Source organism: Lactuca saligna, chromosome 2 (assembly GCF_052625555.1).
Source record: "Lactuca saligna cultivar CGN05327 chromosome 2, ASM5262555v1, whole genome shotgun sequence".
Lineage (NCBI taxonomy): Eukaryota > Viridiplantae > Streptophyta > Magnoliopsida > Asterales > Asteraceae > Lactuca > Lactuca saligna.
The window spans coordinates 173,453,779-173,525,867 of record NC_136418.1 but is presented as its reverse complement, the minus strand read 5'-3'; the positions used below and the strand labels follow the sequence as shown (position 1 = coordinate 173,525,867).

Sequence of the window (72,089 nt, the reverse complement as noted above, 5' to 3'; positions counted from 1 at the left end):
AAATAATTTTATATATCAATTTTAAATTATCAATATAAATGTTTAAACAAAAGTTATATCTTATTAGTTTAATAATATTTTGTAAATCGTTACCCTTTGTTTTTCACAGGTTGTAATCTAATTAATAATTAACTCAACTCAACTTTGTATGTGGATTCTTTTATTTTTTTTCAAAGAATTTTTTTTTTAGAACAACAACAATATATATAACTTTAAAACGAAGTTAGCTAGAGGCTAAGAAAGAATACAAAATTATGGTATCATTGGATTACGTAACCATGTATTCCAATTATTAGAAGCCTTTTTGTTCTTATAGGTAGACCAACGAAAAGATAAATCTACAATACTATCCAACAAAAACTGTGTTTTGCACTTAGAAGGGAAAAAAAATAGTTGAGTTCCTTTAGGACCAGATAACTCAAAGCATTGTCAAGCACATCGCCTCCAGGATTAGCCGATCCCTACTAGCCACCACCGAAATAATTAATTTTTACAAATAATTAATTTTTACAATAAACTAAAACATCAGTTCAGATGGACAATACAATTATTATTATTATTATTATTATTTTTATTATTATGGATTCCAAATAATTAATTTTTACAATAAACTAAAACATCAGTTGTGATGGACAATTCTAATGTATACCTTTCTTTTTAGAAGAAATATCTGAATCTTTTCTTGATATCAACATATATAAAACTGAGTGGGACAATCTTGATTTTTTGTGAATATTTAGTAACCTTTATTATATTTAATGTCTTATCTTTATTATAGAACATTTATTTAAACACAAAACAAATTTCACTATTACACTAAAAAATAATCAAAAGTTCATTTTCTTTTTATCATCTACTTAATCTTTTTGGTTATTTTATTTTTTAGCACCTCGCTTATCTTACCATCATCAAGATGTACTATTTTTAGTGTGCATTGTTTTAATTTAAAGTACAAGGAAAATGGAAGGAGGAACTTAACCAAGAGCTTGAGTGAAAACGAGGTATGATTGTTTAAATTTTCAGCATCCATAGGCAATTAAATTTCTTTCACTATCTACATTTGTTTTAAAAATTCTGCCCATTTCAAGTTCATAAAAATCAAATGTAGAAGGAATGAATGTACAATGCTATAATTGTGTAGGTTTTTGAAAGTTCACCGTCTTAATCAGAAAAGATTGGAAAGTAAACTGATGTAAGACAATAGGTTTGCCCGTGATTGCATAAAATGTGAACTGAAGTGTGCAACAATAACTTGGTTACTGAGACCTAACAAAATAATTTTTTTTAAAAGGCAGATGTGTTGGCTATTTTGGATTAGCATGACCACCTTTTTCATGCTTTCACTTCTTTGGTGTTGCTCCAGTGTTGATGGTATTGCAAAAAACTGAAGTAACACACCATATCATCTCCATTTTTCTTTCTTATTTATCATTATTATTATTATTGATGCTCTTGGGTCACTTTATTTTGTATCTGGATTTACCTTTTCTTTTAGCATACAAGTTGCTACATATATGATGTTGCCAACATGTTGGAATTGAAAAGAAGAAAAGAATAAAAAGTAAGTGTATATTTGTCATAGTTTTGAACTGACTCTCATGAAATCAAAAAAATATTTCATGTGGGACCAACTTCATAAAAAGAAGGCAAGTAAATGACAAAGGACATGATTATATTAAATATCGTAATTTTATTTCTATTTCTCAGTTTCTTTTTAACTATTTTTTCTTATTTAATTAAGGATTGTATTTTGAAGTACAATACTATAATGCAAGAAAGAAAGTATGTGTGTGCTTTCCTAAGTGTTTGTATGTATATGTGACTGACGTGTGTATGTTTACAACTCTTATTGCTTTTATTGTAAAGGCTATATTTGTGTATACTTTGAAAGTACAATGTTTTAATAAGAAAAAAGAATTAAAATAAAATTTAAAAAATTTGAAGAAATAGCAATGAAAGTAAGATATTATATAAGAAAAAATGGAACTACACTACTATTTCTTGCATTTAGCTCCTGATTGGCCTAAATGTAACAAGTATCAATGTAATCTTTCATGCCTTGCTTTTAGGCAATATCTATACATAACTAAAGACGATACCATGTCGTTTGTTTGCTCCAGATCCATTAGGAAACCTTCGTCCATAAAATGTTCACCATTTTCAAAAGATGAACATTATTTAGATAGGAAACTAACCGTTAAAAAGAAACTATTCGTCTCCCAACAAACATTATGTTATATAGATATGACATGTTTCTGAAACAAAAGTAGCTACCGGAAGAAAACTATTATCCGAAAGCAACTATTTACTGATTGTTGCATTGCCCGAGTAACCCATTTAAAAGGACATTTGGCCTAATAATATTAGAAATTAATAATAACAGATAATTTTTATAACATTGTCCAAATCTAACGATCAATTTTTTATACAACTATTTATCCAAAAATAATAAAACAATTTGCAAGACATTATCTAATAAATGTATGCATGTACGTTTGAATTTAAATGGTCATTTATTTTTATTTAGATCAATGATTTAAGTAATAATACATTTGTTCAGAAACCAACTTAAGGTGTGACTTTGCAGCAATGTTAAACCTCAAGTTTTTCTGAGTCTTAGCGAGTCACGTTGTCTATAAGGTGTGACATAAGGCGACAATTTTGTGTATAATTAATATTTTTATATGTTATTTAAACTATTATTCATTTTTATATACATATATGAGTTAAGACAATATTTTAATAAAGCTTGGCGGTAGGTACAAGCCTTGAAGCCATGACTAGCTTTTTAGAGCCTTGTAAAAAACAAAATACATTTATTTTTAATCTAGAACAAAACATTATTTTGAACAAAATACATCACCAACTTTTATATTAAATCTAAAACATCAATATAAACATTTCTGAATGACAAATTAACACCGAAAGAAAACGATTCGTCAAAAGGTAATTTATGTTTCTTGAAATATAACATATGTTTGCGAATGGAAATAATTGCCGCAACAAACTATTCGTTCCCATCGCTTAGCGCGGGTAAATGGTCAGTGTATATATATATATATATATATATATATATATATATATATATATATATATATATATATATATATATATATATATATATATATATATAATGGCATAAGATGCTATACTTTTCTTAATCATTTTAAATAAGAAAACGAGAATTCATCTGTTTATATATAAGTAAAATAATAAAGGCATTAGAATTTTATGATTCTATATTCTTTTTTTACCGCCATCAATATATCTGTGTGTATATTAAACCTTTTGGCATGTCATAATCAATAAGATATGAAAAATTCCCTAATTAAAACTATTTTCTTAATGCCTAAATCATGTTCATACACGTTGAGAATGTGTGAATTCGATATATATATATATATATATATATATATATATATATATATATATATACACTATCAAGAGGACACGCCTCCCAACTTGCTCTTGTTCCTCACTTCACTTTCTTGCAAAATAAAACGTATTGTTTCTCACACACAGAAACATAACCTTTTGATCTAACGATAAACAGAAAAAAGAATTTTATTTTAGCGTATTAAACATCGTGTTTTTGTCTCTATTCATTTTCTTTGGCATTCGAACAATGGAAGATCAACGGAGAAAAATGGAAAAGACGAGAACAACAACGAGGCTTATTCCAAAAAGAGGAGAGGTGAAAGCCAAAATTTGTCAGGGGTTAAAGAAGGAAGTGAAGGGTGTTATAGGGTTGTCGACTACTATGAAAAAACCAAGATCTTCATGTTGTAGCTGTTTTTCTTCATCCTGATCCTGATTCATCATGCATTCTTCTCGTTATTCACACTATATTTTTCTTTATATTTGTGTGGTTTGCATATCTAAATAAATTTGTTTGTTATGGGTTATATTTCTTGATCACAGTGGATGATCAAAAGTATATTCTTTTGTTTTAAAATTATAAATATAGTTTTTATAATCGTATTTAATATTGTACCAATCATACATAAGAAAGATAAAGACAATGTACAAGAGATGTCTTAGATCGATTCATCTCGACTGATACAAAAATAATCATTTTCACCCAGTTAGCCAATCTAAAATTCTATAACCAATATAATGTTTCTTTATCAATTTTCACACTTTGTATTGAGTATTTAATTTAAAGTAACACCAATTCGGCTCCAATATTCGATGATTAATGATAATGTGAAACAAAAGCTAAACTTATTTAAAAGACGAAAAAAGTATGTGGTTCACATTTGAATCTCAAATTTGAATATCGTTTTAATAAATTGCTGATTTTGCAACAAAAAATGGATAATAAAATAAAATACATGAAATTCATTTTTTTTCCTTTACATAAAATATAACGACTTTTAAAAAAATGGTTGTTAGGTGCATAAATTGCACCTTTTCATAAGCTAATTTCATGTTTATTTATAGCATTGCATTGCATTTTTAGTGTAATATTCATTCATTTTGCATTTAAGGACATTATCGAGGATCTATCGATATTTCACCATTTTTGTGGATGTTTCAGGGTGATTTGAAGATTGGAGCATGCTTAGGATGGTCAAGGGAAGCTCTCGGTGAAATTTCGGAACTTTCGAATCTAAATTGAAGAAATGAAGAAAATTGGAGATTGACTATCTTACAGTTCATTACACGGCCCGCGCTTTGGCAATGCATACGTTATGCGGCCGCGCTTTGGAAGTATTTCAGCACATCAGAGTCATTACACGACCGTGTAATTTTCAAGGCATACGTTACACGGGCCATGTAACGTGATCTGATCAAAATTTGAATTCTTAATTTCCGATTTATCATGTTCTTCTGGCATATTCAAACATAACTTCGACTTGGAACGTCAAGAGGGCGGTTCTGGAGAGTTTATATTATCATCTAACACTTTGGAAACACTTTAATTTGCTTTTTGTAAGTTGATTTGAAGATCAAACTAGTTGAATTTGTAGTTTCACTTAGATATGTGTGGCTGATTTCTAAATTATTTCTGATTCTGGATTCCTAAGTGTTTGTTGTTAAGTTGTAATTTACACTTGATTTTATGTTTATCATCTAGTAATCTTTGATTTGATCTTAATTATATGTTTGATTGGTTCTCTTTTCACTTGATCAACGAATTAGGGTTCTTAACAATCTAGTTAATCAAATTATGAAATTCGTATATGGTTTATGATTTGATGTTAGTAACATGCACTTAATTGGTTGTAATTAGATCAAAAATTAGTGTAATCAAAGATTAGATGTTCATATTCCCGAACTTATGAGGAATGTTGGATATTGTTGGTAATTGCTGCAAGATCTTAATGTCATTTAATGATTTCATGCAAGAGCTTGTTTGAATTTAATCAATTAAATGAAGTTTTATTTAAAGAACATGTTTTGAATAAAACATTTTTGTCAACTTGGGTATTAGAGCTTGTTAATATCTAAATTACCAACCTAGATTAAACATGAATCACCGTCATATTACATCCTGCAACATAATGCATGTATAGGAATCCGAATCAGAAATGTATTTCTTTTTATGAATTTAGTTTTCAATCTTACTTCTTTATGAATTTTAATTCTAGTTCAAACATAATCCCCTATTTTAATATTGTTTGTATGATGTGTGAGAATATGGCTAAATAAAAAGTCTCGTATTCCTGTGTGAGAATATCCCCTATCTTTAGTGTATGAAGTAGTAGTGATTTGAGTTTTATTGTTATATTTTATCCCATTATTTGTTGGTTTGACAACCAAACAAATTGGCGTCGTTGACGGGGATACGATAGTACTAATTGTTTATGCCAAGATCTTTTCGCACAAGTATACCTTCACCAGTTGATTTGGAGATAGAGAAATCTTCAAAACAAAAAAGGAAGCAAGCCAAACTTTTAAAGAAACAACAATTCAGAGCTTCTTCATCAAATCCATCAACCACATCTTCTCCAGCATCCAAAAGTATCACCCCACCATCTTCACCTACTCCTACCATGGCAGACAACCATGGAGGAAACCAAAATCCTCCAAACCCACCACCTGAACAAACCTTTAGACAGTAGGCCACTCAATATGTCACCCAACAACCTTTGTGCATAAATTACCCTGCAACAATCAACTTTGAACTCAAGTCTGGACTCATCCATTTGTTACTCTCATTTCGTGGTCTTGAGAAATGAAGACCCACATAAATTCCTTAAGGAACTTCATGTTGTCTGTGTGGGTATAAAGCCACATGAAGTCACAGAAGATCAAATCAAATTAAGGGTATTCCCCTTTGCATTACAAGACTCAATTAAGGAATGGTTATATGACTTACCACCGGGGTCAGTGGCAACATGGAATGAACTTGCAAGGATGTTTTTGGACAAATATTTTCCAGAGATGAGAGCTTCGGCCTTACGTAGGGAAATCATTGGTATCAAGCAACAAAAGAGAGAAGCTTTGCATTCTTATTGGGAACGGTTCAAGAAGTTGTGTTCAAGATGTCCAAAACATGGGATTTCAGAGTATCAGTTGTTGCAATATTTTTGTGAGGGAATGTCATCTTGGGATAGGAGATTACTCAATGTTTCAAGTGGTGGATCAATAGTTGATAAATCTCCAACATAAATCAGAGTTCTTATCAAAAACATGGCAGAAGAGTCCAAGCATACAACTCAAGAAGAAGAATGGTACAGTGATGCACCAAGGATAGTGAAGGAAATTTCTACTCCAATAATTGAGAGCCAACTGTCTGAGTTGACTAAAGTAGTGATGATGCTTGCTAAGGACAAGGGTGTGCAGCCCACACCCCGCCCTTATGGTATTTGCACTCAAGTAGGGCACCCAACCGACATATGCCCTCAACTTCAAGATGAGGATTATGAAGAAGCAAAAGCCATGGGAGGATTTTCTGGGTCAAATAAAAAAGGATACGATCAGCCACGAGGCGACCACAGATGGAACAACAATCGAGGGTGGGGAGGAAATCAACAGGGAAGTTATCAACCAAGTCAACAAAATCAATACCAACAAAGACTACCTTTTCCACCACAGAACTTACAGCCAAGGCAGTTACAACACCCTCCTCAACAAGCAGGTTCATCAAGCATGTCCTTAGAGGACAGAGTGAAGAGTTTGGCCACTATCACCCAAACTTTCCAACAAGAGACAAAAGCAAGTAAAAAGAACTAAGAGCAACAAGTTTCACAACTTGTTATTTCTGTAAGCAAACTAGAATCTCAAGGAAAGTTGCCCGCCCAAACTGAAACTAACCCAAGGCACAACGTGTGTGCCATCACTTTGAGAGGCGGAAAGAGCTACAATGGTCCAAAAGTGACGGTTGATCAAGAAGAAGAAGAAATAGTGGTCGAAGAGGAAACCAAAGAAGAAAAGAAGGAAGATAAGACAACCACAAGGAAGCCTTTCGTCACTGAGCCTAAAGCCACACCTGCTCCATTCCCCAAACGATTAAAGAGCACGAAGAAAGAACGGGAGGATAGTGAGATTATGGAAATGTTCCAGAAAGTTCACATTAACATCCTACTCCTCGAGGCCATCAAGAAGGTACCTAGATATGCAAGGCTCCTTAAGGATCTTTGTGTATTTAAAAAGAAATTGAAAGGAAACCAAATTGTAAAAGTTAGGGAAAATGTATCCGCCGTTTTGCAAAAGAGGATGCCCCCCAAGTGCAATGATCCCGGTGTCTTTACCGTTCCATGCAAGTTGGGGAATCTTTATGTACCTCGAGCCATGCTCGATCTAGGTGCATCCATAAATTCCCTACCATATTCTATTTTTAAATCAATCGGTGTAGGAATATTGAGCAAAACCGATGTGATCATCCAACTTGCCGACCAGTTAGAGGACATGTTAGTGCAAGTTGATGACTTTGTTTTCCCGGCTGATTTTTATGTCTTAGATATAGGAGATGATGACTTTCCAAGTTTAAGTTCCATACTTTTGGGTAGACCTTTCCTTACAACTTCTAAAACAAAAATTAATATCTACAATGGAACTTTAAGTATGGAATTTGATGGTAAAGTTATCAACTTCAATGTTCAATGAAGCAAAAAAGGTTCCTTCTGATGTTCAATATGTTAATCTTGTGAATATGATCCAGCCATTGGTTGAAAAGAGCTTAAACTTGATTAACCATGATTTTATGGAGTTAGTTTTTTCACAAAAATTAGACAGGGACAAAGCCAAAGAACTTGCAAAGGAGTGCGGTATAAGAGAGGATGTGTTGGAGATTTTGAAGTTCAATGATGATAAAAACATACGGATTGATGGAAGAGAAGTAGAATCACCTATTACCAAAGCCAAATTCCTTCCACTGGTAGAACAAGCACAAGATTCGGGAGCAAAAACTCCACCGGACCCTTTAAAGAATATACATGGCGTGCAGGTTGATGTATTGGAGAGGCCCACATATTTAGAATGAAGCACATTCAGGGGCTAAGTTGAGCCAACGACTTAAAACAATGGCGGCTAACCGGGAGACAACTCGGGGGTATTTTGGTCATATTTGTAAAATTTTCCTATGGACATTTTCTTTTAAGTTTTTGTGTTCCAAGGTTCTTAGAATAATTAGGGGAGTCTATAAATAATTTTTATGAAGATTGGAAGTGAGCGAGTGCGGAAATAAGAAAAATCAAGGTGCGTCTCTCAGAACATTACACGGGCCATGTAATGCATGCCTTTGCAAAACATGGTCGTGTAATGAAGCTTGATTCAGAATTTTTGGCGTTACACGGCCGTGTAACATTACTCTTGGCATTACACGGGCAGTGTAATGAGGCATGTACATAAAAAAACGATATTTCTTTAAGAATGTGCAGCTCCTTCTTTTCCTCATTCCAGTCGTGACTTCCCTCTTACTACCCTTCCTCACACACGACCGAACACACGCACATACACCTAAAATCTTCGATTTTCCATTGATTAAAGCAAGCAAGGTATGATTTTTCATTCCCCTTTCTTCTTCCTTACACTCAAGCACCTTCAAAACACCATTTTAATGGTGATTTTCATATTTTTGGAAGAACCCATGAAATTGGGATCCGAAAATTTTGTTTTAATTTCTTCAAATTGTTTGTAGGATAAGCTTGGGGAAGCATTGTGGAAGAGATTACAAGTGATTTCAAGCACCAATTTCGTGTTTCAAGCTCTAAATCGGGTATTCTCCTTTCGATTCTTTGACTTTGCATTGTTAGTCAAAAAGCTTTAATCTTTGTGCTTTAACTGTCAAATTGAGTGTTAATTGTGTGTTGGTCATTTAAACTGGTTAAGCATTGTGCTTTAACTCCATTATCACCTCAAGATCCTCCTTAATAATTTGTCCCGCTCTCTTCCCAAGCATCGAGGACGATGCATATTTTTAAGCTTGGGGAGGGATGTATCATAAATAATTAATAATAATAATAAATAAATAAAAAAGTTGCATATTCATTCATTGCACTAGTAAAAATAAATAAATAACTAAAAATAAAAATACAAAAATATTTTTCTTTTTCATTTAGGTTTTTATGATCATTTCATGAATTTTTCTTTCCTCTTTCTTCTCATCTTTAGAATGTCTTTAACTTTTTGTCACAATACATAGTGAAGTTCAAAGTTTTGTCTGCTTATACCCCTTATATATGTGGTGTCACTAATTTATGAAACTTTATAAGTATTGAGAACACACTTATTATTTCTATGTTTGCATTTCTTCATTTGCATTTGCATTCAAGCCCTAACTTTTCCGACCGTAGTGGAAAAATTTTCGAAAATTTTCAAAAAATTTTATTTTTTCTATTATCGTGCAACCCTTGATTTTTCCGTGCAACACCTACTGTGAAATTCTACGTCCGCCCCTGATTATGATACACCATGTTTGTAATGTTTAAACCATAAACCTTAAATCTGATACAAACTCGACGGAAAATAAACATGTTTAAGTAAATAGATTGAGACGACACAAAAAATAAACAAGTAAGTTTATGGTCAAGTTTGTTCAACGCGTTTAGTGTTTCAACACGACATGACATAACATGTTTATAAGGTCTAAATCCTAAACCTCCCAACTAAGCACATACTCGAATTGAAATAATCGTGTTGGGTAAGAGACCACAACTTGTTTAAGTAAACGAGTTGACACCACTCAATATGGAAATTAAACGATAAGATTATAGTCAAACTTTTTCAACCCGTTTAGTGTTTCAATCTAACTTGACATTAGACGTTTATAACGTCTAAACCCTAATCCCGACACAAAACAAAAATGGTTGTGGGAGATATATAAGCCCGTTTAATTAACAAGTTGACATTATACAACATATAAATTAAACGGATAAAGTTAATGTTAAGATCTTCCGACCCATTTATATTTCAAGATAATAAATTCAACATGATACCTTATATTTACATGTTTACCAAGTCCAATATTTATATGTATTTTTTTTATGGGTTTATTTCCTTTACAACCACTTACGAGGGCCTATATATTAGGGTTAATCTATAAACTTTCTTATTATGCTTTAATCAAAATTGGATATGTGGATTTTAATAAAATTCAGTTAAAAAAACCGAAAGATAAAATTTTCATTATGATAGGTGGCATATCTTTGGTTTCTGTTTTAATTCATTACATATTAAATTATGGTTTTGTTCCTATTTATTATTTTCTTTTCTTTTTCTAATGGATTTGAAACGGATATTTAAGCATATATGATTGGGATGCATGAACGATCTAACTTAAATTGAATTACCAAAGCATCATTTTTTTTAATCGAATCAGAATGAGTGAAACATCCTAATTATTTAATTTTCACATCGTGTTAACCTATTAGTAAAAGAGGTTGAAAATAATTTTTGGATTCTAAAATAGCAATTTCAGATTTCAGTGCGTTGGTGTGAATTTTTTAAAAATATTTGGGATAATAAAAGTACTTGTATATATTATATCACTAGTTGTGAGATTCGTGTATTACATAAGTTAATTTAAAAAAAAATAGTTAAATATAAAGGTTAAACTATTGGAGAATTTTGAATTTATAAGAAAAATAAAAAAATAATAATTTATTATAATTGAAATGTTTTTATCTTTTAAATTTAAACAAATAATTTAAATAAAAAAAAGAAATTAATAAACTTGGACATTTAAAATTAAAAGGTAAGCCTATTAATGAAATTAATATCCATTAATTACTATATTTATTGTAATTATTAAATTAAAATATTATATGGATTTTAATAAAATAAAAACTACATGAAAAAAAAAAAAGTAAAAAAAAAAAAAAAAAATCATTTATTATAGAGAATTTATTAAAATCTAAAATAGCAATTTAAATAATTGTTGTTTTTGGCTTTTTGCAAACATCGACTCCATATCCCCCGAAATTGAGAACCCGTTTCAACTTCGAACAATCGGTTCACGTCTTGCAGTTGCATACCCGAATTACCACAAAAACAGTCGAAAAAGAATTCAAAACAACCCCAAAATCAAGTTTCCTTCCGAGGACTGGAGAAGACGAACAGCGACACGACAACCTCTGTAAGATGGATGATTATACTAGAGAAATGATGGACCTGAAGACCCTTGTCACTCGAACCCTAGAAAAGAAAGGGGTTCTCGCTAAGATCCGAGTAAAACACATCTCCCTTTAAATTGTTTCTATTCTTCAATTCGTTTGGATTTCGGTTAAATTTCTTTACAGAGTTGCAATTATATTGGTATTTGACGAATTGGTTCAAAATGTTGTTGCGCTTATAATGGGGCGCATAGGGTTGTTGGATCGGGTGGGTTTTATGTATTTTATATCGTGTATATGTTAGATTCTGAGGTGATCGACCAAAATGTCAATGTTTTCTGCTGTGTTCATGAGTGTCTTAGGTGATAATCAAGCTTGTGATCTTACTTTTGTTTTCTTTAGTTTGCTAGTGTTGGGATCTTTCGTTGTGAAGTAGCTCAAATTTTCAAGCTATTAAGACTAATATTGTCCGTTGGACACGGATATTGCTGTTCATTATCTTTCAAACTTTAACATTTATTGAATAGTTATATAGAAAACTGCAAGTATTCAGGTTCAATGTCAACTACTTTCCCATTAGTTTCGGTCGAGAGTTTTGAGCTTTAAATGGAGGATTTCTTTAGCGAAATGATTCTCTTTTGTTTATTGGATGAAAACTATGTTTGATTTACAATGTGTTTAGAGAGGATCTGTAAAAGTATCTAACCTAATTTCTCGAGTAGGAATCTATTCAAACTACAAAGATATTTTCTTTTTTTGATCAATTCAATAATGGTATGCCTGATACATTTTGCATTGGTGAAAGGCTGAGCTGAGAGCAAGTGTATTTGAGGCAATAGAGGAAGAGGATAAGGCAATTGAACAAGATGAGGGCCTACCTCCTGCACTGTTGGGTAGCTGCAATGATCGTGCAAAACAACTACATGCTTCCCCTTCAGGTATCTTCTAAACTTCCATCATCAGAGTTATGTTCTCATGTTTCTTAGTTATTAGGGTTTCTAAGGTCCTGCCTTTTTCTTTTCTTTTCCACTAAGTGCTGTTTAGATAAAATGTTGTCCGCATAAATGATGTATAAAAGCTATTTCAGAAAATAATATCACACTTGAGGGAATGAGAGGAAAAATTAATGAGGCCAAATTTGTAGAAAGTTAGGAACTAATGGGGAAAACCTCATTTCCCTAACTCTCTATTAATTTGTTCTTTTCTTGCTGCATTATTGAGTATAAAAGGAACAACCAAGTAAAAAAAACAGCATTTAACTTTCTATCATTCTCATGGATATAATTGTTTAAGTATCAAGATCCACTTATTGATACTTAAACAATACTTTCCTTTACCAGATGTCGTAAAATCGATCAAACAATTCCCTTATTGGCAAAGTTGCAATATCAAACTTACCTTTTTGCCCTTCGGTTACCATTCTTGATGTGTATTTTAGATATTTTGTTTGGCATTTAACTCGTTAAAGCTTGATGTTTGTTTTTAAACTTTTAATATGATTTCAGGTCGGCTTCTAACTGCATTAATATGTGAATACTTGGATTGGGCACAACTTGGCCACACACTAAAAGTTTATTTACCAGAGTGTAATTTGGTAACCATTTAGTTTCAACAAAATCTTTATTTCTTCCATATTCATGAATCTCTGTAGTTTTGTTCAATCACATTTTCTTTCTTTTTTCAGCAAAAAGACGCATGGAAAACCGAGTTACGAGATTTCAGCAACAAAAATGGATATGACATAAACAGGAATGGAGATAGTGGTCCATTGCTGTTGGATGTACTTGAAGGGTTCTTGAAATTTGAGGTTTCATACTCTTTCCTCTAAAGTCTAAAGAAACAATCATATATAAATATTAAATAACTTACCCCATTAAGTTCATTAAGTCAAAAAGAAACAATATCTTATTATTATACTTACTTGGTTGCAGAATCAATCTCAAGGAAGAGGTAGCGGAAGGAGATCCATGATTCCGGAGCAGGATTCCGATTCCAGAAACCGCAGACCTTCTTCATCATCTGTTATTGGGGGATTAGCTCCTCTTGGAAGGTGATTGATTTTTAACTTCTTTACATTTACCTTTATCATCTTATTCTATCTTATTATTATTCTTTACTAACAGATGTTTTTTTTTTTTTTTGGATTCTAGACAAGGTTCTGGTTCCCAGGCATCTGGTAAGATGGAATTCGATTCTCATAACATTTTTACTTTTTGTTAAAATGACTGAAATACCCTTGTGATTGTTGTTCAGATCGAAGAGGTGGAGGGTCTTCGAACTCTAGCTACAAGAAAGATGATTACAATTGGAGATATGAAAATGATGACACATCAGAGGATATTAATCGGGCCTCCATTGCCTTGGAGAATCTTCAGTTGGATAGAAAGGCTCGAAATTTGACCACTTCTTGGCGGTTTGACTTCTTTAAATCATTCTTTCTTCATTTTATTATTTTTATTTTCGGAAAATTGCAAACAAAGGTAACATACTTTGGCCAATTTTAATTCTGCTGACGTGTCATTATCCAAATATTTTGTGTATAAAATGGAACGTAGTTTTTGAAAGTATGTTTGCTTTTCGTGAGGCAAAACAAAGTTCACTACAAAGAATAGAAATTTGGCCAAAGTACGTTACGTTTTTTTTATACAATGCCACGTCATCATTATAAACACATGGCATAAACCGGTTTATAGGTAAAAGTTTTTGAAAGTGATGTTTTTTTTTTTTTTTTTTGTTGTAATGAATTCAGACATGGTGGGGAGGGTAGCAATGAAGATTGAAGGGTAGATGTGACATTTCACATGTAACTTGAACGAATCCAAGTACTTTGTAGCTTGTAGCATGTCGTTCTTCATATATGACTTATGAGAAAGTTGTTTCATAAAGAACGGATGTTTTTCGTGTTTTGCTTTCAAATGCTTTCTTTATTCATGTTTTTTTTTTTCTTTTTTTTTTTAGACTTAATTATGTATTGTTTTTTTGCTCTTCATTTCCAAGGCTGGATATGATTTAGCATGAAAACAAGTATTTGTGTGATTTAATACCATGGTTGTAATTTGTAAAGTATTTTGGTAAGTTTGTGTTTCTAGTATATGTTCGTGTAATCTGTTTTAGTTTTTACATCGTGTTCATCCACCTTTTGATCGACTAAACACAATAATGTTCAATTTAAAACATACAAATGATGCTAATAATAATTGAGGGGGACACTTTTATTTTTTATTCGTTTAATCAGTAATTTATAATTTATGTTCGGCGAGTTGATGGAATATTATAGTCATGTAATTTGGGAAATATAACTTTATAATTAATAAATAAATAAAATAGAATCACAAGTTTGTCTGTTTTATTTTTTAATTACAACTGGTTATTATTAGCATCCTTATTAGGAAAGTGTTGGCTTTGTCAAAACCCTACAAAAAGATTCAATCACATCTTCACTGATCACATCTCCACTCTCCAAAGATAAATTAATGATAGAGTCACGGCTGTCGACTAAATAAAGAATAATTTTATATTTTTTCTTAAATATTAAAATATTATATTTATTCAACTTAATTTGTTGTATCTTATCATTTATAAACATTCAAAATACCATATTTGTGTACATCTTTTTTTATAATCTTTTTAATTGTTTATAATCATTTTTTATATCCTAGTATTAATAATTAAAAATTTTAATCATATTATCCTCACGTCTATAATAATAGAACGTTTGTTTCTAAATTGTTGGAATATCACTCTCTTGACAAACTAAACGTTTCATCTTCAACCATCTTCACGGAATTTTTGTATTGATTGCTTAGTTTAAAAGGACATATACGATATTTTGATATTTAAGAAGGGTATATATGATATTTTAAATTTTTATGAAGGGAGACATCATATGAACAAACAATCGCACTCAGACTCCTAGTCGTCACTTCACATTCTTGAAATAGATGCTTTATTTTGAATGTGGAGCAACTCGGACATAAAATCGATGATACACACCTCTATCAATTAGATTCAGTCTAGTTGGAAAATGATTCAGGAAAACCCCACACAAGTATCTTAACTTTTATTGGAACAAAGTGATTCCATCTTTTAGCATCATTAGCATCTTCCAAACGAATTCATAACCAAACCTTCTAGTAGCATCTATTGTGAGTTGTCAAAATCCTATTATCCATTTATCTATAGTTTCATCAGGATGATAATTATTCAAAAGATTCAACATACATTTCAATTGAATTTCCCTCGTGCTTCCTAAAATAAGTGACACCATTTGCACCTCCATTTATCACCATGAATTGACTTGTTGACCATAGCCTAAAGTGCATTTTGTTCATTTACAAGCCGTCATCTCCACTTTTGAAGTAAGACATGGTTAAATGCCTCTAACATCCAATTCCAATTTATATTTTATCTTTACCAACTACGACCAATACCAATTTAATTCATTGCATATACCTTTTAATCTTACCAACTCCCAAAAAACGAAATTTGAAAGAATCCAAGTACTGTTTAACTTTGACTGACATTGGTAAAATAAAAAAACTAAGGTAAGCAACATAGAGCTTCCCCCAACTGATAACATCTTCACATTCTATTTAAATATTTTTTTCTCAAATCTTTAATTAACAATTTTCATCCTTGAACCCTAGCCAAAATAGATCCAACTGAAAGACCAAGATAAGTAAACAAGAGCTTATTCGATCCACATCATGTGAAACTTTCCATATGAACTCCAATGTCATATATATATATATATATATATATATATATATATATATATATATATATATATATATATATATATATATATATATATATATATATATATAGGGTTAGGTTATATTGTTTCTAGAAATTATTGTGTGTCAGAATGCACAATTAGTGTGATTATATGGTACATGTTATTCTATTATAATATTTTAAATTAATTCAAATTTAAAAATCCGACTTTATTCTGTCAGAATGATAGAATGTCAACCATAAACTAGTAAATATTTTTGTCAATTTTATTCTGTCAGAATGATAGAATGTCAACCATGAACTAGTAAATATATTTTCGATTTTATTCTGTCAGAATGACAGAAAGACAATCATAAACTACTAAATACATTCTGAAAGAATACACAAAATCGATTGTTGAATTAATAATATACCAAATAATTACATTGTATGATTGTGATTCATTGAATAATAACAAGATTCTGAAAAAATAACAAGTGTAATTCCTAAAAAATAACAACATTCTTAATTAGATTGTATGAGTGTGATCATTCTTTAATTCATTCTTCAAGCCTTTCCCATTAGGTCTTCAAGCCATTCTTCAAGCCATTGCTATTAAAAATTTATTGCAAAATATTTTGTAGTGATACACTTGCAACAACTACACATTGAACATATAAACAATTAACTATAATTCTATCAGAATATAGCAATAAAAATTCTTACAGAATAAACTATTCTTGCAAAATGATTTTGAATATTCTATCAAAATCGCTATTTTACACCCGTTTATTGTTTTTTACATTCAAAATCCGAACTGAATGACATTTATACTAAAATGAAAACAAGCCTTGAGCAAGCATATTTACAGACTTCAAAAACATATTACAGCCTTATTCTCCAATTGAGAAAGAAAAACACCCCTACATGACGTGTTTATTAACATGCTATTCATAAATATCATACAAATTGTAACGACCCAAAAATCACGACTAAAAATTTATTTTAAAAACATTACTAAAACCATATTTATAAAAACTGCATCATAAGTCATAACATAATTTCCGAGTATTAATCCAAAACATAAACTTATTATCAAAGTAAACATTCCCAGGCTAACTGACTATGGTGTGTGCACTGAAACCTCTCCGAGCTCCTCCTTTGAAAACCGAGTACCTGAAACCAAAAACTAAAACCGTAAGCACGAAACTTAGTGAGCTCCCCCAAACTACCACATACCATACAATAACATATAAAGCACATACTGGACCTTGCCCACTGCATCGGACCGAGGTCCGGAAACTGACTGGGACCTTGTCCCCTGCATCGGACCGAAGTCCGGACTAACTGGGGCCTTGCCCCCTGCATCGGACCGAAGTTCGGAAACTGACTGGGACCTTGTCCCCTGCATCGGACTGAAGTACGGACTAACTGCATCGGACCGAAGTTCGGAACTAACTGAACATAGCATAACATAAACATATCAACTAGCATGAACACACATATACTGCATACTGCATCGGGTGGTAGCCTGGAACACATAACACATAAATCCTGTCTGAGCCACGAAGGCATCAAACATACTAACTACTGCATCGGACCGAAGTCCGGAAACTACTGCTAGCTAAACGGGACGACATTGTGGCCTTAGACCCGTTTCTACTGGAAGGAAACTCACCTGGTACTGTTGAACTCACTGGTAACCCCTCTGGATGCTGACCGACAATTTTCTGAACTGCTGATCCACTAGCTCCCGAGCTACCAATATCAAAACATATATCACTTAGCTTAACTGATCTCCAAAAGTCAACTAAGTCAACTCTGGTCAAAGTCAACCTTCCAGGTCAACCCAACTCGCCGAGTCTGCCTACTGACTCGCCGAGTTCATTAGCTCAGAATCCTTTCATTTGTGACTCGACTCGCCGATTCAGCCCATGACTCGCCGAGTTTACCGATTTCCAAGTCCTGACCTGTCCAACTCACTGAGTCCCCACTCAACTCACTGATCAGAGTCTTAACTCGAAGGGTTTGGGGTTTCGCGACTTGACTCGCCGAGTCCAAGGCAATCTTCAACAGACTCGCCGAGTTGTTCTTCCAACTTGCCGAGTTCCTGCCCAACTTCATCCAACTCGTCGAGTCCACCCATGTGACTCGCCGAGTCGCTTCAGTTCTTAATCCATTCAGTGGATTTTCGAGCCATGCAGGGGCTCCAAATCATAGATCCATACTTCCAAAGTCCATTCCCCATGCAAAGTTGCAAACTTTACGTATAACTAAGGAGATCAAGGCTCAAAACACTACAAACTAGGGTTTAAGACAAAGGGGCTTAACAACCAACCCAAAGACTGATGCTTTAAGATTTTCTAGGCCATAATACACTTAGATCTGAAGTAGCAACTTCATATTTGGGCTCCAACTCGAAATGATTCAAGGTCATGGCATAAAAGCCCCTAAACTCATAACCAAGATAGATCTAGATGCAAAGGAGGGAAGATAACAGCTTAATACCTCGAAGATGAACACAAACTGAAATAGTTCTCGGATCTAAACCTCTCCTTTGAAGCAACCTTCTTGATCTTCAATTTCCTTTCAAAGATTCCCTCCTCCAAAGCTATTTTCCCTTAAATGAAGGAAGCTCACATGAAATCTAGGATTTACAGGTTCTCTAGGATGATATAGAGGCTGAGGAAGGGACATAACATCCCTTATATAGGGTACAACCCCCGGGATTAGGGTTTCTCTCTTCAGACCAAACTCGCCGAGTCGGTCACTTACTCCTCGATCCGGATCCCACTCGGACTCATCGAGTTCCTCCCTGGACTCGACGAGTTGACCCTTCTACTTAGGGTTTTTCTTTCCTTTCTTGGACTTTATGATTTTGGGTGTTACACAAATCAATCATATGCTACTCCATTCACAACATTCTATGTAGAAAAATAATCAATGAATAATAACAAATACTTACATGTGCATCTGTAGACCATCTTTCATATTTAGGCATCTATAGATCATCCTTCCCTTGTAATTCTTCTTTTGCCTAGAGGATGATTTAGTATCAATTATCAATCATGTGAAACGACCCAAAAACACGACCCAAAAATTTTCGTTTTTCCATATAATCAAAACCATAACATAAGTATCATAACATAAAACATACGCGATGTATCCCCAAAACATAATAAAATATTGTGCGGAAAACTGTATCATACTACATCAATCCAAAACATCAAGAGACATCCCCAGGATAAAGCTATGCTGTGGTGTGTGCGATGCTGTCACCCCGAGCTCTTCCCTTTGCTTGCGGAAGTACCTGAAACCAAAACTGAAACTGTAAGCACGAAGCTTAGTGAGCTCCCCCAAAATACCACATACCATACAATAACATATAAACACATATTGGGCCTTGCCCACTGCATCGGGCTGAAGCCCGGAAACTGCATCGGACCGAAGTCCGGAACTGACTGGGACCTTGTCCCCTGCATCGGACCGAAGTCTGGAACTACTGCATCGGACCGAAGTCCGGAACTGACTGGGACCTTGTCCCCTGCATCGGACCGAAGTCCGGAACTAACTGCATCGGACCGAAGTCCGGAACTGACTGGGACCTTGTCCCCTGCATCGGACCGAAGTCCGGAACTAACTGCATCGGACCGAAGTCCGGAACTGTCTGACTGAACATGGCATGGCATAACACATCAACTAGCATAACACATATACGACATGCCACATCGGGCCGTGGCCCGGAACACATAATACTTAACACATAAAACATAGCACACAATCCTGTTCGAACCACGAAGGCATCGAACATGCTAACTGCTGCATCGGACCTAAATCCGGAAACTACTGCTAACTGAACGGGCCGGCATTGTGGCCTTAGACCCGTTCCTATTGGAAGGAAACTCACCTCGTAAGCTGGCTGCTGAGTGTGTGGCTCGGAAAGCTAACGGCGGCTGCTCCTGAATCTCCTCGGCTACAAACCATAGACACACTCAATCAAATACTAAACACTGCGCTTGGGGTAAAATGACTCTTTTACCCTTGGTCAAAGTCAACTCTCCTTTGGGCTGACTCGCCGAGTTGGGCCACCCAACTCGCCGAGTCCTACTCTCATTTTTCCCTTACTCACTGCTACTCGTCGAGTCTGGCATCGACTCGACGAGTACCCTCTTGATCCAAGAACTCAGACAATCTTCATCCGACTCGCCGAGTCGGATGAACAGACTCGACGAGTTGCTCTTGATCCCCAAGAAGATTGCCTTGGACTCGCCGAGTTGTATGAACAACTCACCGAGTCCCTCCATCACTGAGTCTACTCTCAACTCGCTGAGTCCACTCCCTAACTCACCTCGTCCACTCGACACTGATAAAACTGAAGAACTCGGGACTCGCGACCCAACTCGTCGAGTCGTTCTTCCGACTCGGCGAGTCGCCGCCATGCAACAGATTTTTACTTGATTTTGTTTGAATCCAATGCATACAATTGATAGATCTGAGTCCAATAAGCTGTTTTACCACGTAAAGTTTCCAACTTTACGTGCACAACCTCATGAATAAGGGAAACAAGGCTAAAAGATGCATAAAATGGGTAGATCTATGGCTAACATGCAATATAACCCCAAAAAGACAGTAGATCTGGGCTCTACAACACCCCAACATCCAGATCCATAGATATATCGACTTAATAAGACGTTCATGCAAGTGTAAGGCTTGAAACAAGCACCAACTAGCTCTTAGGAGAGCTCTAATGGAAGTTTAAAGCATAAAATAAGATGGAACTCCGAAAATACCTCAATAAACTCTTATTTGGCCTTGGATCTTTGCACTCCAACCCTTCTCCTTGCTTCTTCCTTCTTCTCCTTCTTCACACCTTCACAAAGAGGGCACCAAACACAAGTAAGCTCTTCAATGGAGGTTTGGGGCTCTAACACTGTGTTCTCAGGGTGAGGGAGGCGAGAATGGGGGCTATAAGGTGGTATAAATAGTGGGCAAACCCGGGGATTTAGGGTTTCACCCAGACGGACGGACTCGCCGAGTCCGGGATATGAACTCGCCGAGTCCCCGGCTCCCGCATGCACAAAATACGCGACCCAACTCGTCGAGTCCCTCTTGAAAACTTAGACAATTAATAATTAATTAACATACCGGGAACGGCTCGTTACATCATGGAGTTAAGAGATTAGTTCGTTGTTTGAGTAAGATGAAGTGCAATTAACCTTTTTTCTGAGCTTCGGAAACCATGGAAGATGAAATATCACTAGCTAAAACAATGGCGCCTTCTTTAGCCAAGGGAATAGAGAGCAATCGAGTGCCACATTCTGCATCGCAGATAGTAACGCTTCGTAGCGAACCTTCATCTGTCAACATTTTCATTACATTTTCCACTGTCTTTGCGTGTCCAATTCTTATATCTAATTGAACCTTATTTACATCATCGGTGTCTTCGTATATCTTCTTCCACCTCTGAAACCTGTCATTAGTGAAATACTCCCTCACAACATCCTTATCACCATCGCCAACCTCCTCCACCTGCAACTTCCGGTGCTTCTCGGGGTCTGCAAGTGAAATTGCAGCGACGATTGTTGCGACCGAGCCGCCTCTGATGACTGCCAGTGTTGTTCCATCAAATGTGTCGGCTCCTAGTGCGGATATAGTTAGGGTTCTTCGATTGTTTAGTTAGTAGGATTTAGGATTAGGATTGGAGAATTGGGTAGTGGTGAAAGAGATATTGTGAGAAAAAGGGCGGAGGAGACGAACGGGAAAGATGATCTACAGAATGTAATTAACAGATAATTGATACTAAATCATCCTCTGTCTTCAAATCGAACCCTTCCTCTTCAAGATTCGTGTTAAAGCTATCTCTAATCAAACATCCCTCAGTGTTCAAACTGAATCGAAACTCTGGAATATGAAGGTTGATTAAAATGGTTTAGATCGATGACAGTAGACGGAAATGATGGCAGGAAACGAAGGTGAAGGACTAGGTCAAATATATTTACTTTATTTCCATAATTATAGGATTTCAATTAAATGATTTCCTTAATTAAAAGTACAAAAGGTCCAAAATACCCTTTAATGATTTATTTAATTATTTATTATTTCTTGAATTCTCATTGGTGCATTTAGGCACACAATATTTGTTGGAAACATCTGAACCTATCTCTATCTTTTTTTTCTCTCTCTCTCTCTCTCTCTCTATATATATATATATATATATATATATATATATATATATATATATATATATATATATATATATATATATATATATATATATGTAACAGCCGGATTTTATCAGGTATCTTGTATATTGTATTTTTTTGTTGATTTGTGGGGGGACTTGGCGAGTTGGAGCTCATACTCGCCGAGTAGGGACGCGGATCTGGATGCGGGATCGCGCCTGGACTCGACGAGTTCAGGATATGGACTCGGCGAGTCAGCGCTGTGTAATGAAACCCTAATTTCTCGGGTTTGAGACTTATTTAAAGGGCCTAATGGCCGTCATTTGTGCTCACTAGCCCCTTGAGTGAAACCCTAATCGAGTGTGAGCATTTGGAGCTAAGTAGGAGGCCATTATTGACCTTGGAGGTGCCATTGTTGCAAGGAAGGAGAAGAGCTAGCCAAGGGAAAGCAAGAGGAGCCACTTCTGTGGGTTTGGAGTCCAGAGCATCACTTTTGTGGTAATAAATCCGAGTTACCTTCTTCCTTGTTGTTGTTTATCTAGATTTAGGGTTTGTTGAACCCTTTTATGGCAAGATCTAGTGTCCTCTTGGTCCCTTATGAGGTTTGAACCATAGATCTGGACCCTTAGAGGTCCAGAGTGTCCCTTTACCCAAGCTTTTTGGGAATCAATGGAGGCTTTGGATTGGAATCCTCATGCCTTAGGTCAAAAACTCCATTTATGGGCTATGGGGTGTGTTATGGGCGCCAAGATAGGAGCTTTACATGATGAATCAGTCAAGGGAGGCCAGATCTATAGTTTATGGAAGCAGATCTGACCTTAGAAGCAAGTTGGAGTGGTTGCATGGCATGGACTCGCCGAGTCTGTTCATCCGACTCGGCGAGTAGCTTGAAGATTGCCTTGGGACTGCTCAGCGAGTGGTCCAATCGAGTCATGGGTAGACTCAGTGAGTCAGGGTGAGTTGGAGAGGGATGACGAGTGGACTGAGTCAAACTTGGACTCACCGAGTTGTCCTTGAGACTCGGCGAGTTGAGTCGGGGTGGCCCCGCGATTCATTCAGGTGAAACTCGTCGAGTAAAGGGGGGGAATACTCGACGTGTAGTAAGGGGATTTCAGAGGGTTGGTGAAAACGTCTAGACTCGCTGAGTCGCCATGGTACTCGCCGAGTCCGGTCAGAGTTGACCGTTGACCAGAGTTGACCTGTGTTGACTTCTTATGGATAGTCAACCTTAGAGATATAAAGTGTTAATTAGAAACATATAATGTTATAGGAGAATTAGAGCTCGGAGGATCGAGCACGAGGGATTTCCAGGATTCGTGAGATACCGAGATACGCGAGGTAAGTCTTCTCACTATACTATATTACCTTGAGTAGGTAACCAGAGTTATGTGATAGAGTATTTGTATGTTATGTATGTTATGTGTTGTACTGCATTATTTCTATGTGATTTATGTAGTGCATGTTTATCAGAGCTAGAACCTGAGGGTTCACAGAGTTTGGGTGCACGGACCCACAGAGTTATAGCCTCGAGTGGCTAATATGTGTATATGTGGTATTTTGGGGAACTCACTAAGCCTTGTGCTTACAGTGTTTGATGTTATTGTTTCAGGTACTAGTGACGACCGCAGGAAGGCACCGGCTTGATCCGTACACACACACTCGGAGTTTTTACATTGTGATCTTGGGATTTTGTATTGACTTATATTGGATAATTAATATGGTTGTTGATGAATATTAATCGAATTTTGTTTTATAAGAAAATCGAAAAATTTGTTTTGAAATTTTACAGTGTTACAATTTGGTATCAGAGCCTTGGTTTGAGGGATTCGGGTACACCTTCGTGAGTATTTGAACTCAAACTGAGGAACTGGAAAGATATTTTCAAAAGAAAACCTAACTTTTCTAAGAGTAAAAAGATTTTCTTGAAAAAGAAACAAATTCCAGGAAGAAACGTGTGTACGATCAGTCAGCGCCCGAACGGTGAATTCCCAAAATACCTTTATATTACATGATATTAATATTGATATGATGCATCTGCATGCTAGAGTAGGCTAGGTATTGCTAATAGGACTAGAGTGGCCTGATTTGTGATGCCTTAGCCTAGGGAGGGGTGAGCTGCTATGAGATGCCGAGAGTGAGTAGGTAGCAGCAAGGGGCTTATGAGAGATCTATTAGAGAGTGGTCTACGCATGATAGAGTACTTGGGAATTGGGATCCGAAGAGGAGGTTTGGGGTGTGTACTGAGACGGTGTGGACAGTAGTATTGGGCCAGTACTACTGAAAGCACCGGGGCAGTACACAGTCCAAATAAGAATCTTTGGATACCAAGAATCAAGGAGGGGTGGATTGTCGAGTGTAAGAATGTTCGAGTGAATTCTAATTTATCGCATGTTGTATTTCAGAGGTTGATCATGGTGAGGACACGTCATATGCCGGAGGGTGCCGGAGCTAGTGATGATGAGATTCGACAGATCATTCATGAGGAGGTGGCTGCGGTCATCAGAGTTGAGATACCAGAGATGTTCGGGTCTATTAGGACCGCGCTGGTTGAGACATTTGACGAGCGTTACGCCGCTCTTTCTAAGGCTGCTGTTGCAGCGGCTACCGCAGCGATCGCTGCGGCGAGACCCCAGGGAGGTGATGCGTCACTGTTTCGGGAGTTCAGCAACACCAAACCACCAGAGTTTGATGGTACACAGGATCCGGTGGCAGCTATGAGGTGGATATCTGATATGGAGGGGTGCTTCTTCACTTGCTCATCTCCTGAGCATCTGAAGGTTCGGTTCGCGCTGAACCAGCTTCGCTTGGGAGCGAAGGACTGGTGGAAGTTTGTGACGACGCATTTCACGCCTGCTGAGCTTTTGGCAGTGACCTGGGAGAGGTTCACTACCATGTTCCGAGATGAGTACGTTCCCCAGGTGGAGAGGGAGCGTTTGGCACAGGAGTTTCTGACCCTCAAGCAGGGTACTGAGTCAGTTACAGTGATCACGAGGATGTTTCATGAGAGGGCAATGTTCTGCCCTGAGCACATGTCCACTGAGCAGGCACGTATGAGCCGCTACCTGAGCATTTTGAGATGGTATATTCGGGAGTTCGCCGCGAACTCCTCGTATTGGACATTTGCTGAGCTTCAGGAAAATGCCCGGAAGAGGGAGATTGAGCTTGAGACTCAGGCCAGGGAGGAGGCGGAGTCTCTGGGGAGGGATCGGCGGCCGGCACAGCTCCAGCCGGCAGCCAAGCGGGCCAAGCCCGCTGCTCCCAAACCCGGGAGCCAGAAGGGCCGCACTTGCGGGAAGTGCGGCAAGGGTCACGATGGAGTCTGTCGAGCAGGATCTTGCTACAAATGTGGCAAGGAGGGGCATATGGCCAAGGACTGCCCCAAGGGGTTTGCAGTGTGTTTTCACTGCAACCAGACCGGACACCGGAAGGCGGAGTGTCTGCTGCTGCGCGGAGCATCTCAGGGATCTGCTCCCGCCGCCATCAGAGCTACAGAGAGTCGGCCCGTGAAGGCCGAGGCACCGAGAGCTCGAGGGAGAGCCTTTCAGCTGACTGCGGAAGAGGTCCGCACTGCACCCGACGTTGTGGCTGGTACGTTTCCTTCTATATATTTATTTTTGGTGTTGAGATATTATGCTTATATTATGTTATGCATAGGTACCTTCCTTGTGAACTTTGTGCCTGCTTTAGTGTTATTTGACTCGGGTGCGAGTCGGTCTTTTGTATCTTTGGCCTTTAGTCAGCATATCAGTGTTAGTCGTGAGGCATTGAGTCGGCCTCTGCAGGTTTCCATAGCTGCCAACAGAGTGATTTGTGCCACGGAGGTCCTCCGGGGATGTGTGTTAGAGATTTTTGGGGTTGAGTTTCCGATCGATCTGGTTCCTATTGCGATGGGTGATGTTTGTGTCATAGTGGGCATGGACTGGTTGAGCCGATTCGGCGCAGTTATCGACTACGAGCGTCAGCTGGTGACCATACGAGATCCTAGTGGGGGAGTTCTTTCGGTATACGGCGAGGGTACACGTTCTGGATCAGGCTTTTGTTCGGCCGCTAGGGCGAGGCAGTGTTTACAGCAGGGCTGTAAGGGTTTTGTGGCGTATGTGATGGATACGCGAGTGATCTCCGGGAGACCGAGTTCAGTGGATGAAGTTCCGGTGGTGCGGGAGTTTCCAGATGTTTTTCCCGAAGAATTACCGGGTGTGCCTCCCGTGAGGCAAGTGGAGTTCAGTATCACTTTGGTTCCGGGATCCGCGCCTATCGCTAAGGTGCCTTATCGTCTTGCACCTCCAGAGATGCAAGAGTTATCCTCGCAGCTTCAGGAGCTGCTGGGGAAGAGGTTTATTCGACCGAGTAGCTCGCCGTGGGGAGCACCCATTTTGTTTGTGAAGAAGAAGGACGACTCGCATCGAATGTGTATTGATTACCGTGAATTGAATAAGCTGACGGTCAAGAACCGTTACCCGTTGCCGAGGATTGACGATTTATTCGATCAGTTACAGGGAGCATCTTGGTTCTCCAAGATCGATATGAGGTCGGGCTATCATCAGGTGAGAGTGCGGGACGAGGATGTCCAGAAGACAGCATTCAGGACGCGTTATGGGCATTATGAGTTTGTGGTGATGCCTTTTGGGCTCACCGATGCCCCGGCTGTGTTCATGGACCTCATGAACAGGGTATGCAGGCCGATGTTGGATCGGTTGGTGATTGTATTTATCGATGATATTCTGGTATATTCGAGATCTAGAGAGCAGCATGAGGAGCATTTGAGGGAAGTTCTTGGAGTTTTGAGATCGGAGAAACTTTATGCAAAGTTTTCCAAGTGCGATTTCTGGTTGCGGGAGGTCTAGTTTCTGGGGCACCTCGTTAATCAGAAAGGGATATTGGTTGATCCGGCCAAGGTTGACGCGGTGATGAGATGGGAGGTGCCAAAGTCACCCTCCGAGATCAGGAGCTTCCTTGGGTTGGTAGGGTACTATCGGAGGTTTATTAAGGATTTCTCCAAGATCGCAGTGCCACTCACCAGATTGACCCGGAAGGGTGTTACGTTTTTATGGGGTCCCGAGCAGCAGACCTCCTTTGAGACGCTTCGCCAAAGGTTGTGCAAAGCTCCGGTATTAGCTCTTCCGGAAGGGATGGAAGATTTTGTGGTATTCTGTGATGCATCGATTTTAGGGCTGGGAGCGGTGTTGATGCAGAAGGGACATGTGATAGCATATGCATCGAGGCAATTGAAGCCTCATGAGACGATATATCCCACACATGATTTAGAGTTGGGGGCAGTGGTGTTCGCTCTCAAGATTTGGCGACACTACTTGTATGGGGTTCGTTGTACGATATACACGGACCATAAGAGATTGAAGTACTTGATGGATCAGCCTAACCTAAATATGCGGCAGAGGAGGTGGTTAGATGTGGTCAAGGATTATGATTGTGAGATCTTGTACCACCCGGGCAATGCTAATGTGGTAGCCGACGCATTGAGTCACAGGGCGGAGAGTACTCCACTGCGAAATGTATGTTTGAGATTGACCGTAATAGCTCCAGTTATGGACGCCATTCGTGGGGCACAGGCCGAGGCTCTGCATCCGGAGATGCAGAAGAGAGAACGGGTCGTTGGTTTGGTTTCTGAGTTTGTGTCAGATAGTCGAGGGCTTATGACTTTTCAGGGTCGGATTTGGGTACCGTTTGTGGGCGGTACGCGTACTACATTGATGGAGGAAGCTCATAGATCGAAATTTTCGATCCATCCCGGGGCTACAAAAATGTATTTAGATTTGAGGAAAGAGTATTGGTGGCCTTGTATGAAGAGGGACGTCGCATGGTTTGTCGAGAGGTGTTTGACCTGTCGAAGGGTGAAGGCCGAGCACCAGAGACCGCATGGCAAGTTGCAGCCATTGGAGGTTCCCGAGTGGAAGTGGGAACAGATCACTATGGATTTCATCACCAAATTGCCGAGGACTGCCAGAGGAGTTGATGCAATTTGGGTGATTGTGGATAGGTTGACGAAGAGCGCTCACTTTCTTGCCATCAGTGAGAGTTCTTCGGCGGAAAAGTTGGCGGAGGTTTATGTGAGAGAAGTGGTATCTCGGCATGGGGTGCCGATCTCGATTGTTTCAGACCGTGATGTGCGCTTCACTTCCCGATTCTGGAAGAAATTTCATGAGGAGTTGGGTACTAAGCTGCATTTTGGTACCGCATATCACCCCCAGACAGACGGCCAGAGTGAGCGGACGATTCAGACGCTTGAGGACATGCTTCGAGCATGTGTATTGGATTTTAGGGGTAGCTGGGATACGTATTTACCCTTGGCAGAGTTTTCCTACAATAACAGCCATCATTCGAGCATCGGTATGCCGCCCTTTGAGCTGTTGTATGGTAGGAGGTGTCGGACTCCCATTTGTTGGGGTGAGGTTGGGCAGAGAGTGATGGGCAGTACAGAGATCGTGATTCAGATGATCGAGCAGATACAGCGGGTCAGACAGAGGTTATTGACCGCTCAGAGCCGACAAAAGAGTTATGCGGACAGACGCCGGTCCGAGCTTGAATTTCAGGTCGGCGACTTCGTTCTCCTGAAGGTTTCTCCTTGGAAAGGAGTGATTCGGTTCAGGAAAAGGGGCAAGTTGGGGCCCCGATTTATAGGTCCATTTCGTGTGATTGCGAGGATAGGCTGGGTAGCCTATCGGTTGGAGTTGCTAGCAGAGTTGGGACAGATTCACGACACTTTTCATGTGTCACAGTTGAGGAAGTGTATAGCCGATGAATCGGCAGTGGTTCCGTTGGATGATATTCAGGTGGATGCAAGCCTGAATTATGCCGAGAGACCAGTGGCCATCCGGGATCGGAAGATCATGGTTTTGAGAAACAAGGAGGTACCTCTGGTGTTGGTTCAGTGGCAACACCGGAGGGGATCAGAGATGACCTGGGAGCCAGAGCGTATGATGCAGGAGCAGCATCCGGAGCTGTTTTTAGAGTGAGACTTCGAGGGCGAAGTCTAGTCCTAGTGGGGGAGAGTTGTAACAGCCGGATTTTATCAAGTATCTTGTATATTGTATTTTTTTGTTGCTTTGTGGGGGGACTCGGCGAGTTGGAGCTCAGACTCGCCGAGTAGGGATGCGGATCTGGATGCGGGATCGCGCCTGGACTCGACGAGTCCAGGATATGGACTCGGCGAGTCAGCGCTGTGTAATGAAACCCTAATTTCTCGGGTTTGAGACTTATTTAAAGGGCCTAATGGCCGTCATTTGTGCTCACCAGCCCCTTGAGTGAAACCCTAATCGAGTGTGAGCATTTGGAGCTAAGTAGGAGGCCATTATTGACCTTGGAGGTGCCATTGTTGCAAGGAAGGAGAAGAGCTAGCCAAGGGAAAGCAAGAGGAGCCACTTCTGTGGGTTTGGAGTCCAGAGCATCACTTTTGTGGTAATAAATTCGAGTTACCTTCTTCCTTGTTGTTGTTTATCTAGATTTAGGGTTTGTTGAACCCTTTTATGGCAAGATCTAGTGTCCTCTTGGTCCCTTATGAGGTTTGAACCATAGATCTGGACCCTTAGAGGTCCAGAGTGTCCCTTTACCCAAGCTTTTTGGGAATCAATAGAGGCTTTGGATTGGAATCCTCATGCCTTAGGTCAAAAACTCCATTTATGGGCTATGGGGTGTGTTATGGGCACCAAGATAGGAGCTTTACGTGATGAATCAGTCAAGGGAGGCCAGATCTATAGTTTATGGAAGCAGATCTGACCTTAGAAGCAAGTTGGAGTGGTTGCATAGCATGGACTCGCCGAGTCTGTTCATCCGACTCGGCGAGTAGCTTGAAGATTGCCTTGGGACTGCTCAGCGAGTGGTCCAATCGAGTCATGGGTAGACTCAGTGAGTCAGGGTGAGTTGGAGAGGGATGACGAGTGGACTGAGTCAAACTTGGACCCGCCGAGTTGTCCTTGAGACTCGGCGAGTTGAGTCGGGGTGGCCCCGCGATTCATTCAGGTGAAACTCGTCGAGTAAAGGGGGGGAATACTCGACGTGTAGTAAGGGGATTTCAGAGGGTTGGTGAAAACGTCTAGACTCGCCGAGTCGCCATGGTACTCGCCGAGTCCGGTCAGAGTTGACCGTTGACCGTTGACCGTTGACCAGAGTTGACCTGTGTTGACTTCTTATGGATAGTCAACCTTAGAGATATACAGTGTTAATTAGAAACATATAATGTTATAGGAGGATTAGAGCTCGGAGGATCGAGCACGAGGGATTTCCAGGATTCGTGAGATACCGAGATATGCGAGGTAAGTCTTCTCACTATACTATATTACCTTGAGTAGGTAACCAGAGTTATGTGATAGAGTATTTGTATGCTATGTATGTTATGTGTTGTACTGCATTATTTCTATGTGATTTATGTAGTGCATGTTTATCAGAGCTAGAACCTGAGGGTTCACAGAGTTTGGGTGCACGGACCCACAAAGTTATAGCCTCGAGTGGCTAATATGTGTATATGTGGTATTTTGGGGAACTCACTAAGCCTTGTGCTTACAGTGTTTGATGTTATTGTTTCAGGTACTAGTGACGACCGCGGGAAGGCGTCGGCTTGATCCGTACACACACACTCGGAGTTTTTACATTGTGATCTTGGGATTTTGTATTGACCTATATTGGATAATTAATATGGTTGTTGATGAATATTAATCAAATTTTGTTTTATAAGAAAATCGAAAAATTTGTTTTGAAATTTACAGTGTTACAATATATATATATATATATATATATATATATATATATATATATATATATATATATATATATATATATATATCGACTTCTGGATATTAATCTTGAGCCCATACGCCAAATTAAATCACTTTAAAGCTCTGAATACTAACTGATAAATTTGACATCGATTCAAAATAAACATTCCATAAGCTTAATATTGGTGTGCAAAGTGCAACTAATCAAAACTTTTATAAGATACACAAGACAACTCATCACGTAATGATTGCTCATTATAGATGATGTTCACTTGAAAGGGAAATACTTGATAATGTTTTTCTTAGTCGTACTCGTAGGTGGAAAGAACCAAAGTTTTCATAGAGGATGAGAAATCATGGACTTGATTTTTAATCAAAACTCCATGGAGCAACCAGTGATTTGGAGAGCTTGGCCATCATATTTGATAAAGCTAAATTCATTGAACAAATTATTAGGATTGCGTTGTAAACAGTTGCTAGTCAACAAAATCATGGATTGTGCTGTAAACATTTGATAATGAATATTCATTCGAAATGCGACAAAATAAAGAGAAATGAAAAAATATATTTGGATTCATGCAAAAATGTTTTGAGCATCGAAGATCTCACAGTTAGACTCCACCATGTTTTACCACAAATATATGATTGGCTTGACCGTAATGGACATGAAAAATGGGCAAGATCTTGATTCTTGGGTGCAATATGATTTTATGACTTCGAACAATATCAAGTAATCAATGAATGCGTTGTGTATGATTGAGCGAAAACTATCAATAAAAATATTATGGAAATTTTCCAGCTAACAATGCAACAATGGTATTTCGAATGGATAAGTAAGGAACACAAATAGTATTTATGTTTATGCATACAAGTAGATTTATAAAAATAATTATAACTTATCGCTTTTATCCTTTGCAACTAAATTTCGACATGAAGTCGCCATTTGGTTGAGAATAAAATTGACAAGAGAGAATGAAAGCCTGGTATGGAAGTATTACTAGTGAAAATGAAAATACAGATTTGAAATATATAACTACCACAAGAATGTTATTTTGATTGATAGGCAAATACTTGTACATGTAGGCGATGACAATGTATTGGTTTACCTTGTGATCATAACTTGTATTTTCTTAGGTAAATCACACGGTCCCGGCTATTCAAAGAGTGCCACAAAGTTATGTACAGGTTGTGTACTTTACCACCCTATATGAATGTGAAGAGCTCCAAAAGGTAACAATTGTTAGACCACCTCTAACGGGAAAATGACAAGTTGGTTGCCATAAAGAGCACTCCCACATACCATCTTAAGGAGAAGGTCTAATGTCCAATATTAATATTAAGGGGGTGTTTGAGGTTGCTTATTTAAATCAACTTATACTTATTTTTAAAACTATTTATTAGCTCATCTGATTTCAAAATAGAGTTTTAGAAAAAACTTTTTGGATTAGCTTATTCGGTATCAAAACGAAATAAATTGATAAGTTATTTTTAGTGCTTGTTAAACTTTTATTTTAGGTGTAATAATAAAACAACTTATTAAAAACTCATTAAATGAGTCAATAAATAAGAAGTGACTTGTTAAAAACATATTATTTAAGTCAATAAGTGCTTTTGAATTTTTTTAATCCAAACAATAAAATGTTTTTATTATCGGTACCAAATCGGAATAAATACATAAACACTTTAAATAAACAAATTTCAAACACCCCCTAAAGGAAGCACCGGATGTCAACAATTAGACCATCGTCGTCTAAATTGTCCATCCCATTAACCAACAAAACCATCAGATTTGAGTCTTAAGTAAGGATACCAAGGGTAAAACTACCCAAAGTAAAGTTTATTATCCCATGTTTGATTCGAACGAATGGGTGTTATAATTGTAAACTAAGTTATATATTTGTAGAGTAGCTGAAAAGCTAGCTTGTAGTTGGAAAACTAGTTGATAGCTGAAAACTAATTAATAACTGAAAAGTTAGTTGTTAGCTTATAAGCTAGCTGATAAAAAATAACGTTTGATAAAAACTATCTGATAAACTAGCTGAAAGATATAAAATGATATAAAAATATATTTAGAAGAATACGCTTTTTATAATTAAATAAGGGTATATTTGGGAAATTTTTAAAAAAACTCATAAAAAGCTACTTAAAGTAGTTTTTTAAAAAAGTTAGCTTATCAGCTACTTTTTAGCTTACCAAACATGACAATTTAAAAAAACTTGAAAAAAAGTTAGCTTATCAGCTAACCGTGACGTGTCAAACACAATCTAACATTTACAACATAAGTTAAACATGTTTATATAACGACTTCTACAAATATATATTTAATTATATCCATCTTCGAACAAAGTTTACAAAACAAAATTGAATCAAGAGGAATTTTAACTATTTGTTTATGACTTTTTATCCATCATTTTTTTTCGTTTGATAGAAAATTCTAGCACAAACAATCTGACCACATGTTACAACATAAATTGTTTGAAAATTATTTTAACATATATTTTGTGAATTAGTTCATATTAAAAATTCTAAAATAATTCTTTTAATGAACTTTAAACTTGTTCTTTAATTCTTTTCATGGTTTTTGAACTATCTTTTTTTTTTTTGATGAATTTTGAACTTTTTCTTTGATAATTTTCGAAAACTTACTAAAACTCCTCAAGGTATTACTTTCTTATACAGCGTATCGTTTTTCTATTTTTATTCGCTTAAGGTAAGGAAAAAAAAAAGTATTAGTTTCAGGTAATCTATACTAATAAAAGAGTAGTTTTTTTGCCATGTATCATCATATTAGACCTTTTAATTAATGTGTTGTCACTTGTCAATCTATTAGTTTTTTATTTTAAATTTATTAGATATCATTATTAATGTTCTCTATTTCAAATTTTAAATTTAAATTTTATATTATTGTTTTCATTAATTTACAAATAAAAAATATCTAATATATATTAAAAATTAATTTTACATATTTATTTGAATTAATGATTATAATTTCATATAACTAATAAAAATATCTCTTAATTAATAATTTATTTAAAATTATTGATTAATAATTTTAAATTTTTACTATTAAAATTTAATTAATTTTATAATCCTTGTTCTATTATAAACTAATTATTATTAAAAGAAACAAAATAAAATAGGCTAAACCTTTTGTCAAGAAATTTCAGCCTGTTAATGTACTACGCGTGGCAGCCCTTTAATGGTTAGGCTGTACCAGAGTTCTCAAGCATCGGCTGTACTGTAACGGTTGGTCCAGATATTTTGTTTCGTCAAGGGCAGTTCGGATATAAGCATTTTCATTAGGGGTATTTACGTCTTTAAGCCTCGCCGAAAACGACGGCCCCATTATCTCTTCCACCCACCTGGCGGTCCCTACTGATTCGTAAGACCTTTAACTTATCCCATAGCTCACCACGTGTCCACTCAAATCGGATCTTTAAAGATCCGCGATCCGCCCCAAACTTACCCTAGCCCGTATATTGATCTCCTCCACGCCATCGCCCTCCATCCTACATGTAATCCAACGTGTCGTCTCACGTGGCGCGTTATTGGCCCTCACTACCTCCATGTCATCGCAAACGAATATAATATCTTCTTCTACTCTGAACCAGTAGAATGTAGATCATAAACACCCGTTGTTTTTCCCGACGACGTTTACAAACCCTAGATTTATGCTTCATCTTATATGATTTCCTTGAACTCAAAAATATTTTGGTTTTTTTACTGTTGAATTTCTTCAGAATTTGTGTTTACGGTAGTTGTTGTGCGGAGGATTTGACCGAATTTTGCGGATTTCAGATTTGAGTCAAAGATCTGTTCTTCGTATCTCCGTTATCAGCGTAAATGTAAGTATTCCTGAGAAAATCAGTCAAATGAAAGTACAATAAGGTTTTGGATCATTGTGGTGACCTTATTTTGCTGATAATTCACTTGGTTTTGAGATAAATGATGAATTTATGATCTGTTTAAAATGTTTTGGTTTCATGTAGATTAAGATCTGGGGTGGAAATTTTATCATATATCCGTGTAGTTTTATAATGAAACATGTACCCATCTGAGATGCGTATCAGGTTTGGTCTGGAAGTTCTGCTTTTCATTCTGAATCTGTGTGCTTTTAGGATTGGATGATGGTATGATTAATCTATTTGATTATGTACCCCTTTTCTAGCACTTACGAAATGGAAAAGAAATGAAATTGACGACAACACGAGGTTTCGTTTCCCATTTCGCACGGTTTTAATGGGTTTTTCTGTGACTGTTTTCATTCTTTTAGGCTTCTGTAACGGGTTTCTAACGGAGGTTTATTCCTTGGAGGCAACGGTATGTGCCACTTCTCTTCAAAGAAAGAACTCATCTTGCTGTTGCAGACCTGCACCGTGTTCATAATTGGTCTCTTTGAATCTGGTTAATGAGGAGCGTTGGGTTGAGTACCAGTATTCCAGCAACAAAAGGATCGGCAGAACTTAATGACCATAAACGCAAGGATCTTAAAGAAGTGAGAAATGGAGCTGTATTCGATGGCCAAAGGCTGTCTGAAGAAGACGATTCCAGGATTAACGAAGATGTCAATGGTAGTAGACGCATAGAGTTGCTCATATCCCACGATGCTGTTCAGAGACACCATCAACAACCACAAGGATCTCTGGTTCAATGGGAGAGGTTTTTACCCACTAGGTCTCTCAAAGTTCTCCTGGTAGAAGATGATGACTCAACTCGTCATGTTGTCAGTGCTCTCCTCCGTAATTGCAGCTATGAAGGTCTGTAAACTGTTATATACCCAAATAGAAACTTCTTTCATCACTTCATCTTGTTTCTTGAATTTTTTTTTGACTTCAAATGAGTTACTCTGTTGCAGTTACTGCTGTAGCAAATGGTGTAGAAGCATGGAAAGTACTGATTGATCTCAACAAACAAATCGATCTTGTTTTAACTGAGGTAGTCATGCCGTATCTATCAGGAGTTGGTCTTTTGTCCAAGATCATGAACCATGCACCTCGCAAGAATATTCCAGTGATCAGTGAGTATCTTTCTTGTTTTCATCGGAAATATCATCAACCATATTACTCGCTTTCACCTGCTACACCTAATCTATTTTCTTTGCAGTGATGTCATCTGATGATTCCATGGGTTTAGTCTTTAACTGTTTATCGAAAGGTGCCGTTGACTTTTTAGTCAAACCTATTCGAAAGAATGAGCTTAAAAACCTCTGGCAGCATGTGTGGAGGAAATGTCACAGTGTGAGTTAATTTATTTATTATCGTATTACGTTCAGGTGTGTTCTAATTTAGAATATATTGTAGTGCAACACTAAGGAACTAAAATATTCGTCTTCTTTTTTTGCATTAATTTGTTCTGTTTGCATCAGTCTAGCGGTAGTGAGAGTGAGAGTGGCATTCGTGCTCCTAAACCAGTCAAAGTGAGAAGTCATGATGTGTCCCATGATCGTGATGGCAGTGATGATGATGATGATGATGATGATGCCGATGATGATGATGATGATGATGATGACGATAGGAGCATAGGTTTGACAGCTAAGGATGGAAGTGACAATGGAAGTGGTACTCAGGTATTATTGTATCTGTGGTTACAATTGTTAGATGTGTATTTGCAATCATTTTTGTTATATAAAATGATAAATCAATCCTTTGTGTGTTATATTCATATAGTATAAATCTAGACAAGTAATACATTCTGGATTATACAGAGTTCATGGTCAAAAAGAGCAGTAGAAGTTGAAAGCACAAAGTACTCATGGGACCAACTACCAACCTCAACCCCCCCTGATAGCACTTGTGCACAGGTCATCCGTACAAGGGCAGAAACGTCCAATAATTATCACCCAAAACCAGTTGCCACAAAAGACCATGCTGGAGAAGATGATAAAATAGGTAATAAACACATCATCATCATCATCATCATCATCATCATCATCACTTTTTGTCTATAAATAAAATTCATCATGCTCATTTTTTTTTTTTTTGTATAAAATAATATAGCAGATACAGTTCTAATGGGCAAAGATCTGGGAATTGGAGTTTCTAGAAACTCAGGAAAATTCATCGAATCAAACTCAAAGGAAGAGAGTGAACAAAGGACCAAATGTACTGATAGTGTTAGATTTGCCAATGCAAATGACGTTCCTGCCCTTGAGCTCAGTTTAAAAAGACCACGTGACTTGGAAGATACCGATACAACAAGCACTCATAAACGAAACGTTTTAAAACAGTCTGACCTTTCAGCCTTCTCAAGGTATTTGTCTTTATCTTATCTTCAACATGACAAAAACATGCGTTTAAAAGACGTAAATGCCCTTTTCATCTCAGGTATAACAACATCACTACATCAGAAACAGCAAAACCCGTGAAAATACAATCTAACTCAAACAGAGCTCCAAATCAACGTTCTAACGGCAGTAGCACTCACAATAACGACATGGGCTCAAGCACTAACAACGCGTTCGCCAAACTGGAACCACTTCCAGACGACAAATCAACGCCGCCACCTGGTGACGGTGACACCACAAACTTCCAAGTCCGCCACCACCACCACCACCATTACCACCACCACCACCACCATGTCCACAAGACACAACCACAACAAAAAGCTAACCAGGAGGATGATGACGGATCCTCAAGAAACAAGGCGGTTGCACTTGCACCTGTGGAAGGAGATGCTGCAAACTATGGAAGTGCATCAGGAAGTAACAATAAGAGTAATGGAGAGAATGGTGGAAGTAGTGGACAAAAGGGTGGTAGTTATGGTGGTGGAGGTGAAGGCGGCGATAATGGAGTTGTTGCTGAAAAGGGTAAAATTGGAAATGGAAGCGGAAGCGGAAGCGGAAGTGGAAGTGGAAGCGGAAGCGGAAGCGGGGTTGATAAAGACCGGTTAGCGCAAAGAGAAGCTGCGCTAAGCAAGTTCCGCCAAAAGAGGAAAGATAGATGTTTTGAGAAAAAGGTACTTTTTGTTTTGGACCCACATGTTACACGGTACAGAACAACAAACAAACTGTTTTGTACTGTGTTTTAACATGTATTGGATTGAGACCGATGTCAATGGGATGGACGTTCTAAGTTTTTGTCCCGCCCAAAAAGGTGGGATAGGGACTTGTTCTTGATATCTAGTATGTGAAAAAGACGTAAATGCCCCTTGTTATTATTATAATGAATGATGTATTTTGTTTGTTGTATTTGAAGGTGAGGTACCATAGCAGGAAAAAGCTGGCGGAACAGAGGCCAAGGGTCCGGGGGCAATTTGTCCGACAGGAGGTGAATGGGAAGGATGCGGGTTCGTAACATATAACACATGTTGGGGACTATGGGGCAATGTAATGTATATGAAGATGAAGGTGGTAAGATGAATGGTGGTGGTGTAGATATATCGTATATGAAGGGAACATTTTTCAGAAAGAAGAAAAAAGAAAAAAGGAAAAACAGATAGCAGATTCCGCTTGTTTGTGTGGTAAGTTTCTGTTGTTAAAAGACTTTATTTATAGGTTTGTTGGTTTGATCCTAAAAGGGAAAAACTTTATGCCCGTTAAAGAATTATTCTTCAATTTCAATTTCATTTTTAATTTTGTTGTTGAACGAATGCTACTCAAGTTTTTCTCTTCAAGAAACTTTATGCACTCTTCTTTAATATGCTTCATCATGGTGCAATGTTGGACCCCTTGGATTAACACGGTATACTGTGTTTTACATATATTTGGAACACAATTTGTCAAAAACATGTATCCTTTAAGTTGAATAGAAGTAATTTTCCTTTATAAAAACAAGAGGATATAAAAATGTTTGATTATCATCATTATTAAGAAATATATTCAGGGTTAAAATGTTTGGAATTTAGGATAAACAAAGGTTCATGTGAAATAAATTGGATGTTTTTGAGAGATACAATGATTGATACTACGTTCACAAAAATGCCTTTGACAAAACGCATGTTTTGGAGTCGGATTTTAGATTTCCTTTAAAAGATATTTGAATAAAAATAAAAATAACAGAATAATAAAAATAAATGTATTCACTATTATTATCAAATATGAAACCATATAGCAACCAACATTACCATGAGTTTATTCTCAATAACAAAGTTACCACCCACTTCACTGAGAATGCCTCGTGATCATGCAAAATAATATTTCCTCATAAAATTGATCTCCCAAGATATTCATGATTTTCATTTAATACACGAAGACACCATGTCAAATCTATTCCTCACCTTTTCTTTTATGTCCGACCAATCACTAATTGGTGAAGCGAATCAAAAAAAAATGTTTACATGTAACTAGTTATAATCCGTGGAAACGTGATAAATTTTTAAATTTCAAAATTTAAGGATTTAAAAAATATACAATTAATGTTAAAAGACATTTTATTGGTTTTATAATTAAAATAAATACATAATATAATATTATTTTGGCATCTATTCCTACACCTAATTGAATAAAATTTATTATGCATTAATATGTTCCTATGCCTAAAAAACATTTTCATTTTGTATGCAAAGCGCTGTTTGATGAGAGCCTGCGTAGTATTAGGTAGTTGGTTAGGTAAAGGCTGCGTTTTGATTTATTTTGATATTATTGATTAAGTTGTAAACCAAAATACCATTATCAAAATAGGATAAAATTTGTGTTTCAAAAATTAAATCCAAATTTGATATTGTTACCAAAATAAATGGAATTTGAATGTGCTTTCCAAATAATAATTCCAGTTTTTTGATATAATTTTAGCATTACAATTAATTAATTAATTACAATTAATATTTCCGTATTTTTTATATAATTTTTGGGAATTATAAGAATTATTTAAAAGTATGAGAAGTGACAATGTAAAATAAAGACATGTGGCATTGAGTTTTGTTTATTAGAATATGTAGATGTAGATGTAGATTATTTAGAAATATGGCAAGTAGCGATTTAAAATAAAGACATGCGGTATAATTAAGTTTGTTTATTAGAAGAGATAGAAGTAGATATTTATGCAATCTTTTTTCCAATCCCAAAAATAACGTCGTTTTTTTCTAAAGAATAAGTTGATGAAGAAAACAATGATTGATCTGATTTCACACAATACTTTCAAGTAGGGTTTTTGCCAATAATAATAATAATAATAATAATAATAATAATAATAATAAATTTTTTGAACTATCAATCCATATTGTCACAATTCTAGCACTTTGCTAGAATAGAAAAAACAATTACAAACATCGATTTCACATAATATTTCCAAGTAGGGTTAAAGCCAAAAAAAAAAATGAATAAAAACTGAACAGCTATCAATCAATATATTCACATATTCACAGTTCAAGCCGTTTGCTAAAATAAAAAAAAAAAACAATTACAAATGATTCATTAACTAAACATTCCAAAGTCCACTGGATTTGAAAGCTCGACCCATAAATAGACTTTAAAACGATGCTATTAACAATAAACTTTTTATAATTTGAACCCAATAAAAAAACTATTGTATTTCGAAATCTCCAAAGCACCAAACACAAAGTAACTTGATCATCCACCCAAGATAACCCTTCTTTTATAATAGATGAAATTGGTAATGTCAATACTCACCATCAAGCAACTAACGTCCAAACAACTACCGCCACTTCGCACTTATGACCAGTGATTCACCCCTAACACCATAACTTAATAGACTGCAACTCTAAATATTTTTTAAACTGATTAAACCGTTAACATTAGTCATACAAACATATTTACCTTCTTGGGAAGTAACGTACACCACCCCGTATCAAGTTTACCACTCACCAATGAAACTTCATCTATATGTTTCCTTGTAGCCTTTATGAACTTATGCCAAAATATTTTAAAAAAATTCTCCATTTTTTTTATAACTTTGTTTTTATATGTTTTTCTAAGGAAAAAAATGCCAATTTGGTCTGTGTTTGTAAAAAAATAGGCTTCAAGTCTAAACTTTTAGTTTTATAGAGATGGTCCTTATGAGCATGTTTTGTTGCATGTTTGGTTTTAATCTTTAGATTGTTACAATATAGTAGTTAGTTGCTTCAGAAAAGGATAATTCAATCTTTTTAGCTCTCATCTCTCTCATTATATATAAAGTAAATTACACGAATGAACCATGTGTTTTGGTATAATTTGCGTGTTTAATCTCTAACTTTTTTTTTTTTTTTTTTTTTTTTTTAATTCGGACCGTCCCTATATTTTGGTTTTGTTGTGCGCTTGGTCCCTACCGAACCTAAAAAGACAGTATTACCCTTATTTATTTATTTTTAATTTGTTTATTATTTATATCTTATTTATTTAATAATAAGTATTTAATAAATAAAATAGATCCCATCCATTATTTTCCCCTTTACCTATCCATTTTTCTTACTTTGTTGTGTTTTGGTCTCTAACTTATCTCTTTAACTCGAGCCGTCACTATCATTTGGTTTTATTGTGCGCTTGGTCCCTGCCAGACCTAAAAAGACAATATTGCCCTTATTTATTTATTTTTAATTTGTTTATTATTTATATCTTATTTATTCAATAACAAGTATTTAATAAATAAATTAGATCACATCCATTCTTTCCCATTTACCTACCCATTCCTCTTACTTTTTTCTCTTTCATAATTAGTAAACGAACGGAGAGAATCGGCCGCCTCTTTTTACCTTCCATCGTCGAACCCTTCTTCTTGACGTAACTGGTGATCAACGATAAAAAACATACAAATTTTCTGATGTGAAAACACAACCCTACTCCCACCCCTTCCCCCACTCTCTTCTCAATCCTTGTTCTAGAAGAAGTTCTTGTTGGATTAGGTGTCTAAGCTCATAACTATAATTGGTATGTACTTGATTTGATAGTAGCATGGTCCTTTTGGGTTGCCTTCACCATAGCAACTTGACATGATGACTTTTAGAGAGAGAGGTTATTTAATGATTTATTAATATATTGTAATAATAATATTAATAGGAAATCATATTATTTAATTAGTATTGAATCAGAAATTAATTTGGTATTAATTTTGGATTAAAGGAACTGATTAAAAATATGGAGACTGGTTTTGCAAATCATTGATAGTTGCAAACTGGGCTGATGGACTCCCTTGGAAAGGGTTAGACGAAATCTATAAGATGCCATATAAAAATCGTCTAAGGCCTTCTAGAAGGAGGGTTCATGGGCTGCTTGGAGCCTAAGCAAGGATTAGGGTTTCCACATAAAAACCCTAGCAGCCACAACTATTTAAAGACCCCCTGACCTCCCAATTTCGGCCACTGCTTCCAAAAGAAACCCTAGTCGAAAATTTTCCCTCTCTCTCTTACTCATCCTTTGATTTTGGTGTTTATGACTCCATTAGAGGTGCAACGCTTGGGGCACTAAGCTTTCAAGAGTCAAGATTATCCGTGGAATCCTTGTTATTACAAGATAACAAGCAAGGTAACATTCTAACCCTAGTTTCATATCGAATTTCGAAATTATATCCTAGTATTATGGTTATTGCTTTGGAAGTTCTATTCGTATGTATAACTAGAGAAAAACTTAGATCCAAAGCAATTAGGGTTGCACGATCATATAGGATGTTGTTATGTTCAGAACTCATCAGTGGTATCAGAGCCTAGGATGTTTTTATGTTATATTTGATGCAATGGTGAACTGTCCAAATTGTATGCAAACTAGAAATCATTTTCTAGTTTGCGCAGCTCGACGAGTTCTATGATGAACTCGACGAGTTGGATGAAATCGACGAGTCTATGCCCTGACTCGACGAGTTGACTCGTCTGTTACCTGATTATCCAAAATTTTGATCTATTTTGGATTAGGATAATTACCATAACTCGTGTTATCTCCATAAATTGATTTTTCTTAATGTTAATTTGATTTCCTTATCAAAATATTGATAAATGGATTTGGTCAAATTTTTAGATAATATCTAATTATATAATTAATTAATTATTTAAAATTTGATTTAGTAATTTTGAAAAGTTTCAAATTGCATCCTCTAAGTTTTGGAATTTAAAATTTAATTAAAAGGTTAATTTTGAAATATTAAATTCTAAAACTCTAGTATTTTAAAAGTCTAAAATACACCCTTATATTATTATAATATTAAAAGTTTAATTTATATATATGTATAAGATGAGTTAGTCTTCCCGTTAGTAGGCATCATTCATGAAGCCGATCTATAAGAGGGGTATAAGGAAACTTCCTATAAAATGGTGGTTGAATGGGTGTCCACTCTCACCTACCGCTTCCTTGATTGGTGGAGGATCGTTAGCCGAACGAGTAGGATAGGACATTAATTCTCTCATTAATAAGTATAATGATAAATATAAACTAACTAAATGTTTTTTTTATAAATTCCTAATCTTAGTTACTTTAGGAAAATGTGAATTTTATGCTAGTCCATGAAATGGCACATTGCACTTTGCCAAGTCTTTAGTGGAGTGTGTGTGGTTAACTGACACACTAACATGGACTACCAAAGAGTGACAACGGGTAGCTCGTAAATTATCATTGATCAATGGAGCGTGTGTGGTTAACCGACATATTGATTAGGTGGTAAATGACAACGAGAGTACCAAGCTAAATTGCATGGTTATTCACAACTTGTTTATGATCCTCGGTATACCAGTCACAAACTTGAAGGGCATAACCGAGATTAAACATGCCATTGAAAAGTTTAATGAATCTAAAAAAGATATAGGGATTTCATTTAATAAATCCTAATTTATTTGAATTTCGTTTTTGGTGATGGAATTTGTAAATCGTCATTTACCTTCAAATAAGTTACAATTGGATTACGGTATCCCTCTTCCGAATTGTGAATTATTGTATTGGGTCCTAGCCTTAATATTTCATTTAGGTGTTATATTGAGGTTTTCTTATCAAATCAAAACTTGTCCTTCTTTATTTGCAGATGTCTTCTTCAAACAATGTTTCTGTCTCATCAAACAACAACAACTCCTCCAACTCTTTCTCACTCTTGAGCATCTGCGCAAAAGTAACATTTGATGGGTCCAATTTCAATGATTGGACCTACAACATCCAAATGGCTTTGCGATTCGAGGATAAGGATTATGTCCTTGATAAAGAGCAGAACGAGATTGATGAATCCAAATCAACTCCCGAAGAAATTGCTGAGCATAAGGCCCATGTCAAGGACACGGCCAAAGTTTCGTGTATCATGGTTGCACCAATGTGACTCCCGAGTTGCAGCGGTTCTACGAAGACTATAGGCCTTACAAGATGTGCCAGGACTTGATGGTAAAGTACCATCAAAGAGCACGTCAAGAGAGGTACGAAATAGTAATGCATTTCATCACGACCAAGATGAAGGATGAAGAGTCCATCACGACCCACATGAAACGTATGCAGAGATATGTGGATCATCTGCTCAAGATGAATGTGAACTTTAATGAAGAGTTGGCTATTGACATAGTCCTACACTCTTTACCTCCTTGTTATGATCAGTTTAAAATGACTTATCATTTGAGCAAGGATGAAGTCACCTTGAGCAAACTTCAAGGTTTACTTAGAGCTGTTGAAAGTGGTTTAAAGGGGAAAAGTGGCGTTCCCGCTCCTACTACTGTCACTCCTATCCTGAACTTTGGACAAGGAAAAGGGAAGAAGAGGAAAGCTCCCTTTAAATCGAACTGGAAGGGACAGTCCCATGAAGGGTCCTCTAGTGGATCCAAAGCAAAGTCCGGTTATGCTCCTCCATCTTTCGATCCGAAGGAAGCAACGTGCTTCTATTGATAATCTTGGGCCCTTGATATAGGATGTAGTTTTCACGTTTGTTCTAATTTGCAGGGACTAAGAAGAAGTAGGGATATGGAGCATGGGAAAATGAACCTGATAATGGGAAATATGAAATCATCGCATGTTACCAAGATCGAAGTTTATTCTTTAGTGCTTAGTAGTGGGTTAGGTTTATATTTGCATGATTGTTGCTACTCGTTAGAAATGACGATGAATATTATTTCCTTTCATGGTTTGTACAGAAAAGGTTTTTTATTTTAGTTTAATAATGAAATTGGTTCTATTAATGCTTATTATAATGGTTTATTTTATTTTGAAGCATTGCCTTGTAATGGTGTATTTGAAAGTATGATGGTTGTAGATAATTTAGGAAATAATGTGTTGCATATTGATTTATGTACTGGTTTAGACAATGCGTGCTTATGGCATTGTCGTCTTGGATATGTCAACAAGAAGCACATAGCCCAACTCCAAAAGGATGGAGTGTTAGAGTCGTTTGACATTAGGTCAGATGACACATGCAAGTCTTATTTACTAGGGAAGATGACTAAATCACCTTTCATTGGTACTTGTGAAAGAGGTGAAGTATTGTTGGATCTCATACACACAGATGTGCATGGGCCCTTCAGATCCACCATAAGGGATGCTAGCCGCTTCTATGTGACTTTTATTGATGATTATAGCAGATATGGATATATCTACTTAATCATGCATAAGTCAGAAACCTTTTGTAACACCCGTGTTTCTGGGCTTGTCATTAATAGCGATGTAATAGTCTAGGTTAACCTTTGTAACACGTCTTGAACTAATAGAGATGTATTATTTGAGTGTTATGTGTTTTGTGCTTAATTGTGTGACTTAAATAAATTAAGGATAAAAATAAGCATCGAAATGAAATGTTAGATAATCCCAATATCTATGAAGGATGTGGTCGTGGTCGTGACGAGGTTTCCGAAAATATAAAGAATGCTGAAATCTGAGTTATAACGAAAAAGTTATGACCTATCGAAGTTTCGCGACAAAACCGACACGACACTGAATGACGTAAAATAAAAATTTAAGATAGAGCGATATCCAACATTAGTGATCTAAACAAAAGTCTTAGAATATGTTAAACCAAGAGCGTACATAAAAAGAACGCCCAAATCTGACTTCGTATAAGGAAGTTATGATTTTTCTAAGTTTCGACTTAGCAGTAGACAACCCGAAGTTCGAATATGAGATCGAGCGATATTTAGTCAAAAATTTCTAAATGAGAATTGAAGATCTCATCAATAGTAGTGCAACGACGGAAAGACAGACGAAAACGGACGTCAGACGAAGGAGTTATGATTTTCTAACAGAGTTTTCTTGTTCCGGCCTACTAAAAATAATATAATAAATATATAATAAAAATAAGTTCAAAATTAGCCGACAGAGTCTAAAATAAAGTTGTAGATCTTGTTTTCACCTACGCGTGCATATAAAGAACGTCGAAAACAGAGCTCGTATGCGAAAGTTATGAATTTCTGAAGTTCGGGGCGTGAACCCAAAGGTTGTGTCAGAGCTCACGAGGTGAATAGATGATGGACGTCTTCCAGAGCAATTGGCCATGATGAATGCAATGATGTATCGAGCTCACGAGGTGAACCTAGCATTTTTTCCCTATAAATAGAATTCAAGGGGCAACCGAGTTTGGTTGCTCATCTCTTACTCTCCCACTCCCGATACCCTCTCTAAGCCCTATTTTAATCCTCCGAAGCCCCGGTATCATCCCGAGACCCAAAGTGAGTCCCGAAGCCCGAAGATCCCGAGAAGAAAAGACTTTCCGAGCCGAAGCTCTGCCTGCGAGAAGCCCGGTGTGTGAAGATCCTCCATATTTACCGAAGAATACTACTGTTAGAACCGTAGTGTTGGCCGATCATCTTCTGATCAAATGAGTGTATATTCCTTTTCTTCTAACACATAGATATAAAGTATCTCCGAGTGAATACGTGCTATGTGTATATAGATATATATTATCTGTTACTTGGAATGAATCTGTATATTTGGAACGAGTATTAAATGAATATTTTATCAATTTTTAAGTTGCATATATATGCATATGTATATTGTTATCTACAAAATGTTGGGTAGAACATGGGTAGATAGTTGATGTGTGATAAACTGATGAGAGGCCTCGATGTTGTTGTTGTTGACCTAGTCATCTAGCTGAGTATGGATGACGACCACAGACTTTTTCTAGACTGTCATGTGGAATGCTAGCATGTTCATAACATGTAGGTGTTATGAACGATGTGTTCACCGGTGTACTCTATCCCCCTCATGGTTGCCTTTAGGACATCTATTGTTGAGGAAACCCCTTGCAGTAATGTCCGTCCCGATGAAAATCCTAGATTAGGTCCCTGGTAATAGATGTTGTTTTAGGGATGTAAAGTGAGGATAACGAGAATGGGTAATCGGGTTATTGTTGGTTGGTGAAATTAAATATAATTATTGATTGTGGGTTGAAAACCCTATATGCTCACCAGGCACCCAATCCTGACCCACTTAGTTTATTTGTATTACAGGTAGTGGCGCGAGGGCATAAGATGGATGAATCATCAAGTTATTTTGTTTATTAGACCAGTTGTTATATGTAACTGTTGTATGGTCTATCTTTTGTTGTTTATGCTTTTGTGTCTGTATCGGAACATGACATCCCGAGTTTTGATTATATAACGAAAATACATTTCTTTATGAAATGCTTTGGTAAATTTTAATTTTATCATATTTTGTTTTTGGGAACAAATTCCACAACTCTTTTAAATCAAAAGGATTTACTCTGAAATTATTTTAAAAACTTAAATGAAACCGGTCTTTTATGGCCGTGATTTTGAGGATGTCACACCTTTGAAAGGTTCAAATATTTTAAGCAAGAAGTAAAGAATCAATTGGGAAGGAAGATAAAGATGTTAAGATCCAATAGGGGTGGTGAGTATCTTAGTATCGAGTTCTACAACTATCTTAAGGAATGTGGAATTGTTTCACAACTGACACGTCCTAGGACACCGCAGTTGAATGGTGTAGCTGAGAGGCATAATCGAACCTTATTGGACATGATTCGTTCCATGATGACTTGAGCTTCGCTTCTAATATCGTTCTGGGCGTATGCCTTAGAGATTGTCGCCCATATCCTTAATCTAGTCCTGACAAAGAAGGTTGCCAAAACACCTCACGAGATGTGGACATGGAAAGTTCCCTCATCGGCACATATCAAGGTTTGTGGTTGTGAAGCTTTTGTAAGAGGAGAGACTCACAACAAGCTTGAACCTCGAAGTGAGCGGTGTATTTTCATCGAATACCCACATAAATCCTTTGGATATATTTTCTACAGACCTAGTGACAACGTGTTCTTTGTAGGAAGGAGAAGGGTTTTCTGCGAAAGAGAACTCATATGCCAAGAGGACAGTGGAAGGACAATTGATCTTGAAGATATTCAAGATTCAAGCGATGAAGAAACCTCTAACACTAGCACTCGACCAGAGGAAGAGATTCCTGTTGAGCCGATTGATGAGTCATTACCTCTTTGTTGTTCCACTCAAGTTAGAATGGCATCAGAGTTTTATGGTTTCCATATTACTACGGAAGATGATACGTTTATCAGTGATAGTACGCTGGTAAATTTGGATGAGCATATTAACTACAAGGAAGCCATGGTGGGCCTTGACTCTGACAAAATGAAAAGAGGCAATGGACCACGAGATCCAGTCCATGTATGACAATCAAGTTTTGAACTTGGTTAACAATATACCAGGTCGCAAGACAGTTACGTGCAAATGGATATTCAAAAAAAAGATCAACATGGATGGAAAGATGCATACATTTAAGGAACGAGTGGTTACGAAGAGCTTTACTCAAACCCCAGGGGTTGACTATGATGAGACATTCTCACCAGTGGCCAATATCAAGTCTATTAGGGTTATGTTAGATATCGTTGCGTTTCATGATTATGAAATTTGGCAGTTGGATGTCAAAACCACTTTCCTTTATGGGAAGTTGGCTGAAGATGTTTACATGTGTTAGCCAGAAGGTTTTGTGGATGATAAATACCCAAATAGAATGTGCAAGCTTGAGAAATCCATCTATGGATTGAAGCAAGCATCTCGCAGATGGAATCTTTGCTTCAATAAGCAAATCAAAGAGTTTGGTTTCTCTAGGAGTGAGGATGAGTCCTATGTGTATGTCAAAGCTAGTGGGAGTATAGTTAGCTTTCTAGTTTTGTATGTCAATGACATACTGCTCATAGGAAATGATGTTCTGAATTTGCAGGAAGTTAAGTCCTAGCTTGGAAAGTGTTTCACTATGAAGGATCTAGGGGAAGCTGCTTATATGATAGGGATAAGGATTTTGATAAATAGATGTAAAAGACTAATGAGACTTAGTCAAAGTACATACTTGGACAAGGTGTTAAAACATTTTAGCACAGAGAATTCCAAGAAAGGGGAGTTACCAAGCTAGAGCAATATAAAGTTGAGTAAGACTCAAAGTCCGAGTACTAATGTCGAGATAACGGAAATGAGTCGAGTGCCATATGCTTCCACCGTTGGCTCGATCATGTACATTATAACATGTACTCACCCTGATGTGGCTTATGCGTTGAGCATGGTAAGTCGATATCAAGAGAATCCGTGTAAATATGATAAGATTGTATAGTGCTTTCTTCAGTCGGCAAATATGATTAGGAAAACGTGGATCAGCAAAACCAAGAGGTTATTCCATAAAGATTGTATCAGTTAGCTTTCCATTTAGGAATGCTTTATTTACATCTAATTGATGTAAGGGCCATTTATACATCACAACTAAAGATAGAACTATACGAACAGTGGCAGCTTTGACTACAGGGTTGAAAGTGTGAGTGTAGTCTATCCCAGGAATTTGATTGAAACCTTGTGCAACCAAGAGAGCTTTGAGACATTTTTCTGTTCCGTCTGAGTTATATTTTGTGCGATAAAACCATTTAGAACCAACAATATTTGAGGCACTTGGGCGATGGACCAAGTCCCAAGTATTATTAGAGCATAGAGCATTCATTTCGTCTTCCATGACGGATAACCAATCGGGATTCTTTGCAGTAGATTTAAACCAACATGGTTCTTTAGTAGCAAATAAAGCTTGAAGCATTAGATATTGTTCGAGATAAGCTAGATCAAACAGATGTCTTGGTTTAAAAATTCCAGATTTGGACCGGGTGATCATAGGATGAACCGAAGAAGAGGGTTTAGTTGATGCACCCATGAATGTAGGTGAAGTAGGAGAAATCCGAGATTATAAAGTTGTTGGTGAAGGTTGTGCAACAGCATCCGCTGTTGGCAAGGGCTATTCAACAAAATTTGTTGACAATGATTTATCGATATCAATCGATGGCGATGACAGAACAATAGGAACAGTAATGGAAACTCCAAGTGCAGACATAAAGAACACCGAGTGATAGTTGTTGATGTTGAAGAAGTGGATGAGGCATCATATGTTTTTATGGAAGAGATAATGATGCCAAGTCTTCAAATTTTGAGAAAACCAATGTTGCTTGATCAGATTTAGATGTGATGTCACTGAAAGGAAAACTTTGTTCATCAAAAACAGCATGACGAGTGGTGTAAATGCTATTTGATGATGGGTCTAAGCAACGATATCCCTTGTACTAAGAATTGTATCCGATGAAAATGCATGAGATGCTTCGAGGTGCCAACTTGTTTGTAGAGTAGTTGCAGAAGTAAGGGAAAACTCAACACCCAAACGCCTTGAAAACATTGTAATTTTGTGTGGAATGATAAATCAACTCAAATGGACTATTGTAATCAAGAATCTTGGAAGGAAGTCGGTTGATAATGTAGGTTGATGAGCTAAAAGCATCGACCCGGAGAGAAGTAGGTGCACTTGCATTAAAAAACATTGCAAGACCTGTTTCAGTGATGTGTATGTGTTTTCGTTCCGCCCGACTCTTCTGTTACGAGGTGTGAGAACATGATAAACGATGATGCGTGCCATTTTTGGTTAAAACAGTTCTAACATGTTGATTAAAAAACTCGATCCCCCGATCACTTTGAAAGGTTTTCATCGTGCAAGAAATATGTGTTTGAACAAATTCTAGAAAAGAATTAAGAACAATGATGAATTCGAACTTCAACTTTAATGGATAAAACCATGTAAAGCGCGAAAAATCATCAACAAATATGCAATAATATCTGTATCCGTCTTTAGAAAGGATGAGTGTCGGTCCCTAAAGATCACAATGAATTAAGTCAAGTACATGTAAGCATCTTTTAGTAATAGGTTGAAAGGGAAATTTATTGCTTTTAGATAGCTGACATGAAGAGCAAACATGTGGTTTTGGTAATAAAGAAGTAACAGATAAAACACCCAATTTATTCAATAGCTTAATAGTATCAAATGCACCATGCCCTAATCTACTGTGCCATAACTCATAAGATGCACATAATGTAGATGACTTTAAACTGGAAATAAAAACTTGATGTCCTTGCTTAAGCATGTACAACCCATTCTCATATTTTCCCCTTGCTATGATTTACTTTGTTGCTTGATTCTGAATGGAAAAGAATGGTTTTAGAAAATAAAACATTAACAGGAGAATCATTAGTTAATTTACTAATGGGGAGAAGATTTTTTGTGATATTAGGGACAATAAGAACATATAAGAGTTTAAGATATTTGGAAAAGGATTTATTACCAGCATGTGAAATGGGAGAAGCATTACCATTTCCAAACACAACATGATCATGTACGGTGTAAGATGTGGTTGAATCCAATGATTTGGGAAATGAAGCCATGTGGGTTGTTGCACCTAAATCAACATACCATTCAGGTGAGTCATTAGTTACATGATATTGGGGGAGAGCCAAATATGTGTTAGCAACATGACCTTGGCGAGCATATGATGCTAAATCTGGACATGAGCTTGCGCAATGACCATTGGTCCTACAGAGTTGACAATGTGGTGAACGACGTCTACGGCCTCGAATGCCACTGTTAGAACCACATCCATGACCATAGGAACGACCAGAAGAGGTGTTTCCACGAGAATGAGAGGCTGATGAGGGATGTCGATTTGTAGTGAAGGCAACAACAGGAGTAGATGAGTCGTGAATGGATGTGAGGAACAACTCGTGTGATTCTGCTTGTGAGACCAGATCAAGAAAAGGAGTAGTAGGTTTGATTGCTCGATAAGTGGTGGAGAAATTTTCAAACGATGCTCCAAGTCCAATTGCAGAAAGCTGATCACAAAGACCCTTGAACTTGACACCAAACTCATAGACATTGGATGAACCTTTTGAAGCTATATAAGAGTATCCTTAAGTGTTTGCATTATTTCTTGAGAATCCTGTCGATAGGCTTATTGGAGAGAGTTCCATACCTCATGGGTAGTAGTTAGCCCTAATGTTTCAGCAATAGCAACTTCAGATAAGGAAGCTTAAATGATAAGAAAATCTTTTTTGATATGCTTCAAGTCATGCTGCATAGTCAGGATTTGGAGTAGAAACACCAGCAACATCAGGTACTTTTTTAGAGGAGGTCTAAATAAGGAACCATCAATGTGGCCCAACAATTTCTGATAAGCAAGAAGGGTTTGGATCTGATTTCACCAAATCAAGTAATTGGTGGGAGAAATGTAACGCCCAGTTTGTGGTATGTATTTTAATAAAGAATTATTCATTTTTTCAAAGGGACTCGGCGATTTAGAGGCCCCAAACTCGTCTAGTAGGAATGGGACTTTTGGACGCAGGACTTGAAGTTTACTCGACGAGTTGAGAAGCCTCAACTCGACGAGTAGGACTAATAGAGTGAAACACTAATTTTCAGGGTTTGCACCCTATTTAAGGACCTTAACACCTCCATGTAGCCTCCCTCATCACCTCCCTCAGTCCAACAAACCCTAATCCGTGATTTTAAGCCTTGTGAGTGTGTGTGAGTGAAAAAGGAGTGATTCTTTGCTATATCCTTGAAGGAGTGGAAGCTAGAAGTGTTTGGTTGAAGGAAGGAGCCTTGGATCCATAGATTTCATTGTCAAAATAGCCTTATTGAGGTATAAAGTCTATACCTTGTCCATTCATTTACTAGATCTCTTCATGGAGTAGTTTAGGGCTTTAAGGAGCCATTTTTGGAACCATTCATGGATGCAAGCATATTTTGGGGTCAAGACTTCAGATCCAGAGCCTTTGAGGGACTCCATGGCATAAAGGTGACAACTTTATGGCCATGGGAGTCCCATGCAACTTGTGGACCACTTTTTAGAGTCTTTTGAGCTAAATAAACCATGCATGCACATAAAGTTAGAAACTTCACGTGATATATCGACCATAGGGAACTAGATTTATGATTTGGATGCATTAAGCCTGACTAGAAACGACTGTATGGATTTGGACTATGGGGGACTCGATGAGTTGTTCATACGACTCGGCGAGTTAGGTCGTGGTCCCCCAACCTTTTTTGTTACTAAGTAAACTCGTTGAGTCTGGGAGATGACTTAGTGAGTTAAACATGTTTGGGCTTAAAAATTGAAAGAGAACTCGATGAGTTCAAGGAGGAACTCGGAGAGTTGCGAGCAAAATGTCTCGAATTTGTATGAAGGAGAACTCAACGAGTTCAATGAGGAACTCAACGAGTTGTGAGTAAAAGGTCTCGACTATGTTATAAGGAAGAATCCGACGAGTAGGATCTAGGTTTCCAGAGTTTTATGAATCATGGAACTCAACGAGTCCATGAAAGAACTCTTCGAGTAGAGTTAAGGTTCCAAGGTCTTATGGATTATGGAACTCGACAAGTTGATGGACCAACTCGGCGAGTTGAGTCAACTAGGATGTTGACTTTGACCAGGATGTTGACTTTGGCATTGACCATTGACCAGAGTTGACCCTTAAAGGGTAATTAAAAGAGATTGTTATGTTTAGGATTTTGAGAGAAGTTGATCCCAACACCGAGAATAGTTCAGCTACTTCATGACATTGAGGTGAGTTACCTTCCAGTAGAAGTGGGTCGAAGGCACCAATGTTGGCCTACTAGTAAGAGTTATAGTAGAGATTATTGTCTTTGTGATAATTATCTGGCATGTCACCATATGTTATGCTTATGTGCTAGTATTCTATGATGTTATGTGATAGTGGTAAGAGGGGTATGATAGACCCCAGTAGCGATCGATAGGGCCGAAGGGGTATGCCAACACCCGGATAAGCTAGGCAGTATATGACTTATATGTTTATGCACTAGGATGCTATGTGGTAGAAGTAGACGGTGAAATAGTCCCCGATACTAGTCGAAAGGACCGAATGGGTAGGCCAACACCCTGATATGCTAGGCAAGTTACCAGTTGAAAGAGATCGAATGGGTAGTTAATACCCGGATATGTTAGACAATATTTGTTATGTATGGTATGTGGTATGATGAGGGAACTCACTAAGCTTTGTGCTTACAATTTTTAGTTTTGGTTTCAGGTACTTCTTCCGCAAAGGGAAAGTAGTCAGCACGGTAGCAGCACATCGCACACACGATTTTCTGCATGTGAGATTCTTGGGATTTGTACTCTAACATTGTTACTATTTTATGACATGGTTTTGAGACATATGATCTATGGTTTTTATGAAATGAAATAACTTGATGATGTTTTCTTTAAATTGTTATATCAAAAATGAAATTTTTGGTCATGATTTTTGGGATTTTACAAGAAATTTTGACTGTAATCATGTGTAGAATAGTAGCAAGAGATATAGGAGAGTCTGAAGAAGAAGAAGAAGAAGAAGAAGAAGAAGAGCCGATGGTGGTCATGATGTAACTTTGGAAGAAGAATCGACACCTTAATCTGATACTATATAGTGATTTACAGAATTCACCTTAAAGATCTTGTGTATTTCACATTCTATGTATAATACATAGATATACAACAAAGTAACAAACTAATACTAAAATACAAGAGATAACATAAATCAACAACTATCTTGTATTATCTCTAATATAATAAAATTGATAATGTTTCTATATCTAAACTAAAAAAATACAAGTCCATGTATTCATAGGTTGCTTCTTCTTTGTCATCTTTATAGCTAGTGTCCCTCTTAGAGGGGACTACCTAAAATAAATATTTGTAGCAGTTGTTATCGACGGGAACAACCAGACCCTTCCTATAGCATTTGGTTTGGTTATGGAAAATAATCTCTACTGTTTTACCTGAATTCTGATGAGGTTAAAATAATCTCTCAGATAGGGTAGGGAAGTATGGTTCATAACAAATCTGGACGATGTCGTTAGTTCTTTAATAGAGCGTGTATTCCATGATTCTTATCATCAATATACTTCTAAAAAATGGTGCTCAAGTATATGCGCACAGGAGGAGACTCTAGCAAAACATTACAACCTTTTTCTGGATGACATCCAACTCATATATTGTGTTTGATTTTGAAGAAAACTTCCATCTGTTGGCCCCTGATGCTCGTGAAGTGCTTGCCATCATCGGTCATGCGAAATGGGCAAGAGCCTATTTCCCTAACATCCGTTGGAATGTAGTCAACATTGATGTTCCCTAATTTTTTTTGGTGTTATCGGTAAATCAATGCAATGTACCAATAATAACGTTTACCGATGCAATTCGTGACTACATTCAACGGACTTTCGTTGAACACGATTTAATGGCACATAAAATACCGGGTGCAATATTAAATTATTTAATTACTTGTACAAGAACCTTATTTGATCATATTTACTTTTAAGAGAGGTTGACTAACGTGCTCACCCGTATACTGAAATAATGCTTCAAAAGACATAACAATTATCCATATTTAAAACTAGATTACATTTTTGGCTGATAACTAGGAACTTGCATCCGATGCAAATTAGACGTGTCTAAATGACTTTCAAACAATTCCATGCAGGTCTCAATTAGTTTGAAACCATTATTAGTTAATTCAATTCGATCTTCTATTGTTGGAGTTGTCCTACGTGTTTCTTCGATGATGTACATTGTGTTCATCTTGGTTTATTTTTTGTTTTATTTTGAAACTCAACATCTTGGTTTTTTATCTGCAAAAATAAAATTCCAAGAATTTTTTAATACATTACCGTAAAAATAAATTAAAATTATGAAAATTTTGTTTTTCGATTTTACCTTTATCGGACACAATTCCGAAAACTTCTTTGAATGGAATATAACTTCATCGTCCGTAAAACTCACTTTTTTTAACAACATCTACGCAAACTTTTATTTTGGACTAACATGTATCTTGAGAAAACTTATAAATATAGTTATTTCGGATTGATATTCCGTAACATCGTTCCAGAATAGTTCATCGGGTTTCAGATCACGTTCTTCGTATTCCAGACTTAGATTACCATTCTAGAATCCCTAAATCCCTACTTTTGGAATAAAACAAGCGAGAAAAACATTTAAAAAAAGTACTTACATGAGATTCATACACGTACAAAGTACTTGTATTCCAGAGTATAATCCATATTTAATCATAGTATTCCGGAGTCGTTCCTCGTATTCCAGACCATTCCGCAATACGTAAATCATTTTATAAAATCAAATACAAAGTAACTTAAAGAGTAGAACTTACTTGGTTTGACGAATCCATGCTGGAAATTTAGTTCGAAATGTAGATAGATTGCGTTTCGAATTTGCAAATTTCGAAACATGTATTCCTGATTTTTTTTTTTTTTGTGGGGGACCCATATATATACAATTGGGCTATAATATTGGGCTTGGACCGGTTTTCAGGTTCGAAATAACCCATTCCGGACCAAATAGTTAGTTTTAAAAATTAAAAAAAAAGTTCTATTTTAAAAAAAAAACACCAAAAAAAATGATTAGTTACTCAATTTCCTTAGAAATAATATACAACACTATTTTAATCGTAATGTTATAATAAATGGTGATATTACAATCTACCATGGAAATTACGGTAGAAACATATGCTCATTCTAACCTATTTTAATCCTAGTGTTAACCACTCAAAATTTACATTCACACGTCACAAGGAAATTATAATCAAACTTATTTTAAGAATATTATGTAGATCGACAAACATTTAGATGTACATTTATTGCTAAGATACAAATCACTTTCACCAAAAAGAAATATTTACTTTTAATGGCAAATTATGATGACGGTGATTTTTTTGTCGATTTTGATGATCGTGATAATAATCGTGACAAAGAGATAGTAGTATGGCCACCATTTTTGTCTCTTCTCGTTAAATTTGTGCATTTCGCAGTTACTCCTATTTTGTGTGAGCATTTGTCGTGATTGAATTGCCTCATGTGATTTTAAATTTTAGTGTCTCTTATCTTAATACACATGATCTTCAAATTCAATGTTTCAATGTTATTCATTTTAATTTTTCAAGTATGACATCATTTTTTAGACATGTTTTTATATAGAATTTATCTAAACAATATTTAATGAAAATATAAAAAGACAAGGGTTTCCAGGTGTATGCAGGTATTTGAAATTAAATGAATAATTATATTTGCTCCCACACACAAAAAATCAAAAATATCATGATTGTTGGGTATTAAAGTCAAATTACAATTTTTTTTGGGATGAATGAATTATAAAGTACACTTTTTGAGTGATTATGATAAGTCGTCTCATAGTTAAAGGTAAATCATGGTAGGATACTGGATATATAGAAATGTCGATGTAGTTTTATATTTTAATTAACCATTTAAATAAATAATTATAAAAAAATGTTTTATTCTTTATATATATAATACTAATTGAAGTTTTTTTCAGTCAATGATAATAGTAATTATGATCATATACATCTTTTCATCAAATTGTTATTCCGTTCATGTCATTGTTTTAAATTGATTATTTATTTTAGTTAATTAAATTAAAGTTAAATCAAAATAATACCATGTTAAGAATATATATATATATATATATATATATATATATATATATATATATATATATATATATATATATATATATATATATATATATATATATATATATATAGCAATCATTCTTTTACTTTGTATGCATTATAATTCGTTATTATTGACCTTATATAATACAAATAAGCGATGACATGATATTGTCTCTCAATCTCAAATATTAATAAAATAGGTACCTATTAAAGGATAAAAACGTATTCTATAATTAACTATTTGATTAATTAATCCATTTATCATTAAATATTTGATTAATTAATCGATTTAGATGGGACCACTTATATTAATATGTTTATGTTTGGCTAGACAACTAGTGGTAGCAATACGTGCGATACTATGGAAATTTATAGAAAATTTGTGTTTATATAATAGGCAACATATGAGTTATAATAAAATTAAGTTTAATTATTTCTAGACAAATTTACATAAATGGTCTATGCTGTTTACAAAAAATCATCGTAACCTTCGGTTGATAAAACATGTACTTAATTATGCCAACATAATTTCACACTTGTTTGGCAATTGAATCAATCGTTGTTTTGATTGACTGCGAGTAACTCCAACATCTTGATCGGTGACAAAGATGTTGAGACATCGTTTGGCAGCATCAACAAGACCGATGTATCACTGTGGCGATGATGACGGCTGAAAAAAAATGGCTGAAACAAGTTTTATCGCTGTAGGGAAGGAGTGTTGGTGGTTATGTATTTGATGGTGATGTTGGGCACACCATGCATTCAAGTTTATAATGTTTGTAAATCGGTGTAATATCTCAAAAACCTAATTTTTCATGAGATATTCTACTTTTATTTTATTCAAAACAAAATTAAGAATTGAACAGTGATACAATATTGCCTACCATCATATGAAGCAAGTGGACTTGATTTTGTTGGATGTTATCATTGTATGTCATGTCGATTTTTTTTTATTTTAGTATATATCCGATTAGGACTATTGATATAAAAAAAAACAAAACAATATTGTTTTAACTTACAATCGCAACATCAGTAACTTCAATTTAACTAAGATGATACGAAATTTATCTGATGGCTAAAGTGCTAGACACGATTCATACATGTGTTTACAGATTTTCACTACGAAAATAGTGAAATAAGTAAAATAAAACATATCAATCAATTAAATATAATATATGAATACCAAGACAAAAAGCAGCGACGCAACAAGACAAATAATCAAAAATGATTAAGAAAACCACAAGGGGACACTCCATTGAAAGAGTAATGTAGAGCTTCTCTCTCTCTCTCTCTCTCTCTCTCTCGTTGTCTTAATATTTTCAACTCTCTCTCTCTCTCTCTCTCTCTCTCTCTCTAGAGGGTGAACTCTGTGTGTTGTGGAGAGGGAAAACAAATGGGTTGTTTATTCTGCTCTGATAAATCCAAGAAGAAACCTAAATTTCAGCAGAACAAGAAGCCAGAAGATCAGATCTCATCAGCTCCAGGTAACCAAAATTACTGAAATATTCCAACACATAAATCAAAATTCTGATAAACCCGTTACCAACATTGTTTTCTTTGATCAATCCAATTGCCCCAGTTCTCTATATCTTCTTTCCTTCTCAATTCCCAAGATTTTTTTTAAAAAAAAAAATTGTAGTTTCCGCTATTTGTATATTCATGTTCAAATAGGGTATGCTTTAAAGTTGTATAAACAATTTCTGGAGTCTGATCTGATTTGACCCAGTCAAATTGATTTTTAGGCAAATTGTCGTTTAGCATTTGAATCTCTCTTTGTCCCATTCATTCTTGATTATCATTGTGTTCGGCTCAGTTGCTATAATTGCAATCGCTAGTGTTGCAAAAGTGGAAAACGAGAGAATTCATGGTCAGTATTTGTTGAAATCATTATCAATTTTCTTTATTGTCCCTGGTGTTAATCATATAGTAGGGTTTCCAATTATTATCCTCAATTTTTCATTGTGAATCATTTCTCATAATTTCCAATTATATGAATCCTATGTATCGTTGGTAGTAAGCATAGATTTAGGGTTTAAATTTTTCCCCAAATTAGAAATCACAAAACGGAATGTATTAAAGGTGGAAACTTTAAGGGATTTGTACTCTGTTTTGAACTCTATGATGATGTGTTTTTTCTTAAATCATATTCATATCTTCCAATTCTATACTTAAATTTTTAGGAATTACTTGTTTTCAGATAAATCTAAGGTTAATTCTGGTGTGGGGTTAAATAAAGAAGCTTTGAAAGATGGAGGATCTACACACATTGCAGCACACACATTTACATTTCGTGAATTAGCAGCTGCAGCCAAAAACTTTAGAGCAGATTGTCTTTTGGGTGAAGGTGGGTTTGGTAGAGTATATAGAGGCCGATTAGAGAGCACCAATCAGGTTTGTTCAATTTATCAATTTTCTTTTGATGGTTAAATGCAAGAAATAGCATCTTACTTTCATTGTACTTTAAGAATGGCAAAATAACGCATAATCTTATTTGTAATGATGAGCGTAATTTATTGTAATTTTCTGAGCACATAAGTGATGTTATAAATGTCAAAAAAAAAAAAAAAATTGATGTAAATCTGTGAGGTTTTATTTGGATTTAAGTTGACTTGACCTCTTCTTTGTCTTTTTTCTCTATTTGCAATTGAGAGAGTGGGTAACATGTTGGCAATAAGTGTGTTTAATAATTAAAACACTTCAATTATTGAAACATAGATTATATCCATTCCAAAAAGTTATGGATTTAGTCCAGATGTTTAGTTTGTTGTAAGGAATGATCCCTACAACAAATTTAAGTTTTGTTGCATCCGTTAAGTTTAAGTAGAATGACTATTTTACCCTTACCATATATTATTGTGCAGGTTGTAGCGATCAAGCAACTTGATCGTAATGGCTTACAAGGAAACAGAGAGTTTCTTGTTGAAGTGTTGATGTTAAGCCTCCTTCACCACCCTAATTTAGTCAACTTAATTGGATATTGTGCTGATGGAGATCAAAGACTTTTGGTATACGAATACATGCCACTTGGATCATTAGAAGACCATCTACATGGTACTTTTAAAAATAAATAAATTAAAATGGTTTAGTTACTTAATTCTTAATTTATTAAAATATAATATATTTGTTTTGTTGTTTACATTGATTCAGACCTACCTCCTGATAAACAACAACTTGACTGGAACACACGGATGAAAATAGCTGCGGGGGCCGCAAAAGGGTTGGAATATCTACACGATAAAGCTAGCCCTCCGGTTATATACCGTGACCTAAAATGCTCAAACATTTTGCTTGATCAAGATTATAACCCAAAATTGTCTGATTTTGGGTTAGCAAAATTGGGACCCGTGGGTGACAAGACCCACGTGTCCACCCGTGTCATGGGAACATACGGGTATTGTGCTCCCGAATACGCCATGACAGGTCAGCTCACCCCCAAATCAGATGTCTACAGTTTTGGAGTCGTTCTTCTTGAAATTATTACGGGGAGAAAAGCAATCGATCATGCCAAAACCGGTTGTGAACATAATCTCGTTGCTTGGGTACGATACAAAATACAATAAAATAGATGCTGAATTTATTTATTTATTTATTGAAAATTAATTAATTAATTAATATGGGTGGCAGGCACGGCCTTTATTTAAAGACAGGAGGAAATTCGGGCAGATGGCTGACCCAATGCTTGAAGGGCAGTACCCTGTAAGAGGGTTGTACCAGGCACTTGCTGTGGCTGCAATGTGTGTACAAGAACAGCCTACCATGAGGCCAGTCATTGCTGATGTGGTCACTGCTTTGACTTATCTTGCTTCACAAAGATATGACCCGCGGGCCCGCTCCCGGTCCCGGTCCCAGTCTCAATCCCAGTCTGGCTCTTCCACCCCGAGAACACAACGAAACAGTGATGCAGCCAATGCCTTGAGGTGATGAAAGATTGATTCATGCTTTTTGCTAACGGGAAAATATGAGTCTTTTGTGTTTATTCTTTTCAACTTTGTTTATTTCTGTCCCACTATATTCTTTTTTTTTTACTTGAATTTTCGTGTTTTATTTATTATTAAAGGATTGGAGATTCTTGTAATTAGTTAGCTCTATATAAAAGATTAGCGGTCAATCTGGTTTTTTGAGTCTTGCAAATGATGGGTTTCTTTGTATTGCATTTGTTATGCATTGGACTTGAAATGATGTTGGTATGACAAATATTACAATTTGTCTCGTAAAAAAAGTGGAATAAGGTTGTTTGACCTCGGTATCCTGTCTACCTTAATGTCAAGTGGTCCTATAGAAAGCAATATCACTTTGTACTTGGTCTAGAACGACAAAAAAATGATAAAAGATACAATACCATACATAATTCCCAATTTTCTTTTTACATTTTCTCTTAAAACCAACTGGGGTTTTATTAATTACTAAACAAACAAATGGCTAATGAGCTATATATATAACTTAAAAGAAATTGTTTTAAAAGAAGAAAAAAAACACTAGTAATGTACGCTTCTCCCTCAAAAGTCAAAACCAACATAAACACAAGATAATGATTGTTTTCCTTGAGTGTATGATCCATCATGAGTCAAGGGTGGTCAACGATACCTGCTCCATTTCATGACCATTATGATCATGGTGTTCTTCCTGCACACGTTTAAGGTTTTCTTCTTCACCACCAATAGCAGCCTTAACATCAAGCTGTATATTTTGCACAGGTTTTGGGCTTTGTTCATCAACAGTAGTGGTAGTTGTAGTAGCAGTGGTGGCCTTTACATCCACCACATGCTCTTCTGCTGGCTTTGCCTGTGGGAAGTCACTAAATTTGTTAATGGATTTAGGGTTTAGAAAGATGACATGGCAAATGAGGTTTAGTATTTCACCTTGTTCTTGTCACGCCACCCCAGCACAAATGGTCTTGATAACAGACTAATCTTTCTTGCAGGTATCTCTTGTGTCAGTTCCTGACTTGTTCTTATTGTTGATGAATCTTGATTTGCAGATCTAAGTTTAAAAAAAAAAAAAAAAAAAAAGATTGTTATTGTCACTAGTGTACTGATACTGACACTGATATTGATATTGGTAATGGTGGTTACCTTGGAGAAGGCTGTGCTTTTGTTTGGCCAGACTGATATTGCAAGGTTGCCTCCAACATTGATTCTGCCATAACAACTCTCTTCTCCATTTCAGCAAGGGAAGCAGTCGCTGTTTCATATTTTTCCTGAATAATAATCATCCAATATATTTATAAAAAGAAAAAATCATTTGTTTTCTACCGATTGATTACCGAAAGTATTTGCATTATAGTTTTGTAACATTATAATAATTTCCTTTTTAACCTGAAGCACTTCAGTGGCATATCTCTGAGCTGCAGCATCTTGCTCAGCATATCTGCGAGCATCTTCTGTTACCTTTTGCTCTTGCTCTACCCGCATCAAAACCTTTAAATAAAATAAAAAAAATATTTTTTATGTAATCAAATGTGAATTGATTGATGTTATTAAATTAAATTAAAACCTGAATCATGGCATTCTCTTGTTCTTGTTTGTCAGCAAGAGCCTGTTGTAGCTCAGCAACATCCCGCTCTAATTGCTCAACCTAAAAAAACAATTATTAATTAAAAAAACAACATAATACTTTTGTTCAAAATTGCCCATTTTTGCAACGTACAACTTCTTCCAGCATACCTTTGCACTTAATTCTCGACGATTATCCTGTTTCACCATCTCCATTAAAGCAGTTTCCAACTCTTCAGCTCTGTAAACATTAAACCAATTTTTAAGAAAGATCATTAAGAAAATTTAATTTAATGCGTAACCTAAAATCATTCCAACAAAAATTGGAACTAAATATAAACAAAACCTGAGTATTGCAGATCTTTTTTCCTCTAGTACTTTGCACAGCTCATTCTTTAGCCACACAACCTACAAAGGACAATTTTGTAATTTTAGTATAGTATATATGATATGATGAAGGAATAGTAGATATATACAATGTGTAACCTAACCTGTTCTTGAAGATCTGGAAGGGAATCAATCTCCACATCCCCTGACACACCCACATACAGCTCATCTGCATTAGAAGATCCAGAATTCATCCGTGACAATGCACCATTTACCATTTTACCCTGTGAATCCCTCCACATACGAAGTCCTTTTGTTCTTTCTATTTGAGCAGCTTCAACAGCTGGCCTATGTTTGTTTCTTAAGTCTTCAAGTCTCTCTTCATTCACATTTTGATAACCCATGCAAGCTGTCAAAACAAGTTGACTGCTGTCAAATGTTGACCCTGCTAGTGACTGCAGCAGTGTCACTGCATCCCCAGCATCCTTTGTTGTCACTAATGCAGGTCCTGCAAAAAACTGAATAAAACTAAGTTCCAATTTATAAAAAAAAATATATTATCATAAATATAGATCAAAGAAAGGAAACACAGTACCATATAACTCCATTAATGAAAGGGCTGTTCGAAAAAGCATGACTCGATTCCCTTGAAATAGAAGTACATCCCAGACTCGAAGAACTGGAAGGAGAATTTTGTAAGTTTTTTATATTTTAGTTTTGTTCTTGATTAATAAATATAAAAACAAAGAGAAACTGACCACTTTCCCAGGGAAGCATATTCATAAACAGTGAAAGGAACCATGGTCCAGAGACCCATGCAATTTGCACTCCAAGGTAATCTAGGTGGTTAACTGCATCAAGAAAAATAATGGAGTAAAATAAATGAATATCATTATCATATAGTATAGAAAATAAGGTGATATATGAAAAACAAACCTAATTTAGGAAACCTCTCACGCACCAACTCCTCAAAAACAAGCTGGTCAACCTGGAAGAAATCAGAGTGTAAATATATTATATAAAATGGTGCACATTTTAATAATCTTTGAGATTATTATAAAGTACCTGAGACTCAATCATTTCCTCTGAATAATAGCCTTCAAAATAATCATCAAGAATACCCATTAAAGCCCTGAGATTAAATTGTAAAAGCATGTTTATTATTTGTTCAGGCAGCTGGGAAGGGTAAGGTTGATTAAGGCTCAACAACCTACCAAAAGGCATTTTCTTCAGGCATCAGAAGAAGTAATAAGCCAGCAAAAAAATTCATGGCCTGAATTTAATACAATAGATTAGCATAACATTTCACATAATCTATAAGAAATTTTTTAAAAAATATACAATATTAGTTGTCAAATAAGTTGGATGCTGACCTGGCAGTAGCCAACAGAGGGGTTGTGGCGAGCATATGCTGTGAGTAAACGTCTCAAAGCATTTCTACCACCTTCATCTAGAGCAGGGTGACCTGGAAAAGTCCGAGGCAAGTCCTGTGAAAATAAAACAGTATATCTGATTAGGAATTGTATAAAAAAAGTAACCAGGATTAGTAATTTACTACTGAATTGAATTAAATTAGGTGATGACCTTTTCAATCTGAAGTTTCCATTTCTCAGGTGCATTCATGGAGTCATTCTTCGAGTCCTTACTTGCTTCATCTACTTCTTGAATTTGCTGATCCACATTGTTATCATTCTTAGTATCAGAAAGTAGAAGATTCTGATAGTAATTCTTAATGTGGCGAGCCTTGACACCCACAAAAGCTTGCCATAGCTGTAATTACAAGTGGTTGGTTATAAACTAATACTTTGAAGCATTACATAAATAAAAGGAATTGGAAGAGTACACAGCCTACCTCTCCCCTAAGAGCCATTGGCACTCCACCTTGGACAAGAAACTCCAATTCCTGTTTCCATGGAATTGAAGATTCCTGTGGGGCAGCAGTGCCATCAGCAGTTGGAATTGAGGGAGTGACGCCATCACTTGCAGGGATATCTGGAGTTGTGTCTGACTCTGGCTTGTCCAAATCATAAAACTCATCCTCAGAGTCCTCAACAGAAGCAACATTTTCAGTTTCAGGATCTTCCTCTGTTTTTGTCCCACTAATCTTTCTCTTAACACGAGCATTCATCATATCCTCAATGGCTCTAAGTGATGGCCTAATATGAGCCCATATTTGGACCCCATGAGACTTAGTCTCAGAAACTTCATCTTCTTGAGGTTTTAAATCATCATGGCCAGGCTTCTCACTGCTCAAATCATCATCTCCTTCTGGGGTTTTATCAGAACCACCATTTACAGGCAATTGAGCACCCTCTGATTGCCTTTCCAGAAAGTCTTTCCACCTATCTGACCGTTCTTCCTCTTCCTCCTAAAACCATGTAGGGTTGCAGGTTTTATATTATGAATGTAAGTGAATGATATGTAAATAAGTAAGAAGATGGAGATTAAAGAGAGTAAAACCTTGTAGATATTTGCATATTCCCGGTATCTCTGTACATGCTGAGGTCTCACTGCAAAACCGTAGGCATCTCTGTCCAATAAAAAGTAAGTAAGTAATAAGATGGGGAGAATTTGGAACCTTGTACATGATTTTTAGTTTCACTTTCATGTGCTATGATTTTTTCTCTTGAGAAGTTCGTAATTCAACTGTTGAAAAGTATTTTAACTGCTCTAAAGTTAAAAAAATAGTAAAAAGGCATAATGTGGCTCTTTTATTAAAAAAGAGGGATTCCTAAATCAAATTTCAATAACAACAAACAAGATCATGTCCAAAATAATTGATCCTAAAAAGTGCGAAACCACTATTCATCACAAAGTTAATCATTTAGGCGTCCAATTAAAGAAGATCAAAATCAAATCCCTCACCAAGATCAAAAACCATTTCGATAATTTTCGTAACTTCCAATGTCACATTACACGATCACAGCAGTATACAGTATAAGTTTAAGTAATCATCCAATATGAGATATAGATCGAACATTAAACATGGAGAAAATGGGGTGAATGTGAGAAAAATCGAACACCCTAAGAAAAAGGGGGGAATTATGGCATAATAACCGAAAATATAGTCGAAACAACTGATACCTCTTATGTTCAAACGTGACAAGAGGAGGATTCAAGATTGGTACTTTGGTTGTCTTCATTATCGGAGGTGTAACCGGACAAAATCGATCTACTTCCGAACTGAACCCCTTGAATGACTGTTGACAATTGAACCGACGAGTTGAGAGAGAGAGAGAGAGAGAGAGAGAGAGAGAGAGAGAGAGTATGACTACTGCTTCTATTGCGAGTGAGACAGTCTACTGTAGTTGCTAGTTGGATGAACGGAAAGGGGCGGAGGCATGGAGGAGATCACGTGGAAAAGCCGAAATCAGCGTCTCACGTTATGGACTCGCTGTGTATAATTTGTATATGGGGTGGGTCTATACGATACATGTGCTCATTCCTTCACACGCAACTCGAGTTTCGAGTAGTATCTTCAGATCTAAAAAAATAGAACTTTTGGGATCTCTTCTTTATTTTTATTTTTATTTTTCTAACTCTTTAACTTTTAACTATTAACTTTTAACCCCCATATTTGACAGTAACTTCTTTTAACTCATACAATTTTATTTTATTTTTAAAATATAAACGCTTTGATTGAACCAAAACAACCAAATTAACGTTCCAAACAACTAGCTAAACTGAATAGTGCTTACATAATAGAAGGTCCAAATTAGCTATATTACTTTAGGTTGACCGAGTTGATCGGTATTTCTTTGTCAAACCATAAATGTCATATTCTTCTGTTAGCAAAATAAAATAATCTTGTGTTTGTAATTTTATACTTTGAAATTAGTTGTGTATTTTCTTAGAGTGTATTTATCATTTAATTTTGATCGAACCGACATAAATAGTTAATTTAAAATGAGAATAGGAAAAACATAAGGGCATACTAGACCACATGTACTTTCTCTATTCCGTTATCAGCGCTTTTCACCACCACCATCAGCTTCATTACTCACTACCATCTCCACCATTGCTAAGCAACACGTACGCACCTCCATCCACTGTCGCCTGGACCGGTCCTTAACAACCAGCACATGCACACGCACACGCACACGCACACGCACACGCACACGCACATACAAAACGTCGACAGATTTGACAAGCGGCTAAGGTAAAGGCGACATAATTCCTTGAGTTTTTCTACTTTTTGATGGTACCCACATGAAGTTATGTTGAAATTAACATATGTTTTTAACAATTATTGACATTATATGCATTAAATTTATTGGCTTTTGATTCTTTACATCATCTTCGACTGGTTTGCAGATATATAGAGAGGCCTATGTGGAATTATGATGAAATGAGAATTTTTTTTCATTAAGAATTGTTGATTTTAGGTTGTGGGTTTTGTTTCTTTACATAATCTTTGGCAGACAAATGAAATTACTACGAAATGCGCATTTTTTTCAAGAGTTATTGACCTTATTTTGTGGTTTTTGGTTCTTTACATCATGTGTGGAGTTTGGATTTTGGTCTTTTAATATTCCAACTCCTGCTGCTTTCATCATGTGGTCTTTATAGCTAATTCATATATATATTTTCTTCATCCATCGCCTTCTTAATTTTCTAAATTCTTAAAATTTAAAAGGATCTAATATATATATATATATATATATATATATATATATATATATATATATATATATATATATATATATATTAAAAACGAAAGAAGTTAGCAATAGTAACATTTGCTGTATCTGGGAATTGGTTCAGTTGTGTAATGAAATTGCATTTTCGTCCCTGTATCAAGGGTTGACGAGCTTTGGTGGATGGTGAATTCACTTCAAGTTGTATTATGCATCCAGACACTTAAACAAGGCATTCATAATTTGCCTTTAAATTTGGGCAATGAGCAACAAGTTGAACACTTCTGTAAATAACTACCTTTATTTCATTCAACTTATTACTAGACATGTTATTCCATCGCATAGTATTTTGGTTTGCTCATCATGATATCATAAAATTAACCACTATTTTCTTGAATTTTGTTGTTTTAGACCTGAAGAAACTTAAGCTGAATGACTAAATGCTAGAGATGGTCTCTCAAATACAAATTCTTAGCTAATTGGCTACCACTCAACATGCTACATGATAGAAATGAAATAATGTATGATAAAGTGAGTACTTATTGTAACGACCCAAAAATCACTACTAAAAAATTCTTTTAAAAAACAATACTAAAGCCATATTTATAAAAACCGCATCACAGTCATAACATAATTCCCGAGTATTAATCCAAAACATGATCTTATTATCAGAGTAAACATTCCCAGGCTAACTGACTATGGTGTGTGCACTGCAACCTCTCCGAGCTCCTTTTTTTGAAAACTAGGTACCTGAAACCAAAAACTGAAACCGTAAGCACGAAGCTTAGTGAGCTCCCCCAAACTACCACATACCATACAATAACATATAAAGCACATACTGGGCCTTGCCCACTGCATCGGACCGAGGTCTGGACTAACTGGGGCCTTGCCCCCTGCATCGGACCGAAGTTCGGAAACTGACTAGGACCTTGTCCCCTGCATCGGACCGAAGTCCGGACTAACTGGGGCCTTGCCCCCTGCATCGGACCGAAGTCCTGAAACTGACTGGGACCTTGTCCCCTGCATCGGACCGAAGTCCGGAACTAACTGAACATAGCATAACATAAACATATCAACTAACATGAATACATATATTGCATACTGCATCGGGCCGTAGCCCGGAACACATAACACATAAATCCTGTCTGAGCCACGAAGGCATCAAAAATACTAACTACTGCAACAGACTGAAGTCTGGAAACTACTGCTAGCTAAATGGGTCGGCATTGTGGCCTTAGACTCGTTCCTACTAGAAGGAGAACTCACCTGAACTGCTGAGCTTTGTTGATAACCCTCTGGCTGCTAACCGACAACCTTCTGAGGCGCTGCTCCTCTAGCTTTCCGTGCTACCAATATCAATATAACACTTAGTCTGACAGTCCTCCAAAAGTCAACTAAGTCAACTCTTGTCAAAGTCAAAGTCAAAGTCCTGGTCAAAATCAACCTTCCAGTTTGACCCTACTCGCCGAGTCAACCTACTAACTCGCCGAGTTCATAAGCTCAGAAACCCCTTTCATTCGCGACTCAACTCGCCGAGTTAGACCATGACTCGCTGAGTCTATTGATTTCTGAGTCCTGACCTGTCCAACTCACTGAGTCCCCACTCAACTCACTGATCCGAGTCTTAACTCGAAGGGTTTGGGGTTTCGCGACTTGACTCGTCGAGTCCAAGAACATACTCGCCGAGTCCAAGGCAATCTTTAACAGACTCGCCAAGTTGTTCTTCCAACTCGCCGAGTTCCTGCCCAACTTCATCTAACTCGCCGAGTCCACCCATATGACACGCCGAGTCGCTCCAGTTCTTAATCCATTCAGTGGCTTTTCGAGCCATGCAGGGGCTCCAAATCATAGATCCATACTTCCAAAGTCCATTCGCCATGTAAAGTTGCAAACTATACGTATGACTAAGGAGATTAAGGCTCAAAACACTACAAACTAGGGTTTAAGACAAAGAGGCTTAACAACCAACCCACAGACTGATGCTTTATGATTTTCTAGGCCATAATACACTTAGATCTGAAGTAGCAACTTCAGATTTGGGCTCCAACTCGAAATGATTCAAGGACATGGCATAAAAGCCCCAAAACTCATAACCAACATAGATCTAGATGCAAAGGAGTCCAAGTACTAGTTTATTACCTCCAAATGCTCTGAAATGTCTTCCCGATCCCGGACCTATAGCCCCTTCTCGCACCTCCAAGATCCTTCTTTCTTCTCCAAGCTTTAATGCACTCTTCAAGGCAAGAATTAGCCCAAAAACGGATATGGTGGCTAGGGTTTGGTGTTCTGGGTTAGAGAGGCAGTAAAGGAACCCTAGGGAAGAGAATGAGACGTTTAAATAGGCTCCAAGTCCCGAATTTAGGGTTTTCCTCGTTCATACCAGACTCGCCGAGTCCCCTTTGCTGACTCGCCGAGTCGATTACTTAATTGATCCCCCGGATCCCGCTCCGACTCGTCGAGTTCCTCCCTGGACTCGACGAGTTGACCCTTTGACTTAGGTTTTCTTTCCTTTCTTGACCTTTCTGATTTTGGGTGTTACACTTATTGAACCGTTGCTCGATACCTTCCAGGATAAGTCCGATTTGATGTTGCAACAACTTCAATTAGATTTACTAAGGAAAATTTGTAAGCTAATAATGGATTTTAATATGATATCCAAAGGGTAAATGCAAAAAATAATACCAATCCTTTTATTTATTTGTGACATAGCAACATACTTCGATTGATTCGGTTATTATAGTATCATACTTTCTTATATTCCTATTATAATATTGTAGTTTAAAAAAGTTAAAAGTAGAATTCTTTCCTTTCTTGACCTTTCTGATTTTGGGTGTAACACTTATTGAACCGTTGCTCGATACCTTCCAGGATAAGTCCGATTTGATGTTGCAACAACTTCAATTAGATTTACTAAGGAAAATTTGTAAGCTAATAATGGATTTTAATATGATATCCAAAGGGTAAATGCAAAAAATAATACCAATCCTTTTATTTATCTATAAGAAGTTGTTATGAGGCTTTTGGTATTTTTCGATTGCAATTTTCAACTTCTCATGCCTTGCTCATTCCATTTCCTTTTGGGTTGTATTGAGAAGTTGTTATGAATGAATGTATTTTGTGTTGAATGATGGTGGCAGTTGAGTGAAGTATATTTGAAGGCGATAGAGAAAAAGATAGATGAGTTGGCTTAAGATGTTGTGGCGTTTGTAGATGAAAGGCTTGCTCCTTCAAGAACTCAACTGCTGGAAAATGTGTTTGTTGATCCAAGAGGCCTTGGAATTGCACCTGATGACAATTACATTTTCATGTGTGAGGAACCCTAGTTTACCCAAAGGCACTGTTGTAATTTATTTAAGATTGCTACTATTTAAACAAGGTTAACTATAACAAAGGGTTAACTGCTTACTAAAACAAGAAAAAGCCCCTCCATCCACCTCTTAGTTAATAATAAATTTAATTTAATTTGTTTTTTTTTTATATATTTAACTTGACATTGCTCCAAATTACATTTTTTCTTTAATAATCTTTACAGAAAATAACTATGCATGTTTCTTAATATTTAAATATATACACTCGTTTTGTTGTGCCCGATATCGATTGGGTCATTGTCACTTTCAAATTAGTACAATATTGAACATTATATATATATATATATATATATATATATATATATATATATATATATATATATATATATAAAAAATAAAATGGCTAATGATATTAAAACTCTTAAATTTTCAGGTTTTTGTCGATTTTACTTAAAGTTAGAAACTGTTTGTTTTTTTGAAGTAAAAATCCATAAAGTCTGTGGACCACCTATGCAACCATTTGCAGTAGAAGAGGTGGACCAAACGGTTACACACTGTAATAAGAAGCGTGTTTGTTTTTTTTAACA

At 36.3% G+C, this 72,089-nt stretch overlaps 4 protein-coding genes and 1 pseudogene across 8 annotated transcripts; 3 read left to right on the top strand and 2 right to left on the bottom strand.

Moving 5' to 3' along the window:
- Nucleotides 1-11,351: 11,351 nt before the first annotated feature.
- Nucleotides 11,352-14,442, top strand: LOC145032840 (protein TONNEAU 1a-like). The gene is made up of 8 exons (XM_078981792.1): nt 11,352-11,616; nt 12,307-12,439; nt 13,007-13,095; nt 13,186-13,308; nt 13,433-13,551; nt 13,652-13,677; nt 13,755-13,914; nt 14,251-14,442. The coding sequence occupies exons 1-8, from the start codon at nt 11,530-11,532 to the stop codon at nt 14,279-14,281; spliced, it is 768 nt and encodes a 255-aa protein (XP_078837918.1). The 5' UTR covers nt 11,352-11,529; the 3' UTR covers nt 14,282-14,442.
- A 4,669-nt stretch (nt 14,443-19,111) lies between these two features.
- LOC145030395 (magnesium protoporphyrin IX methyltransferase, chloroplastic-like) lies at nt 19,112-34,693 on the bottom strand (annotated as a pseudogene).
- A 32-nt stretch (nt 34,694-34,725) lies between these two features.
- On the top strand, nt 34,726-38,766 carry LOC145032839 (two-component response regulator-like PRR73). Of its 5 annotated transcripts, none has more exons than XM_078981789.1 (10): nt 34,727-34,970; nt 35,115-35,195; nt 35,399-35,882; nt 35,981-36,142; nt 36,229-36,362; nt 36,491-36,691; nt 36,830-37,013; nt 37,122-37,374; nt 37,425-38,079; nt 38,319-38,766. In XM_078981789.1, the coding sequence occupies exons 3-10, from the start codon at nt 35,534-35,536 to the stop codon at nt 38,415-38,417; spliced, it is 2,037 nt and encodes a 678-aa protein (XP_078837915.1). In that variant the 5' UTR covers nt 34,727-34,970; nt 35,115-35,195; nt 35,399-35,533; the 3' UTR covers nt 38,418-38,766. The 5 variants fall into 5 exon arrangements, with proteins under 5 accessions (XP_078837916.1, XP_078837915.1, XP_078837913.1 ...); XM_078981787.1 differs by having other exon boundaries at nt 35,115-35,255; XM_078981790.1 differs by having other exon boundaries at nt 34,726-34,970; nt 35,115-35,882; nt 37,125-37,374.
- A 20,212-nt stretch (nt 38,767-58,978) lies between these two features.
- On the top strand, nt 58,979-61,869 carry LOC145032838 (putative serine/threonine-protein kinase PBL7). The gene is made up of 5 exons (XM_078981785.1): nt 58,979-59,222; nt 59,936-60,129; nt 60,600-60,789; nt 60,886-61,277; nt 61,363-61,869. The coding sequence occupies exons 1-5, from the start codon at nt 59,132-59,134 to the stop codon at nt 61,657-61,659; spliced, it is 1,164 nt and encodes a 387-aa protein (XP_078837911.1). The 5' UTR covers nt 58,979-59,131; the 3' UTR covers nt 61,660-61,869.
- Nucleotides 61,870-62,059: 190 nt separating this feature from the next.
- LOC145032837 (uncharacterized) lies at nt 62,060-67,012 on the bottom strand. The gene is made up of 18 exons (XM_078981784.1): nt 66,642-67,012; nt 66,018-66,087; nt 65,410-65,925; nt 65,142-65,327; nt 64,931-65,044; nt 64,772-64,830; nt 64,623-64,689; nt 64,494-64,545; nt 64,316-64,408; nt 64,153-64,236; nt 63,722-64,065; nt 63,577-63,638; nt 63,402-63,471; nt 63,232-63,312; nt 63,054-63,155; nt 62,811-62,935; nt 62,598-62,718; nt 62,060-62,520 (listed from the first exon to the last, which is right to left on the bottom strand). Exons 1-18 carry the CDS (start codon nt 66,698-66,700, stop codon nt 62,296-62,298), a joined length of 2,430 nt encoding a protein of 809 aa, XP_078837910.1. The 5' UTR covers nt 66,701-67,012; the 3' UTR covers nt 62,060-62,295.
- Between the last annotated feature and the right edge of the window lie 5,077 nt (nt 67,013-72,089).

What these genes read in the sequence shown, in the direction of transcription:
- LOC145032840 (XM_078981792.1), top strand. Translation starts at nt 11,530, where the DNA reads ATGGATGATTATACTAGAGAAATGATGGACCTGAAGACCCTTGTCACT. An exon ending in ATTTACCAGAGTGTAATTTG is followed by an intron (nt 13,096 to 13,185) that starts GTAACCATTTAG and finishes TTCTTTTTTCAG; the next exon opens with CAAAAAGACGCATGGAAAAC. An exon ending in AAGGGTTCTTGAAATTTGAG is followed by an intron (nt 13,309 to 13,432) that starts GTTTCATACTCT and finishes ACTTGGTTGCAG; the next exon opens with AATCAATCTCAAGGAAGAGG.
- LOC145032839 (XM_078981788.1), top strand. Translation starts at nt 35,534, where the DNA reads ATGAGGAGCGTTGGGTTGAGTACCAGTATTCCAGCAACAAAAGGATCG. An exon ending in CAAGAATATTCCAGTGATCA is followed by an intron (nt 36,143 to 36,228) that starts GTGAGTATCTTT and finishes TTTTCTTTGCAG; the next exon opens with TGATGTCATCTGATGATTCC. An exon ending in GACCTTTCAGCCTTCTCAAG is followed by an intron (nt 37,375 to 37,424) that starts GTATTTGTCTTT and finishes TGCGTTTAAAAG; the next exon opens with ACGTAAATGCCCTTTTCATC.
- LOC145032838 (XM_078981785.1), top strand. Translation starts at nt 59,132, where the DNA reads ATGGGTTGTTTATTCTGCTCTGATAAATCCAAGAAGAAACCTAAATTT. An exon ending in TCAGATCTCATCAGCTCCAG is followed by an intron (nt 59,223 to 59,935) that starts GTAACCAAAATT and finishes ACTTGTTTTCAG; the next exon opens with ATAAATCTAAGGTTAATTCT. An exon ending in AACATAATCTCGTTGCTTGG is followed by an intron (nt 61,278 to 61,362) that starts GTACGATACAAA and finishes TATGGGTGGCAG; the next exon opens with GCACGGCCTTTATTTAAAGA.
- LOC145032837 (XM_078981784.1), bottom strand. Translation starts at nt 66,700, where the DNA reads ATGAAGACAACCAAAGTACCAATCTTGAATCCTCCTCTTGTCACGTTT. An exon ending in CAATGGCTCTTAGGGGAGAG is followed by an intron (nt 65,328 to 65,409) that starts GTAGGCTGTGTA and finishes TTGTAATTACAG; the next exon opens with CTATGGCAAGCTTTTGTGGG. An exon ending in GTCGAGAATTAAGTGCAAAG is followed by an intron (nt 63,313 to 63,401) that starts GTATGCTGGAAG and finishes TTGTTTTTTTAG; the next exon opens with GTTGAGCAATTAGAGCGGGA.